A 71,034-nucleotide genomic window follows, 5' to 3' on the forward strand; every position below is an offset into this window, starting at 1 on the left:
CTTAATTCCACCTTTAAAAAGGTACATGCATCCTTCCATGGATAAATCAAGTCATATATCCCTGATAAGGGTGTCTTATTCAATCATTCCCACCTCGATAGTATATGCCTAATTTCACAATAACATCTGTATTCAAAATGAGGTCAATCAATTATGGCCTCCAAAAGATAACAACGGTTATCCGCTTTTATTGCCTAAATTGGGTAACGATAACAAGGGTGTTCTGGAAGATATTGGTCGTGTTCAACGTGAACTTCTTCTTAATAATTCCTTATTTACTTTTGTTGTTTATCTCAACAGTCATCTCAATGTTAGTATATCTTTCATACATGGCGTCTCCCTTTATGGGTATCAAGCCACCGGTCTTACACTTCATATTCTTGAAGGTCACTTCCTTCATCCAATTTTCCTAATTTCTTACTTCCTTGTCTCCTCAGTCTATCCGCGTCTCATTATTTATCCTTCGAACTATCTCAAGGTTTCCTCGAATCCTCCCAACTTACAGGGGATAAAATATATGTATCTCTTATACCTTCAACCATCAATTTAACTCATGGTGAATCACCCTCATCCTGACGATTACATACTTTTCTATTTCTATTACTACGAGTCTTTAGGGTTTCCTCATACCCAACTCCCTTATCATTCCTCAAACTCTATTGCCTTTATATTCCTTTCCACTTCAGTTTCCTTTTTATTTTCCTTTCTCTTATCATTATTTCATGAACCAATACAACATAAGCATTGATTTCATACATCCCGTCATTCTGGATTCGTGTCCTCAGAACGAATCTTGATAACTTTTACAACTTAGATTCATAATTCATCATACTCGTCTGCCTTTGTTCTGGCTCTAAAGCTTTTACACTATTTCCATAACCTTGGGAAGTACTTTCCTGAAAACAATTGACTGAACTTAAATCAGTTTATTATAATCTCTTGCTCCGTGCCTTCCTTGGTCTTTCACCAGCGGGTGGTCTCTCTCTTAGGAGGGTAAGTGACAAAAACACTCTTTTGTGATTCGTCAATCATTTAGAATCTCAAATGATTCCTGTATTTCCTTTAGCCAGGCTCTTGCCTCGACTGGGTCAGCTTGTTACTTGGAACTCTGAGAGCTTAGCGACTTAAAGGTCCTGAAAGAATTTCCCACCGCACTGTCTCCTCAGGGTGGTGGTTGGGGATAATAGTCTAAGTTCTCTTTAGACAGGTCCATGAATTGCCGTATAGGGGTACCATCTCGGGTCTCCTTTCCTTACTCGACTTTCTGTTTCCTTAATATGAAATGTTTCATCCTTCTCCCATACTTGGGGTTATCTTATACGTTAAAATCCTCATTTTCCACTTCATTATGTTATGGGTTCCTTCTATCTTGATGGCGACCTCCCTGACTATCACGTTCAGGGTTTGCTCTATATCTTATTCCTCAAATTAGCTTTCATCTAAGATCTCATGCTTAAGCTCTTGAACTTTTGGAACCCAATTTCTATAGGAACACCTCACTATCCTCTTATCATCTTTCTCGGTATGGATCTCTTCTCCAGTCATTGACTCTCTGCCTTCATTCATCACTTTTTCTGGCACAATATGTTCTTTTCCAATAATTTGAACTGTATTGCAATCTCAAACAGCTTTTCGGTACCGGCTCCGATTACCTTCACTTCTATTTCCATTTTCTCAAAATCTCTTATAAACTCTCCCAAAGACATTATTATCTTGAGTCTCTCCTTTTTACTAAGGGTATCAGCCACCACATTGGCTTTCCCTGAATGATAAAAAATCTCCCAATCATAATTCTTGATTAGCTCTAACCACCTCATTTGGCGCATGTTGAGCTCTTTCTGCGTGAAAATGTACTAGAGCACTTATGGCTTAGGTAAATCTCGCACTTCTCTCCATACAAGTAGTGCCTCCAATCTTTAGGGCAAAACTATTGCCACGAGCCCAAGCTCATGGGTGGGGATATCGAATTTTATATTCCCTTAACTGTCTTGACGCGTACGCGATTACCTTGTTGTGCTGTATAAGAAGCACCCTAATTCCTTATGCGAAGCGTCACTACACTTCTCAAAATCTCATTTTCCATCCGACAACGCCAACATAGGGAACGTCACCAACCTTTGCTTCGGTTCTTAAAAGTTGTTCTCGCATTTCTCTGTCCATTCGAACTTCTCAGTCTTACGAGTAAGCCGCGTTAAAGGGGCTACTATCTTTACAAACTTGAACGAACCTCTGGTAATGACTGGCCAATCCTACCTCTGGGAGTTGCCCTAACCATGGTCATCAATTCCTCAGTGGTCCTTTATTCATTCTTGTCAGGATCCTTCACGGGATCCTCCTCAACAACAATCCCTTCTAGGACAACATCCTCAACCGTTACATCCTCAATATCAACATCATCCAGTCCTGCGTTAGGACGCTCTATCGGATCCACAATCCGATCTCCAATTAGTAATAAAACATCATCGCGATGTTACTCCTCAACCTCAGGGTTCGGAGTCCCGCTACCATATACGATAACGAACTACGCTTCTATCACGATATTTATAAGGGTTCCCATAAGGGTTTTAACTGTCAGTACTACATTAGGTAGTCCGACTATGAACTTGGCAAGAGTTCTTATTTATCTTAGTGAACTTATTATCTTAACGGCACATCATCTCTGAGGTTTATAACGCTTAGCTCTGATACCACTTCTATAACACCCCCAAATCCGGGGTCGGGGATCCGGGTTGTCCCGAGTTCCATTTCCCTTAATAACACTCAATCTTAATAATTAATCAACTACTCTGTACTGTGACCCCACAATAAACACACACACCACACGTTATAGTCTCAGAGATGAACATCCAAAAAAATAATCACAAGTCATTTTATTCCATAATTATCTGCCAATACACCTTAAAAGGTTTTCTGAATAAATTTACATTTTCTTTGCCATTATTACAATTCATAATATACATAAGTCTGGTACATTATTAGTTGAAAACTTAGCCTATTGGTAATTTCTACCTCAGCTACAGCGGCCTCAACGCTTCCAGAAAGTTGCGGAACGTTTCCTATCCGCTTGCGAATTGGGAGCTTGGTCCTGTTCATCTTATCTATCTGATGTTGTGTGATGAAAGAAGAAGCAAGGGTGAGCAGCAAGCCCACCAAAATAATATGTATAATGATTAACAATATATGAGCCTTCTCATAGTACTCATGAAAGTCTTGGTCAAAAGAAATGAACCAAGTTGATATCTTAATGCGATGAAGTCGCAAAATATTCAGTATATATATACATATATACTTTTCAAAATATGGAAAGTCCTCTTCCATGCATAATACACACAGAGTTCCAGTGTATAACTGTATAAAAATATCGTTGCACGGTGATCTCATATATCTAACCTTGTCTCAACATTTTTCTAAAAATCTTTGTCATGCATAAGATATTCATTTACTAGATATAAGTTTAAAAGATGAAGTTACAAGATACTCCAATATACTTAGATCTTTTCCAAATACTACTTGAACTACCACCGTTCAAGTTATAATTAGTTTCAAAAGTTCATCACACTGATGAGACTACAAGATAAGACTTGAATAGATTCAATCTTTGAAATATTTTGAAGGAAATGAAGTTATGATATACTTCATTAAGCCCCGATATATATATACACCTATATATATACATATGTTTCCTGAAAATCTCTGTCATGTAAAGTATGAACAGAATTGCAATATCCAATAAATTTGGAAATGAAAGAATTTTGGCATAAACCTGATATCTTGCTGATCAGGCAAAGATACCAATAAGTAACCTTTTCTACTAGTAGATGGACGAATTCCCCACTGGTCATCACCCTAGTCGCAATAGGACCTTATGCTGGACTGCCACTTAGCCACTTATGCATTTGATGGACTCCCACTGAGCCACTTACACTATCATGGACGCCCACTGAGCCCATGTTGCTTATGCCGACTCAAATAGATGGACTTACTTCCCGAACGTTGGGTAAGTAATCAATTCATTTACCAAAACCGCAACCTTGTTGCGAATATAAAATACACCACAGAGCCGGATCCCTCAGGTTTTGAGCGAGTATTTAAATCCCCTTAAAAAGGAAGATCTTAAATATAAAAATGAGTTTTGGGATCCGCTCTAACTTTTAAAAATCATTTTGAAGACTCGAAAACACTTTAAAGAGTGTTTGGAGTAATGCTGATTTAATGTGGTAAATCAGTCCCAATATTTTTAGAAAATGTCTGAATATTATTATTTAAATAATATTCCCATAAAGAATAATCTTTATACAAATAATTGAAGTAGAAGTTGTAAGACTTATACTTGAAATGAGTATTAAATAACCAAAGATATACTTATACGAAAGTACTATCTTTATTTGAATAATCAAAAATAAGTTTGATTATCGAAATATTATTCTTTAATAAAATAAAGAATATTATTAAATAATAAGCGGAGTCATAATACCTCGAATGAATATTATAAATAATATTCATTAAATACAATAAAGGAGTCAATACATCCTCAAATGACTATCCAATTAATAATCATTAAATAATATAAACTGAGTCATAAGCCCTCGAATGAATATTCGAAATAATATTCAATAATAAAATAAAGGAGTCATAAGTCCTCGGATGAATATTTGAAATAATATTCAATAATAAAATAAAGGAGTCATAAGTCCTCGGATGAATATTCGAAATAATATTCAATAATAATATAAAGTTAAAGTTATCGAATAAACCTTATTCGATTAATAGTTTTGAAAACTATAACCATATATATATAAAAATATATATATTATACTCGGGAACATCGACTCCCGGTTTAGAAATATGTTCACCTTTTGATCCCCTATACTAAGGGTAAATTCAAATACCGCTTATCTCTAGCATAGGTATTATGCAACTGTAAGCATTTTAACCAACAAATATATAATCCAAGAATATGAAACAGGCATGCATATATACCATATCACATGCTACAATATATCGCAAGAATTTGCTAATAACAAATATGCATTTATCGCAAGATCATGCATATACACATATACATCACAACAACAGTATAACGGGTAGAAAACTTGCCTGAGCGACTGGGGGTTACGAATGGCTCGGGACGAGTCTGGTAACCTATAAGCAACAAGTAAGTTGGAATTAAACCAAAGTCACTTGTAAATCTATACTCTAACCAACTAAGACTCTAACGCTCGTTTTGCACTTACTGATTCTCTTAAGTCATTCGAGTACCCTCAGCTCCACCATTTTTAATAAATTAACCATTACGAGTTTTAAGGCGATTCTTTCGCAAGTGTCTTACCAACTGCCTATTACACCTTACATAAATGTTTCCTACTTCAATTAGTCCTTTAAGGTCTTTAACCTATGTTTCAAAGTAAGGCGAGGGGTAAGGGTTCGTTCGCGAAACGTCGTTACTTAAAACGGCCGTTTCTCCTAAACCGTTCATCGGAATCAAACGAACCACATATCAAAACGAAGCTCGTAACATGAGCTATCTAAATATGGCAATGGTCAAAACCTAGCAGTGAGTTCAAGGGTTCTGATGTTAAGAACAAAAACAGTCTACGGTGAATCGGGCATTATGGCGGCTATGTTTACGCGATTTCCCAAATTTAAACCATTCCAAAACAACCACCAATCAACCCCAAATCAATCATACAACCAACATCCATCCAAAACACACTCCAACAGCCCCAACAACTCAATATTATCAACTTTATACTACCCTCAAACATGAAATAAAAGCTATACTTAAGTTCATTAACTAATTAACAAGATTTACAACTCCAAAAATACCACAAAACCAACTAATCTCTACAAACTCAACCAAACTTTAAACAAACAAGCCTCATGCTTCACATATACTATATCAATCATATTCATTCCTAATTACTCAAAACCAAAGCTAGGGTTTGGAGTTTATACCTTCCTTGGAGCTTTTAATCCATGAAAGATCCTTGAAATGCCCATGGAAGCCTTAATCTAACCTCCTACAAGCTTGTTCTTTCAAAGAAATCAAGAACACAAAAATTAATTTCAAGAAAGAACTATTCACCATCTTCTTCCATGATTTATAGAAAAAGATTGGCTTGGAATTAGAAGCTTAAACTTATAGGAAGTATGTAACTATCCATGGGGAAGCTTAGATAAATACCTTGCTAAATAGTAAGTGGTGGAGCTTGGATCTTCATTTTTTAAGAAAAGGGGCCGAGAGCTTCATGAAGAAAATGGGGGTTTTGTGTTTTTTGATGAAAATGAAATGTTTTGGCTTGGTTGGTTGCTTTTTGTTTTGTTTTTTTGTTAATTACCTTTCTAGCCTTGACTTTGTGTGGTTTTAAATCAACCACATCTCCTTCCCCTTATGTCATGCTTATGTCACATTGCTATGTCATCATCCCTTCTAATCTCTTTGATTAGCTTCTAATTGTTTGCCTAATGACCGCTGATCTGTTATACGGTTCGCTTAACTTTCGTTTTCGTTTATCGTTTGAGGGATCATACCCGGGATCTTATTACTTAGGTTCCCTTAACCTTTCTCAATATATTGTATTCCTTTTATGATCCTCTCTTATAATCCTTTAATTTAAATCATTTTTATCATGTTACCTTATACTCAATTCTTTCCGTATCTAGTGGATTTCCAGGAAAAATCAAAGTGTTCGGAATTGGATTCTGACGATCTTTACATACACTTATATACCATATAGAGTGCCAATAAAATCTCAGAATATCCATAAAAGAACCCCTACCTAGTGTGGCATGAAAAGTTTTCTCATTCAGCAAAAACACTATTCATAAGGGTTTCAAAAAATTTCCAAAAATTGGGGTTATTACAGTTTATTTTTAAAACGACTATTTTAGGCAATTTCTATTGGTTAATTTACTCTTATTTATTATTTTTATCCGTTGTTTTTGAGACAGTATAAAAGCTTATTTCATTTCAATTATTTTCTTTTATCATTCTCAAATTCAACTGCTTTTATTTCATTCTCTCTCAAGCAAATATTCTCTTTCTCTTCAAGCTTTGGCACCTGTAGTAAAGATTATGTCTCAGACTGGGTTCATTTATGAGAAGAACAACTTCATTGCTTTGGTCAATAAGGGTATTCAGCAATCAGAAGACTATCACAAGATGATGGACTTTGTGAAGAACTGCAAGTTAAGTTATGCCATGCTTGAATCACCCACAATTTTCTGCGAAGTTGTTGAAGAGATGTGGACCACTGCAATCTACAACTCTACTGACAAAACCATCACTCTAACTATCAAAGGTAATGAGTTCTGTATCAATAGTGATGTGATAAAAGCATGTTTCAAAATTCCTGATGATAATGTAACTTCACCACACAATGACAGTGATATTATCAATATGCGTAATTCCATGCATTATGCACTTCCTACTACTAAGCTAAGTGATATTAGAAGATTAGGTCTTAGGAAGGAATGTAGTTTCATGTGTGATGTTGTGACTAAAGTTTTCTCTGGAAAAATCAGTAATTTTGATTCTATGAACATTTCCATGTTAACATGCTATACATGCTAGTTACAGATAAATTTTATAATTTCAGTGACCTTGTCTTGTATGAGTTAGGTTTTAAACTAGGTGAGTTAGCCAAAAGGGGAAAGAATGTATATTATGCTAGATTTTTCATGCTATTGGCTAACCATCTTTGTCAAGATATTGTACTTGAGAACCCAAACTACAAATTGGCTTGTTGGGTTCAAGAGAGAAGAATCATTGCAGATTTGAACAGAGCCAACCATCATAGGGATGTGCCAATGTTCTACTTTCCTGTAATGCAGACACCTCAGGTAAGTGAGATAAGTTCATCTATACCCTCAACTATTCCAATCTCCTCAATTTCTTTGAGTTCAGGAGTAGCTATGGCAACTGTGACAATGACCAAACAGTTGCCTACCAAAGCTGCCAAAACAACTGTAATTTCTAAATCCAAGTCAAAAAAAAACCCCTCTGGTATCTCTCAAAAGGTACCAGTTGAAAAATCCACCAAAGCTAAAGAGGGGAGTGTGAAGGAGTGTCAGTTAGGTGAGGGAAGGGGTGAACATCAAAGAAACCCCAAGGATAAGGTTGGAGAGTTGAGTGAATCCCAGCCTAGCCACACTGCAGTTTTCCAACAAACTGCAGTGCTTAAAAATGACAAAAGCTCACTTCTAGCTGCATCCTCCCAAAAGGATGTGGCTAATGAACATAGCTCTCATCCAAGAGCACAGGCCAAAAGGGTTAGGGACACAAGCTCACCCCAAACTTACACAAGAAAGAAGAAATCCAAAACCATTGGGGATGTACAGGGCACACACACTGTGCAAACTGTTGCTAAAGACACAAATCCCTGCACTTTCTCAAATTCAGTTTGATGTGGCTCCAATAAATATAGAGTCACAGCCAAAATCTCTTATAATAGAAGCCTCTGAAACACCATACTCACCAACAAACTCTCTGGAAGTGGATATGATAAACACTTCAATTCTTGATTCCCCTTCTTTAACTCTGTTGGGGAAGCCAAAATCTAGTGCAAGTGAGCATCATCTTTTAGATGATTTGTTGGCTCACTTGCCAATTCTTTCAGATACTATTGTGACATCTGTGCCTCAAATAACTTCAATCAACACAGAGTCAATAATAGTTTCTCTTCCCACCTCATTCATTTCTACTCTCTCGATGGATATTGCTCATCCATCGAGTAGTGATTGTATCCCGACGGATAAGCTTAACAGCAGTTATCCGTCGGATAGCTTTACCACTCACCTGATGGATATCACTTATCCGTCGAGTGTCTTCGCACAACTTCAAACTTCAATTATTTTTAGTACAGAAGATTTAGTGGTAATACAGTCACTCTTAGGACTGAGAGAGGAGAGTACATTGAGTGAGAGGCTGGGTTGCTCCCAGGCAAAAGGAGAGGAAAAGAGTGAATCTCAGCAATCCATTTATCTAGGATTGGCAAAAGTGAGTGAGAGGAGTCCCACCTTAGTAGGTGAAGGTGAGGGTGTGAGGGTGGGGAGCCAGGGTGAGACCCTGATGCAACAAAAGAGAGATTATGAGAGAAAGGCAGGTACAGGAGAAATAAGGGTGGATCCAGCCATTGCTAGTGAGTCAATGATTGTGGATGATGCTGAAAAGGAAAGACAATTTTAGCAACATTACAAAGCTGAAATTGATAACATTTCCTTGGATGCTGACACTTTTACTCATCCTGTGTCAGCCTATCAATTGTTGGCTGCTCAGGTTAATGTGGAGGCAGAACACACTTTGAATTTAGTACACACCTCAGAATCTCTTCAAAGAGATAAAGCTGCTGTCAATAGGATGCCTTCTCAAGCTGGTGAGTCATCTGAAGAATTTGGAGTAAATTCTAATGATGATGACTCTGTTTCTTTGGATGGAAGCATGAACTTAGGGGGAGATGAAGGCCCAAGTTCTGTTTCAAATTTACCTGGAAGGGCATGGACAAAGGAATCTACACCAGGACAATTTGGTGTATCTTTGGTCAAGCAAGTGATGGCTATTCAAAAGGCCCTTCAGGAAACTACAGATGCCGGTACCAAGGCTATTCTTCAAGCTCACCTAGACTCTCTACATCTCATGAAGATTCAGCACTTAAGACAGAATCTGAGTGTGGATGAACTAAAAAGAGATATAGCTGACTTGAAAACTTATAATTCTGAGAAGCTGGATTCAGTAATGCCATATGGTACCATGCAAGATCTATTACTGAGACTGAGGAGATAATCAGATTCTGAAAAGAAGCTAGCCAAGCTGGAAGACAGAGTTCAAGTTATTGAGAATTCAGTGGCTATCCTTCTTCAAAATCAACAGACTCAGACAAATCTTCTCATGCAACTGGCTAAAGCACAAGGTCTAACTCCTCAACTTGATGATAACAAAAAGGGGGAGAGAGAATCAAGTAAGGGGGAGAAAGGACCAACTGAGGGGGAGAAACTTAAGTACAAATCAGCAAAGTAATTGTACCTTCAATTACTGTCTCCAAGCCAACAGTTGCAGATGGTATAGATCTAATTAAAGCAGCAGCAGCAAATTTGAAAGTTGCTGAAAAAGGAAAGTTGAGTTTGATCAACTGGAATAAGATTGATGAGGAGATACAGAAAAAGTTTGAACTAGTCAAGGAGCCAGTTAAGTCAGCCATCCATCACTCTCATGTCAAGCCAATCAGTGTGAATGAGATGAGCATGAACTATCTGGAAAAAGGACAATCTTCTTGCATCAAGTCTCCAAAGGCTGAAACAATTCTTAAACCAAGGGCAAATTATCCTAAATCATCTTGGAAGAACCCTATGGACACTGTGTATGAGACACCCAAGCCTGATGAAAAGGAGCTTCTGTCAACATCTATTGTCTTCTATAAAGATCCAGCTGATTCAGCTTCAAAAAGGAGAATTGCTAAGATATTCAGAAATGGAAAGGAAATTTGTGTGGTAGCTGGACATCCACAATTTGCTCAAGCAAAGAAAGAAGAAAAAGGCATATTAAAGCAGGAAAAGAGGCAAGCTGCTCTAGATGCAAAGAAGTCTAACAAAAGAAAGAACAGATTGCTATCTTGGCCAAGCTACAGGCTGTAAACTCTTCTCAACAAATTCCCTCTCAACCATCTGAAGTTGCTGAATCAAAGAAGAAAATTGAAGAACAGAAGAAATCCCCAAGGAAGAAAGAATTGGCTAGAAGAACAAAAAGGAAACTGGATGTTGTTGACCAGGAATTGGAAGATCAATTTCCTAAGGAATCCACACCAGCTACAACTCAAGCATCAAAGCCCTATGTGGTATTTGAAGATATAAGGGTGGTGGATCCCTACAGGAACATACATGGTGAACCTATTGTGCCAAAGGATGAGCCAATAGAGTGGGATAACCTACCAATTCCTGACTTCAGCTTACCAATCCTTAACAAGCCAAAAAGGACAAAGTCAAGGGCAGTCAAGAAAGTGAAGCTGTCACCTCTCAAATCCAAGTCAGTAGTTAAAGCTCAACCCAAGGTCAACAGGGGAGACTACTTGTACTTGTGTGACATCAAAGAATTTTCAGATCTAAATCTTTATCTGGATGAACTGGATGAAGTAAGGGCAATTGATGCATACAGAAACCTACCTGAAAGGTTGGTGTTCAAGTACAAAGGAGGAAGGGAGATTCAGTGGCCACTTCACAGGATTCTTCAAGAAAGCCAAGCTGTGCTGATTAAAGTCTATTCATCCTTCAAGAAAAACTTTGAGTTTAATGTAACTGCAAGAAGACTAATATTGAAGAAGATTGAAGAGCTGAGGAGTGTTAGAACTAAAGATGCACTCCCAAAGACACTAATCATCCCATATACAGGGAGAAAAGTGCATCTAAGGCCCTACTGGCTGATGGAATTCATGGATGACAAGGGTGTGAGAAGATTCTTCAGATTAGAAGACCAACCGAGTATCTCTAGCAATGAGACTCTCTTGGAAATGCTAGAAAAGCTAGATCTCTCAGAATCTGATGAACTGGAATTCCACAGGCAGCTCCAGAATCAAATTGAGGAAAATAACAGAAAGCTTGGAAGAAGATCCAGACCTTCAAGGAACTAGAAAAATCTGCTCAGGCTAGAGGAGCATCTTGAATTGACTGTGAGCCAAAACCTTGTACATTTTGTTTAATTGAAGCACTTTCAGTTTATCTACTTATCTTTAAAGATGTATGTTCAGGATGTTTTGTTATCATCAAGTATCTCTTAATTTATGGCTACAATTCCAGTAGACATAAATTGGGGGAGATTGTTGTGCATATGTTATGTACTTAATGATTTCATAAAAAAAATATCTAAGTAGATTTTACTTAGTGAAATTATGTAGCACTCAACGGATAAGAATTATAGTCCCGACGGATAACTCATTATAGTCCCGACGGATGATTAACTTATTATCCATCGAGTGAGTAGCTTATGTAATAATAAGTTTGTAGCACAGTTATGTATGCACCTTTGTATATAATCTGTAGTAGCATATAAGTCATGTTGACTTTAACTAAATATGCAGAATAGGTTGATTAATTGTACATAAATGATGTCTTATAATTCTGCATAAGTGAAATAGAGTCAAGTGCCAAAATATCTACCGACGGATGATTAACAAAGCCATCGACGGATGATCAAATGACTATCAATGGATGTTTAATATAGCAGTCGACGGATGATCAATTAAACCATCAACGGATGTTCTGAAAGTCGACGGATGATCATATGAAGAATTCAAACAACAATTGAACAGTGAAAGCTGACACACAGCCGTCGAGATGTATACAAACACACTGTGGAAGCCCATTAACTGGGTAATAGAGGACGAAAAGCAGCAAAGCTTAAGACTGATAGTTTTTATATTTGTTCAGTCTTTTTGACTTTGTAATCTTGGTATTATATAAACCAAGAGAGTAGCAAATAGTAAAATAACTGAGATAGATGAGAAACAAAAACAGAGAAATCTTTGTAAGCAGAATCATTAGCATTTCCTGTATTCTCAGTAGTTCCATTTTGTAAGCAGCTGTGAGCATTACTGCACACAGAGTCCTCTCGATATATTATATATATCTCTGGTGGAATTGTTCAAATCCACCAGAAAGTTTTTAAAGACTCTTGTTTTTAATTACTTATGTTTTGATTCAATTAAGTTTCTATTCCGCATTTTGCTAATCAAAACATTATATCTATATTCGAGTTGAACATTTTTATATCGAGAAAAAGGTTCAAGAATTTCATTCAACCCCCCTTCTGTAATTCTTGCTATATTGTTAAAGGACTAACAATTACCTTCTCTCTCAAAGGTAATGAACACTGTATTAACTGCGATGCACTTGAAAAATGCTTTAAATTTTCTGAAAATAACACTCTTGCTCCACACACAGACACTGATGTGAGTAACATGCTTATTTCTATGGGTTATGCTATAACTGCCACCAAGTTAGGTGAAGTTAGGAGACTAGGCTTTAGGAAAGAATGGATCTTCATATGTGATTCTTTTATTAAAGTGTTTTCTGGTAAAGTTAGCAATTTTGATGTTGTAACTTATTCACTTGTTAACATGCTTTATATGCTTCTTAGTGATAAGTATTTTAATTTCAGCACCTATGTGATGTATGAATTAGGGAGTAAATTAGGAGACATTAAAAAGAGGTCTAAGAACATCTATTATGCTAGATTCTTTATGATGATAGCTAACTTTGTTTCTGAGGATCTCTCAATTGTGAACCCAACAAACAAGTTGGATTGTTGGGTCCAAGAGAAAAGAGTTATTGCTTATCTTAATAGGGCTAACCACCATAAGGAGGTTCCCCTCATCTATATGTCAATTATGGAGCAACATCAGGTAAGTGAGGTAAACACTTTTATCCCCGCTACTTCTCTATCACAAGTTTCTTTTCCAACAATGTGACTATGTCATCTATTACAGTGACCAAACAAGGCCTGCCCAAGCCACAAAATCAAAAATTTCCAAATCCAAGTCAAAGAAAACCCACTCTAGTTTTTCTCAAAAGAAACTGGTTTTAAAATCTACTAAAAACCAAGAGGGGAGTGTGAAGGGAAGTGAGCCTGGTGAGGGACAGGGTGAAAATCAAAGAAACCCTAAGGATAAAGAGGGAGAGGTGTGTGTTACCAAGCCTAGCCACACTGCAGTTTCCCAACAAACTATAGTGATTAATAAGGAATCTAGCTTTTTACTAGTTGCATCCTCCCAAAAGGATGTAACTATTGAATAAAGCTCTCAACCAAGAGCACATGTCAACAGGGCTAGGGACACAGACTCACCCTAAACTTATACACTTAGAGATACACATGGTGCGCACACACTGTGCAAACTGCAGTCAAAGACTCAGTTACAGCACCTTCTCAAAGTCAGTTTGATGTGGCCCCTGTAAATGTGGAGTCACAGCCAAAATCCCTTATAATAGAAGAACCTCACACACAAAACTCACCTACAAATTCTTTGGATATGGACATGATTCACACATCAATTCCCGATTCTCCATCTTTAACTCTCATGGAGAAGCCAAAATATCAAGCAAGTGAGCATCATCTTTTGGATGATTTGTTGGCTCACTTGCCATTTTTTTCTGATTCTACTGAGAAATCTGTGCACAATCTTAAATCAATCACCATAGATTCTACAGTAGTTTCAACTCCAAACTCTATCATTTCTACTATCTCGACGGATATTCTTCATCTGTTGACTAGTGATTGTATCTCAACGGATGTGCTTAACAGCAGTCATCCGTTGAAACTCTCAACTACTACCTCGACAGATGTTTCTCATCCGTTGACTATCACTGCACCACTTGAAATCTCAACCATTGTTACAAGTGCAGATGATTTAGTAGTTGTACAATCACTTCTAGGATTGAGGGAAGAGATTGAACAGAGTGAGAGACTGAGTTTCTCTCAGGCAAAAGGAGAGGAAATGAATGAACAACTGCAAGCTATTTCTTCCAGCTTGGTTAAAGTAAGTGAGAGGAGTCCCACCTTAGAAGGTGAAGGTGAGGGTGTTAGGGTGAGAAGCCAAGGGGAGCCCTTGATGCAAGAAAAGAGAGAAAATAAGAGAAAGACAGGTACTGAAGAATGGGAAGAGCCCATTGTTAGTGACTTAAAGGATGTTAATGAGGCTGAAAAGAAATAGTTATTTCAGCAAGAATATCAAGCTGTCTTAGATTCTATTTCTTATGAGGCTGAGGCATTTAATCACCCTGTTCCATCTTATTAAACTTTGGATGCAGGACAATGAGGTTGCTGAGAGAATTCTCAACTTGGTGCACACAACAACTTCAATGCAAAGGGCCGAGGATGCAATCAATACCATGCCCTTCACAGCTGGTGATGATTTTGAATATCCAACTAGTGGTTCTGAAGACAATTTTGGGGATGATGGCGAGGATGATGAAGGAGATTTCATGGACATAGGGGGATAAACAGGTCCTAGCTCAAGCACAAACACTCCATCATGGATGTTTAGCAAAGAATGTAGTGAAAATCACTTCAAATCAACTCTATTTCACATAATCCACCAGACTCAGACAACTTTTCAAGCTACTACAGATGCCAACACCAAGAGTCTTCTTCAAGCACACCTTGAGTCTCTTCATTTGCATAAAATCCAATTTTTCAAGCAAAATCAAGATGTGTCTGAGATCAAGACAGAAATTGGACAAGTCAAGAAGGACATCAATGAAAGATTGGAATATCTTCTTCCTGATAGTATAATGAGGGATGTCAACAGGCAACTTAGGAAAGATTCTGATCTCAGTAGCAAGGTTAATTCCTTGGACACAAGGCTGAAAGTCCTAGAAACCTCTATCACCAAAATCCAACTCCATCAAACTCAACAGACACTGCTTCTTTAAAAATTGGTGGCTGCACAAATCTCAAACTCTGCTCAACTTGATGCTAAAAAATAGGGGGAGAAAGATTCTATCATTCCAGTTAGTCAGGGGGAGTCAGTTAGTGAGGGGGAGAAAGTGCACAACATTCAAGTCAGTAAAGTGATTGTTCCAGCAATTACATTCTCTAAGCCATCAGTTCTTGACAGCATTGACTTGATCAAGATAGCAGCATCTGAGCTAGAACTACATGAAAAATAAAAGAAGCTTGATGAGAAAATTGAGAAGAATTTTGGTCCAATTGAGAAACAAGACAAAGCCTTATCTCATTTCTCTCAATTGAGACCAATTTCAGCCAATGACATGAGCTTAGGGAACATGGAAAGGGGTCAACCCTCAACAATAAAATCTCCAAAGGCCAATGTGATTCTTTAGCCAAAGAGGAACTATCCAAAGAATTCAGACAAAAATCCATTGGACCTAGTTTATGAAACCCTTAAGCCTGATGAGAAGAAGCTGCTTGGAAGGTCTATTGCTTTCTTCAAAGATCCCAGAGACCCGGTCTGAAAGAAGAGAATTGCTAAAATCTACAGGAATGGCAAGTTGATCTGTGTGGTGGCTGGACATCCACAGTTTGCAGAAGCTAAGAAAGAAGAAAAAGTGAGGCTCAAACAACAACAAAAGCAAGTTGCTTTAGATGCCAAGAACCAAGCTAAGAAGCCTGCAACCACATAATCTATATTGCCAGTTGTGATAGGTGAGTCAGTTAATGAAGAAAAGCAAGAAGAACCAAAGCAGACAAAGAAAACTAGATACAAATGCAGACCAAAGAGGGAGCTGGATTTTGATGAAGACAAGAAAAAATATATGCCAACCCAATCTACCACCTCAAGTCAAACAGCCATGCCCACAATGGAGCAGGCTGAATTCAAAGTTTATCCTGATATAAATTTCCATCGTGAACCTATAATTCCTAAAGATGAACCTGTAGATTGAGAAAGCCTACCTCTTCCTGATTTAAACATTCCAATCCAAACCAAACCTAGGAAAATAAAGAAAAGAGCAATCAAAAAGTCCAAGTATGTCAAACTTCAATCCAAAGCCTTAACCAAACCCAAACCAACTGTCAACAAGGGAGACCAACTCTTCATTTGTGGCATCAAGGAATTTTCAGACATAGATCTCTATCTGGATGAGCTAGAAGAAGTTAGAGCTATTGATGCTTACAAGCATCTTCCAGAGAGATTGGTCTTCAGGTATTAGGGTGGAAAAGAGCTAACTTGGCCTCTTCACAGAATTCTCAATGAAGGTTATTATGTTCTGGTGAAAATTTTCTCCTCAATAAAGAAGAATTTTGGGTTCAACATTGTTGCCAAAAAGATGGTACTGAATAAAATTGAGGAGATAATGAACATCAAAAGAAACCCAAATGCACTCCAAAGAGTCCTAACATTCCTACACAAGAAATAGAGTGCATTTGAGGCCTTACTGGTTGATGGAGTTCAAGGATGAGAAATGCATCAGAAGATTCTTCAGATTAGAAGATCAGCTAAAAATTTCAAGCAATGAAACTCTCATGGAGATGCAAGAAAGGCTGGATCAGACAAATAAAGATGAATCTGAATTCTACAGGCAACTTCAACTCCAGATTGAGGAAAACAATGAGAAATTTGAAAAGAAGTTCAGACAGTCAAGGAAGTAAGTTTAATCTGCTCAGTCTAGAGGAGCACCTTGAAAATGGCTTGTGAGATTCTCTGTAAACCTTCCTCTACATAAATTTCAATAAAATGCAGCACTTGTTAATTTTATCTACTAGAAATTAGTCTGTATTCATAAAGTGTTTTGTTATCATCAAGTTTCTCTTTATTTATGCCTACAATTCCAGTAGACATAAATTGGGGGAGATTGTTAAGAATTTGTTGTGTACTTGATGATAAGTCAAACAAAACACATTAGTAGATTTAACTTAGTGATTTTGTAGCTTTCAACGGATGATCACTCTAACATCCGTTGAAAGGGTAGCTTATGTATTAATAAGTTTAGTAGCACAATTCTGCATACTGTAATACCTTAGAGAACTAGATGTTGTAGAATATCTTAAGTAATGTTGACTACTAGATTGATATGCAAGATAGGTTGGCTAACTGTAAATATTAGATGCCTTGTAGTCTTGTATAAGTGAAATAGAGTTATCTGCTATGAAGATGCTCTCAATGGATGTGCCACATAGTTTCAATGGATGATCAATTAGAGCTTCAACGGATGATCAACCATACTCTCAACGGATGATCAACTAAAGTCTCAACGGATGATCCCACAGAGTTTCAACGGATCATCAAATTCAAAAGCAGTTGATAGTGACTTGACAGTCACATGCGTTGATTGTATGCAAATGGAATGTGGCAGCCTATTTGCAGGTTTTAGAGAACAAAACAGCATTTCCATTTCCATGCTAAACTGAAGATATTCAAAGATGCTAGATAGAGAAATGAAGAAGCATGAAATTAGACTAAGAAACATTTTGTCTTATTTGTTTATCTTTTTATCATGTAACTTGGTGATATATAAACCAAGTGTAGCAAGTAAAATTATTATCGAAGTTAGTAAGCAATTACTAGAGAAATAGATAAGGCTATATCTGAAAAGAATTTCTCTGTTCTTTGTAAGTTCAACTTGTAAGCAGCTGTGTGCAAATCTTGCATCACAGAGTTCTCAAATTTATATATATCTCTGGTAGAAAAATTCAATCCACCAGAAAGTTTTTAAATTCTTGTATTTGATTACTTTATGTTTGATTTCCTTAATACTTTCATTCTGCACCTTAGCTAAATCAAACACAGTTATATATTCAAGGTAGAACAGTTATTAAAATTCAAAAAGAAGCCAGAATTATATTTAACCCCCATTCTGTAATTTTTTGTTAGATTGTTGGGAATAACAAGTAATCCGACCATATTTCTCATGATTATCAAACAATCTTTATGTATTTGATAATATATAAAGTCATCTAACCTATCCAAGTAAAAGATTAATTATTATAAAAGGCTTAACCTCATGGTGATGATCAACTTATCAAAGTCGTGACAACACTCGCGTCACAATATAACACATTTCTCTACAAGTTTCATAAACAGAAATCACTGATTCAATAAGTCAAGCAAATTAAAACGGTAACAAAGTCATATTACAGCCAGAAAGGATCAATATCACAAAGGAAACACTCAAGTCAAAGCTAAAAAAAGTCAAACTGTAGACACATTCCTACAAACTCATAAAGGGTAATACCATTACCCAACAAAAAATATCAAGTAAAAACAAGTAAGGTAAAAATACGAATAAACCACAGGAAAATCGAGGAAAGGGAGTTATCCCCAAACATTCAGGAAAAGAACACAAATCCCAAATTCAAACAGTAAAAGACAACGTTATAGAACACAACAAATCATAGTTCGAACAACATCCAAAAGCAACGAAAGTAGCAAAAATATTAATACATCATTAAACGGGGCATTCCCCGCCTTCACGATCCACCAGCCTGATCACAACCTTGCGAGGCAGACATACCGACCGTAACCATCGCCCAGAGCTTCAGCAATGTCCTCCACGTCCTTTTGCACTTCAATCTTTAAATTCTCATTTTCTTCAACAATCAACTTATACGACCCATTCATACCATCAATTTGACGATCCAAGCCCTCACGTTTAGCCTTCTCTTCGTCACATTCTTTCTCCACCTCACGAAGCCAGGTCTCGAGCTCTATCACCTTATTAGTCAACGACTGCTCAGCAATCTCCATCTCTCTAACCTTCCTCGACAACGCGGAGTTCGCACTTGCCATGTCACCCGCTCGCTTTTCCAACTCTGCACAGCTCGAGCCAATCTTCTTCTTCTCACCCTTAAGAGTAGCTATCTCGGCTTCCAACTTGGACCGAGCCTCACCATCATTATCTGCCTTAAACTCCTCCATGATATGCATAAAGTCGGCAAGGAACTGTCAAAACATGAGTAGACAAAAGTATGATAAGAAACAGATACGACTAACACAAGGTAAACATGCGCTATATAACAAATGAATGGAAATTACAAAAGAAACACTCATACTCGGCCAACTCGTCCTTTGCACCGATCAACAAGCTCGTCTCGACGCCTACCCTCATAGGCAACTGCATCCTGAGGAAGATTAAAAATTTTAAGAGCTCTCAAAGGCACTGTTGCTCCTCCAGTCCAAAGCTCGGTAGGCTGAATTTAAACCCTAACAACTTCTCTCTTGGATCGAGGGTCGACGGTGTTAGACATCAACACCCGATTCCCAACCAATGTGACCGTCTTATTCACCGCGCCAACAACCACATCACCACCGCCCGTATCAACTTCACCGACTTCCTCTCCCCCAGCTTCTCGACGGAGCCGCTTGTAGGGTTGGCACCCGTAGGGTCGACATCCGGTAGAACTTTGCCTCGATCTTCCACCACCTTGTTACCCTGATCATCAAGGAGCTCTATTGACACATAATGATCGGGCCTCGACGGACCAGGCTTAGAAACATCGATAGCCCCTCAGGATGCCCTCTGAACAAGAAACAACATAGCATTATCCATCTCCTCTCGAATACCACTATTAAGAATCTTCTGCAAGAGCTACCTGCCACTAAAAGAAAAAGGAAAGAAGATCAGTTAACCTAAAAAAATGATGAGAGACAAGAATCCAGGAAAAGAGAGAGTAAAGAAAAATCCTGTCATGCACAAATATAAATAACAAATATAAGAGGGGGAGAAAGGAAAAAGAAAACCATCGAAGGCATTTCCCTTACAATCATGCATCTCCAAAAATTAAAGGTCTTTCAGTTGAAGGTGGGTGTATATCGACCTCGAACCATGAAACTCGTCCAAATAACTAGTATCATAATTCTCTAAATTATTCAGATAATCTATGGTATCCTGGCTAACCTTCCTACTCGGCTTCACAAACTCCAAATCTGGACCCCCGATGTATAACCACTTGGAATGGTAACCCTAATTCGAGGATCTTACACTCACAATTTTCATTCTTTTATGGCGAGTGTCAAAGTAGACCTGGCCCTCGTGATACCTAACACCGTATATCGATAATAACGACTTCACCGAAGGAATCTTATTTCTATCACAACATAAAGCAACAAAACCACTCGGCTGGGCAACGAAGTTGGGCGCCAGTTGCCCGACCCCACACCCGATAGCCTCGTACATCGCAAGAAAAAAGGATGCATCGGTAGCCGAAGTCCAAAATAAAACAAAATCAGTGGTATCCCGTGCATCCCAAACTCAAGCATCATCCAAACTCGCTCATCAGCAGTAGAAACACGGTATCGATACCCGTTGTTGAGATCAACATATAACTTCAACTTACTCAGAGGAGGATCCTTGGTGATGTAATGACTAAGATAGTTAAGACTAGGCTTATCGGAGAATTCCTCCCTCCCCCGACTAAGACTCTCCTCTAAAATCTAATCCCTAATCCTTAAGGTTCGTGGGCTCAAAGGGGCGGCGGTCGGGGTCCTTCAGGAATTTCTGGTAAACAGTCATCATCATTTAAAAAATCAAAAGAATGACATTCGGCTAAATTGGGAATCTCCAAGTCATTCAAATTTAGAGATGATTCCTGATCACCCTCCTCGAGTGGTCTCTTAGCTGGATCATGATTAGAAACAGTACGCTTCAAAGATGAGGAACTCATTCTCTCCACCTCAATCTCAAAACCACTCAACAAAATCTCAAGAACGAGAATAGATGAAGAAAGAAAAGATTACAAATACAAAGGAACTAATGCAAAGTCATGAGAGAAAGAAAGAAAAAGAAAAGAGTTAACTTACAATTTCGGTAATCTTAGAGGGAGGATGAACCGTTGCGTAGCACCGCTGCCTTTTTGATAGCAGAAGAAGAATCTGAACAGTCACAACCCAATCAATACATTGGGAAAATCACAACCAAGCAGTTATATAAAAAAGAAAAAAAAAAAGAAAAAAGACAACAACAAAACAAAAACAAAATCACTTATTGTCATATCCTACCCTTGTCTTTGTTTATTATTTTATTTTTTATTTTATTTTTTCTTATTATTTTCCAATTCTGCATTAACTTTAACCACACTCACGTTTTATCTCCTTTATGTCCTATTTACAGGGAAAAAGTTACACAACGCAAATCTAAAGATATTGCTTAGAAAAAGAGGGGGGACACATGTTGGACCTTGGACTAAAGGCCCAAGAGTCTCATCTATAAAGTAAAAGCCCTTTTGGGACTCCCTATAAATATAAAGCCACTACCTCATTTAAATAAGTTGGACAATTGAATAAAGAATGAATTTGCTTAAATAACAGTCTCGTATATTAGTTAAATATTCGGGTGCATTAGAGGCATATTTTTATCTTTTAAGTTTTTAAAGTAGAATATAAATTTTTAAATAATAAAATTTAAAAAGTATTAATGATAATAAAATTGATAAACGAAGAGAGTGGAATATACACGACACCAACCGGCAATTCGTATCATTTCGTTTACTTTCGTGTACTGAACGTTATTATTAATAAATTTATTTATTTCGTGTATTTTCGTGTCGTGTCGTGTACATGAGGGTAAACACATATCCGTACCCGTTTAAATTTCTTGTTCCATAATATTGTGTACCTTCGTGTACGTGTACCGAAATATATAACACATATCCAATTATATCGTGCCGTTTTTTCTCGTCGTATATTAAATTGTCATCTATACACGACACATAGCATTATTGTCCTTAAAAACTTTTAAACAATGATTATAGTAGTTTTTAATTTAGAGTCTCACTTTTTTGTAATTATGATAATATAAATCGACAATTTTTAAAAAATCGCCTATAAGTTGGTCCAAAAATTTGACCGATTCAATAAATCGATGAATTATTTGATTTTCAAAATTTTCGATAAATTACAAACTGTTAACTCAACCGATTAATTCGAATTTACAAACTATGTGACCACATCTATAATTGAAAATAGTGTTCCAGAAATCGCTAGGCGTGCCAGGGCGGTGAGGGTACCTTCGAGAGATTAATCGGCAAGTCGGAGATTAATCAGACCGATTAATCGGACCGATTAATCGGATCATTAATCGGAAGAATATAAATATTATTTTTAATTTTTATAATTATATAATGATCAATATGTCAAATATTTGTTTGAAAAAAAAAATTAGAATGGTATTAAACAATATATACACATTTGGCATGCGTTATATACTAATTATTGAGTTTACAATATTAACTATATTTTAATTTATACTTTTAAATTAATTATAATATGTTATTTTTATATTTTAAGTGAGAAAATAAATATATTAGATTACTTGTTACTTTTTACCAATACTTTATATTATAAATTGACATGATATTGTGTGAAATTATGAAATTAATGAATTAAAATTATAAAAACGTAAAAAAAAAATTAATTATTTTCCGCCTACACCGCCTATGACCAATTTTTGACCGCCTAGCCCGCCTAATCCCGATTTTGACCCGATTTTTTGTAAAAACGCTTAAATCACCGCTAGATCCGAGTCGGGGCGTTTTACCACCGCCTAACGCCTAGGCGCCGGCTAGGCGGACGCCTAAACCGATTTTTAGAGAACTCAAAATACATAACAAAAAACAGAAATTTAGCATCTTTTGAGTGGGTCAACGACAAACCCAGTTGTACGCATCTCCCACCTCCATGCATAGAAGTTTCACAAACAGGACTGACTGCATTTGGAAGTTTGTAATAATAATAATTATCAATAATACTATAAAAGAAACGTGATCTTGACAAAAGGGAAAGAAAAAAAACGTGATGTATCAAAAATTTAATAAAAAAAGTGTGTGATGTGTGATAAATGCCGTATAATATTTTTTTTCTCTGTCTTCTCTATTTTTTTTGACAAATATGACTTGTATTCTTATAAATGAGTATGTTCTTATAAATTCTGAGTGAGCCAGGATCGAACCAGGATCTGGGACGACAGAGGATAAACTCTGCCCTCTCTATTAGTTCCTCTGAATTAATTGGATTATTGTACCAGTAGTGAATTAAGATAGAAAATGGATAAAACAACAGGGAAGCATTTTGTGCTGGTTCATGGAGCATGTCATGGTGCCTGGTGCTGGTACAAGGTGGCAACATTGCTGAGATCAAAAGGTCACAAAGTCACAATACTCGACTTGGCAGCTTCAGGAGTTAATGAAAAGCAGGCGCAAGATGTACACTCCTTCTCGGTCTTCTTGGAACCATTGATGGAGTTCATGGATAGTGTTGCAGAGGAGGACAAGGTGGTTTTGGTTGGTCACAGCATGGGAGGAGTTGGCTTGTCAGTTGCCATGGAAAGGTTCCCTCAAAAGATTGCTGTTGCGGTTTTCGCAACTGCGTATATGCTCAGTCCTGATCTTGACCTTGTCACAATTTCTAGCGAGGTCTGTTTCTGTTAACCATCCATTTTGTCATTCTTTGTTATATTTTTCGCATGATTGAAATTTTAGATTTGTTCTTGATGAAAATAAATGATACCCTTGGCGTCTTAGATCATCTCACGAAAGAAAATGTTAGAGGTCCTAAAATATATGGTCCGATCTACTGTCACATTATCATTTAGTACACAATTTGGTGAAAAAAGATTGGGATCTATAATTAAAGTTGCTCAAAGTTCATTTGAGTTGACTGTTAGAATACTAATATAAGATCTAGGAAATGACATTCGTCTAACACCTTGACGTTTTAGAGAGAAGGCCCTTTCGAGGATCAAATTAAAAAATTTGTTGAGATAATTGTTGCTTGAAATTGACGTGAAGGTGGAGAAGAAGCGAGAGTCGTTCATGGACAGCCAGCTCTCGTTTGATAAAGGGTTGGACGGAGGACCAACCTCTGTGTTATTTGGCCCCAAATTAATGGAATCAAAGATGTATCAACTGAGTCCACCTGAGGCAAGTACTAGACAATACACATTTAGGCCATCTGATCATGCCTAGTTGATCATCGTCTTTTTTTTACTCTATGTAAATCTTTTACAGGATTTGACTCTTGCAACGATGCTGGTGAGGCCATACTCTCTGAATCCTCACACGGATGCAAAATCTTTAGACGAAATACGAGTGACCAAAGAAAGATTTGGTTTAGTTCCTCGAGTTTATGTTGTGGCTGACCAAGATATTTTACTGCTCGAGGAAATGCAAAGGTGGATGATTGAATCGAATCCACCAGAGGAAGTGAAGGTGATCAAGGGTTCAGATCACATGATAATGTTCTCCAAGCCACGAGAGCTCTTCGTTTGCCTCGAGGAGATCTCACAGCAGTACTGCTAATGTTCTATGCCTGAAGTTTTCTTCCCTAATTCTTAGTTTGTTGGAGTAATATACATTCAGCTGTACTAAAGTTTAATATTAACTTTGTCAATGGAGTTGGAGACCATTATAATTAATAAATAAAGTTTTCCAATATTCGCGTCATATTCTGTTTATCATATGGCTGGATGACAGAGAAATAGGTTACTTAAACTACCTCTTGTCATAATGAAACATTAAAAAATATAGTCCACGATTAGGACTGCGTAGCATCTTGATTCCATGAAGATTGTCGAATATTGAACACATAAAGTTAAAACTACATAAGTTTGTTTTAGATTAGGATGGATCAAAAGATGGAGAAGCATTTTGTGCTGGTTCATGGAGCTTGTCATGGTGCTTGGTGCTGGTACAAGGTAGCGATGTTGCTAAGATCAGCAGGACACAAAGTGACTGTGCTTGACTTGGCAGCTTCTGGACTTAACGCAAAGAAGGTACAAGAGGTCAAATCCTTCTCAGTCTACTTGGAACCCCTAATGGAGTTTATGGCTTCTCTCTTGGCGGAGGAGAAAGTTGTTCTTGTTGGCCACAGCTTGGGTGGGGTTGCCTTGTCGGTTGCTATGGAGAGGTTTCCTGAGAAGGTTTCTGTCGCGGTTTTTGCCACTGCTTACATGCTCAATCCAGACCTTGATGTCCTCACCGTTTCTGAAAAGGTGCATTATACGACTCCATAACAAACATACCACGTTAAGTTACCAACTCTCTTGTTCATATTTCCTTAGTAGATTATAAGTATCTTGTCGATAAATGTATGTACAGGTGGAGAAGAACATTGGTTCATTCATGGACAGCCAGGTAATGTTTGATGAGGAGTTGGACAAACGACCAACCACATTTCTCTTCGGGGGGTTGGACAAACGACCAATCGCATTCTTCTTTGGCCCCAAGATGTTGGAATCCAAGTTTTATCAACTCAGCCCACCTGAGGCAAGTACTATGCATTATAGGGCTCTTATTAATTTTTGTTTTCTCCGGTGTTCTTGTCAAGGAATCAGTTAATCTAAAATCTCAAGGTGTTAGAGAATGACTCTTTCCAGGATCTTATATTATTCTAACACTCCCCCTCACTCAAAAACCCATTTATGGGTCGAAGAGTGGATCACGGGCGCCCATCTTAGAGAATGACACTTTCCAGGATCTTATATTATTCTAACAGTTCTGTTCTTTACTAGATAATTGTAATATTGTACAGGATTTGACTCTTGCAAGTATGTTAGTGAGACCACATCCTTTAAAAATAAATTATGATACGATATCACTGGAAGAAACTAAAGTTACAAAAGAAAGGTTTGGTTCAGTTCGTCGAGTTTATGTTATAGCTGATCAAGATATTATACATCCTGAAGAGTTTCAAAGGTGGATGATTGAACTGAATCCACCAGATGAGGTGAGGGTGATCACCGGTTCGGATCACATGATTATGATCTGCAAGCCACAAGAGCTGTGCATTTGCCTTGAGGAGGTCTCTCTGCAGTACAACTGATGTTTCTGCAAATTTTACTGCATGTTCATTGCAGATTTTATCTTCCAAAATATGCTATTATCTTTAATCTTGTTAAATTTATAGTCATATGTAATAAGAATGCAATGTTTATTGCACCTTAAACTTCAGATTTTATCTTTCAAAATATGCAATTATCTATGATCTTGTTAAATTTATAGTCATCTGATTAGTGGAATCAGGTAAGAAGAATCCTGAGAAAGGCCTAATTTCATCTTTTAGGCTAGTTGAAATTCTTTATGGTTTTTTCTTACCCCTTACTCCCGAGTTTAAAAGGGGAAGGAAAACAGAGTTTATTACATATTTTGAATATCTAAAAAAATTCCCAAAACTTTTATCAAATGATGTGGCATAACACAGAGTGACGAAAAGGACATTTGGCCCAAGGTACATGCATATGTCGAAGTTTTGTACAGTAAGTATCACATCTACATAGTCTCCAAAGATAGTGTCTGTTGGCTATTATTGACTTAAATGATGGATGGTTCAGATAATTCAATTGACTCTAAATTTGATCTTTAGCAGACGACAATAATTGCAATTAAGAAGTTTAATCAATAGCCACAATCAGTATATGTGGTTACATTTATCCATTTTCTGCGAGACTAACATAAAAGCCAGCAAACTAATCAAGAAAATTTGAACAGAGTTGATCATTAAATAAGTCCAGATGACGGAGAAGAGAGAGAAGCACTTTGTGCTGGTTCATGGAAGTTTACACGGTGCATGGTGCTGGTACAAGGTGGCAACACTACTAAGATCAGAAGGGCACAGAGTCACTGCACTTGACTCAGCAGCTTGCGGCATTAACTCAAAACAGGTGCAAGAAGTCCAGTCCTATACCGACTACTATGAACCCCTGATGCAGTTTATGTCCAATTTACCACCGGATGAGAAGGTGATTCTGGTAGGCCACAGCTATGGTGGATATGGCGTGTCAATAGCCATGGAAGCGTTTCCTCAAAAGATTGCTGTTGCTGTTTTTGTTGCCGCTAATATGCCTGGTCCGGACCTTACTTATCTCACTATCTCTCAAGAGGTAACTATGAGTCCATGATCATTACACTCTGTCAAAGATTATTCAATATTCATTTCCTCTATAAATGTCAATCAGGTTTGTACAAAGTAGTACAGTTGGTTATATTTATGTCGTTGTGATGTCAATCTTTCTGTGCACAAATATATAGATCTACAACAAGGTTCTGGTGTCATTCAAAGAGGATGTGTACACAGTCAATCAAAGCTCGGATGGACAAGTAATCTCCTACATCTTAAAACCCGAGGCGTTGGCATCCTACTTGTATCAACTCTCTCCAACCGAGGTATGTTATAATATAATGTATGATTATTAGAAAGGCTTGCTTGCATTAGAAATGATCAGTTCAAATTTTATTTTATCCTCAGACACCAGATGCTGAAGTTACTATATTAAACAGAGAAAACATGACAGAGTCTAGATCTTGTAGGGCTAGTTAATTTGTATAGTATATGTTTTCACTGAAGAGATTTGCACGACGACAGGATTTGACTCTAGCAACTCTGTTGGTGAGGCCACATTCTTCAAAAGCTGATACAAATGCATCAGAAATAGTGATGGTCAGTAAAGAAAAGTATGGTTCAGTTAGTCGCGTATATATTGTGGCTGATCAAGATATGTTACTACCTGAAGAAATACAAAGGTGGATGATTCAATTGAATCCACCGGATGAGGTGAAGGTGATCCAGGGCTCTGATCACATGACCATGTTCTCTAAGCCACAGGAGCTCTCTTCTTGCCTTCTGACAATTGCTCAGCAGCACTGTGATAAGTTGTAGCCTCTGCGCTCCTTCTCAGCTTGTTCATTATCTTTTATTATCTTAAAAGAACAGATTTGTGAATTCGATTAGCATAACAAGTTGCAATAAGAATATTCAATAAAATTGAGCCTTGTAATGATGAAGCAAGTCTCCCCCAACATCGAGAATAAATTATACTAGTTTAGAATTCTGTACTTTCTCCCCCATCAAATTGGTCTTTGAGAATCTAAAGAACAAACTTCATAAATTGCCTTTGAGGTGAAAGAGATTCATAATTTTATATTGATGAAATTTGGAGGTTATGGTCAAGTACTTTGCACATTTAGTAAAGAAAATGTGATGAAAATTGGAGGCTTTGGTCAATAGATACATTGTACATTTGATTCAAGGCACTCTGTCTTTCTCTATCAAGTTACTTGAGTGAGGGAACTACGTAACAGCTGATCCGTTGTTTCATGTTTACATGTCCATGATGAGACTACAAACACCACCATCATGCCATCTTATCATTATCTGTAAAAGTCTTCGAGTTCTGGATTGTGGATATAATTATCATTCTCGATCATTGATTGATTTAAATGGTGAAAGGTACAGATTTTATGATTGAGGATTCTAGACTTTCTAGCAGACCACAATAATTGTAATTATTGTGGTCTAAATTGCATCTGCTTATCCATGTACAAAAAAGATTAGTATAAAAGCCAGCACACTGATGAAGAAAAGTATAAGGTGTAAAATAAAAAATGCAGATGACTGAGAAGAGAGTGGAGCATTTTGTGCTGGTTCATGGAGGTTGTCATGGTGCATGGTGCTGGTATAAGGTGGCAACACTACTGAGATCAGACGGACACAGAGTTACAACGCTTGACTCAGCAGCTTGTGGCATTAACCAAAAGCAGGTGCAAGAAGTCCATTCGTATCACGACTACTTTGAACCCTTGCTGGAGTTTATGGCTAACTTGCCACCAGATGAGAAGGTGATTCTGGTAGGTCACAGCTATGGTGGATATGGCTTGTCACTCGCTATGGAATCCTTTCCTGAAAAAATTTCTGTTGCTGTTTTCGTAACAGCTCTCATGCCTGGTCCGGACCTCACTTACCTTACTATCTCTCATGAGGTAACTGTGTATGATTATTATCAAAATAACTTCACAACCAACCTACGTAGCTCAATGTTCATTTCAAAGTACTAGTGTTGGAACTGAGTGTTCTGGTGTCAACTTTTTTGTGTAAAAATATAGATCAGTAAAGTGTTCAAGTCATTCGGGGATGAAATTTTCACATTTGTTCAAAGCTCGGATAAACGTATAATCTCCTACAACTTTAGACAAGAGGCATTGGCCTCCAAACTGTATCAACTCTCTCCGGCCCAGGTATGCTAATGTACTAAGTGCTTTCGATATTTATGCTCCTAATCCCACCACATCGTTTACGTAGTAACATTATCAGTTATGACTTATGATTTGCAGGATTTGACTCTAGCAACTTTGTTGGCAAGACCACATCCTGCAGAAACTGATACCAATGCATCAGAAGAACTAATGGTCAGTAATGAAAAATATGGTTCAGTTTGTCGCGTTTATGTTGTGGCTGATCAAGATATTTTACTGCCTGAGGAGACGCAGAGGTGGATGATTCAACTGAATCCACCAGATGAGGTGAAGGTGATCCAAGGTTCAGACCACATGACCATGTTCTCTAAGCCACAGGAGCTCTGCTCTTGCCTTCTGGCAATTGCTCAGCAACACTGCTATTGAATAATAAATTTGGTGATAGTAAAATTTTTGATATCTTGAAAGATTCATGAGCATTAAATTTAAAATTATATCAATTTTACGAGATCTCTATGTAATAAATTTTTTAATACTTGGTTGTATTCACCGAGTATCCAGTATTCGCTCGTCTTAAATCAATTTATATCTCGTATATTTTTTTACCAGATTTCAAAATGTCAACAAAGTACCGGATACTCAAAATCGTTCCCGAAAGCGTCCCAAATGCTGAGTTGTCATATTGCTATTGGATGTTTACTCCCCTCCTGCATTACACGAATGAAATAATTTCACGTGTCATTTGGTAACATTTTTAGATTCTTGAAATGTGAATAAATCTTATAAAATCTTCACTAAATAAAATCTTAATTGAATAGCCATATATGTCTGGTTATATCCTCATTACACAAAAGAGGGGTATAAAATGCCTACAGATTAATCAAAAAAAGAAGTAAACAGCGATAACAATCATAATCCAGATGACCGAAAAGCGAGAGGAGCACTATGTGTTGGTTCATGGAGGCTGTCATGGTGCCTGGTGCTGGTACAAGGTGGCAACACTGCTGAGATCAGAGGGACACAAAGTCACTGCACTTGACTTAGCAGCTTGTGGCATTAACTCAAAGCAGGCGCAAGAAGTCAAGTCGAATCTCGAATACTATGAACCCCTGATGGAGTTTATGGCCAATTTATCAGCAGATGAGAAGGTGATTCTGGTTGGCCACAGCTTTGGTGGACAGGGCCTGTCGCTCGCTATGGAATCCTTCCCTGAAAAAATTTCTGTTGCAGTTTTCGTCGCAGCTCTTATGCCTGGTCCTGACCATAGCATCTCTCAGGAGGTATCCAAAAAACTCAATTATTATTCTACTTGTCTTTTTTTTTGCCAGAATTAATCTACATGTCTGATATTATCATCAAGTACCAAATTTTAGTTATCATTTCAAAATTCATTCGATTTACTGTCAAAATTTTAGTTTTAGTTACCTATAGACAAGGGCACGGGAGGATCTAGTAAGGGGCACGGAGACACGTGTCCTCCTTAAAACAAAATTTTACGTTTTTCACCATTATTTTTTTTTGAAAATATAAGAAAGTGCCTCAGATAATTGAGAATTAAAAGGGTATTTTCATAAAATATAGTCGATGTCCCCCCCGGAATTTAATTCCTGGATCCACCTGCCTGCAAAGAAGTAAATTTGGTACTGTGACTACTGTCTGCTGTGATGTTAACATTTTTGTGTGAAAATACAGATGAAAAAAGGACTATTCGAGTCATTGGGGGTTGAAAGTTTGGCATTCGATCGTAGTTTAGATAATCGCTTAATCTCCTTCATATTTAAACCCGAGGCATTGGCCTCCAAACTGTATCAGCTCTCTCCAATCCAGGTAATGTTAATGTATTAGTATTACGTGCCTTTTATAATTATGCTCCCAGTCGCACTGCTTCATTTAACTAGATCATATCTCTTATCGGTTACCAATTTTTTGTAACGTTCAGGATTTGACTCTAGCAACTTTGTTGGCGAGGCCACATCCTTTACAGGGTGATCTGGTATCAAAAGAACTGATTCTCAGTAAAGAAAAATACGGTTCAGTTCGTCGTGTTTATGTTGTGGCTGACCAAGATATGGCACTGCCTGAAAAGACGCAGAGGTGGATGATTCAACTGAATCCACCGGATGAGGTGAAGGTGATCCAGGGTTCTGATCACATGACCATGTTCTCTAAGCCACAGGAGCTCTGCTCTTGCCTTTTAGCAATTGCTCAGCAGCACTGCTAATGAATTGTTGAGCTGCTTGTCTAGATTGTCTATTTTGTTTTACTAGCATATTTGTATCATGGTGGCAAGACTTGAGTAATTTAGTCAAAATGAAAATGGATGAATAAAACTAATGTGCATTTTGGAACTGAATGATGTTTTAGCATGACAGAGGATAATTGAACTTTGCAATTGTGATGCACATGCACATCCAATTCAATTCTTTTTCTTTTTCAATACTCCGTCCAATATTATCTTGCAACATTGCAGGGTTTAGTCTAATCTTGGTATATAAATACTGTTTGTCTGGTGTGCCCATGGACACATGATAAGAAAGCACATGATAAGAAAGTGTGATAGATTAATTGTAAAAATTTGATTGGTGGGGATTTTTGTGCATGTAGGGGTCCATCCTTGTTAATGAGCTCTCCACCAATCAAATTTTTACAACTTATCTATCACACTTTTTTAGCATGTGCTCATGGGCACACACTACAAAAATCCATATAAATATAGAGTAAAGTTATATGCAGTTAATTGGAGTCTCGTTCATCTAGGTTCTCCATATAAAAATTCTCTTAAAAAGTGTTATCTTATGTTTGTTTTGACAAGTATCATTACTTACATAAATAAAATTATGCTCATACATTTAACATTTATGTTTTGCAATTGTAAAATAATATTTTTTATAATGTTTTATACATAAAATCTATGAAATTTGCAAGATTTTTAATAAAATAATGATATTTGTAGAATATCATTCGAAAAATAATATGTTTAAAATATTTTAATCTATATTTTATTTGCGTAACATAAATGTACTAAAGGACTCCAATTAAAATTGTACTCCACATAACTTAACTCTACATATATGGTTAAAAATAATAAATTTTAAGAGATTTTTTCAAAATTACCTAAGACCATAAATTTTGTATGTTAAAATGTACTTTTTGAAAATATTTTGCCTGCGTACAATTTATGAAAATATTTGTGAAAATATGATTTTTCAACTTTGCAACCTATTTTGCATCTAATGCTCAGTGGGTTAAAGAGGAGATAACTATCCTCCTCTTAGTTACATGTCACGTAAGAGGCCATCCCGTAAAGATTGGTAATGTATCAGAACAACTGATCGCCAGTAAAGAAAAATTTGGGTCAGTTCGTCGTGTTTATGTTGTGGCTGATCAAGATATGATAATGTCTGGAGAGATACAGAGATGGATGATTCAACTGAATCCCCCAGATGAGGTGAAGGTGATTCAGGATTCTGATCACATGACCATGTTCTCTAAGCCACAGGAGCTCTGCTCATGCCTTGTAGCAATAGCACAGTGCCGCTTGGACAAGGATGGCACTTTTATGGATGTATAATCCTTGATAAAAATTGATTTTCCTTTTGATTTAACTTTCCCATAACTTGGGCTGTGTTGAGAAATGTTCAGCATCTATAGAATTCTCAATTATAACACATCAAATAGAGAATTGACAAACACTGTTTGCATATCTAGAAATGAGAATTTTTAAATTTCAGTCGAGCTTGATACTAAACAAAAGTTTGTAAACCACAACTAATAACAACACATAACATTTTGATACAAAGAAATATGCAAACATTATATCTATGGTCCAGCTAAACAATTTACATATTTGTACTGCATATAATGAGTGCACACCCACTGGACAAGGGAGGAACAATTGCAACATACTATGTACATAAGAACATCTGTTACATTATGTTCACCAATTTAAGAGATGGTTAGGATGTAGCAGCAAAAGAAATTGTCGGGGCTAAGTTTTAGGCGAATCAGCTAAGCATGGTTGGATGCCCAGTCTGAAGCATTCTCTTGAACATGTCCATCCCAAATGCAGACTCCGATGAACTACATAAACCAGCAGACAATTAATATTAAGACAATACTACTAGGATTGGATAAACTGCAAAGTTAGAACAGTAATACAGACTTGGTTTCTTCATAAATCACAATCAATATTCCAAGTGAAGTAAAACTTTACCAGTTCAGAGGTGTCTGTACAGAACAAATAAAAAAAATTATGATATATTGAATATCCAAGATTAATAGCAAGGTCCTTAAAAAAAGATTGATAGCATAAAAAGTGCACACTTACGAGGGGCACTAAATACACGGTGAATTTCATAATGTTAAAAATGACGTGAAAAAAGAGCATTACTAAGAGACATAATTTTCAGATACACATATTACCGGCCATAGGGTTGTTCATTGTTCAATAGTGAAACTTATTTTCTTGGAATAATCAGGAAGACCACTCAGATCTAGTAGATAGTTATACATGAACTCTGTATATGGAAAGCACCAAGAAATAGTACTATTTTCATAAGGTGCATCAACTTGTAAGAGTAGCATATCTTAAACACGGAATACTGCCCACAAGTTCAAAATATTCTGCAGCGACTCAGGACAATGTCAAGGAAAATAATAATCCCTGAAAAAATAAACCCTGGACTTGAGTGGTAAAAAAGGCTTAAAATAGATAGGAATCTACTCACCTCGAGATAGTGATTTCATACGGAAATGAGACGCCCTCAACATTTGGTATGGGGGGAACATGATCTCTTTTCTCATTAACAAATTTGATGATCTGGAACAAAACCTCACGAAGAGATGCTTCCAGTGCTGCACGACGTACATCTCTCTCTTCCAGTGCAGCTTCTGCAAACAGGTGAAGTGTACAATTAGACAATGAACATAATAATTCATCTGCATCACAATATAACATCATGACAGAAACTTGATGAAGATGCAACAACTTGGAGGCCTATACCTCCAGGATGGACTACTATTTTGGAATGCTGAGACTTGCCAGAATGTGCTCTAGGCTGCTGAGCAACATTTAAATTTATATACCACTGCTCCCAGTGTAGGCGTTCAACTTTGTTTGTAAACCACGTGGCCTGTTTACTTTTCACTTCATAGAAAGATAAGCATATCTGCATCATATGAAGTCCATTACAGATATGTATTTACAAGAAAGGGCAAGTAACCCTATGGTACCTGTTTATTAAGAGAACTGATGAAAAACAATTTATTTAAGTATGAAGTTGACTGAACTTTGCAAATTATATGATTCCTTCAAATGGTTTAAACTTTAAAGTTTAAACAAGACTCCTTCCAAGGAAAATATGTGTTCTCAATTAAACAACGGTGAATCGAAAATTTGAAACTACAGATTTATAACTTCAAACTTTAGCAGCACCCTTATAATATTGTTCAGGTATATTATACAGAAAGGGAAAATAAGGTATTGTTTTTGTTTAAAAAAATTGCTCGAGTAACTTGCACTGTGCTGACATTACTCAATGTATAGGACTTGGTGGTTGATAAATATTTATAGTGTGTTAAGACGGTTGCAATTTAGAAAAGGTAGTGAACTTGAACAACATGACAGTTTTTCATACATCAGTCAATCCAGTTCCAACAATGGTATACAATAGAGTAATTCTAGCAGAATTTTAATAAACGAATCGTTTATGATACACCATCCAAAAGACTGCTAAAAATGGGAGCCGAACTGTATAATTCATGAACACTCAACTAGGTTTGATTGTTTCCTTAAAACAATAATAAAATATGAGAATCCTTTAGCCTTAAAAAGGACACATTAGTAGCTCTGGCAAAAGGAGATATGTACTAAGGAACCGCATATTTTACATAATAAAATTCAACAGAAGCATCATGGAAGGCGGTAAACCTGATTTTTCTTATTGGGATGCTTCTCTACCCTGTCAATGAACTGGCCAATCTTCTCATCTACTTTCTTGTCAAGTTCTGCATCCGCACATTGGACCTAAACAATAATATAGTAGCTTTAACTAATAAGAAGCTAGTAAAGCCAAAATCAACTACTGTATGAATGTCACTGCAAAAATACTAAAAGAATAACAGATCTTTAACATGTTAAAATGATTAAAAATGACAAATACAAGAATATCAACCAAAACAATTTTGTTTCTTCTTAAAAGCATCAATAATCAGCCTACTAATGACAGTCGTAAAAGTATATCTGCAAAGCAAACCCATTCACCAGTTTGCACACAAATGTCAGGAAATGCACTTGCTAACAACATACTACAATTCAAGAGTTCATAATGTGCAACAGATTATAGGTTCATAATGCCAAATGTTATAAGCATTAAATGTTCAGAAAATTCTTTTCGAAAGAGTTTTAAGGAATACCGGTAGCATTAGGAGCTCAATACTTTGCATAATAATATCAGGAAAAATACCAAAATTGAAATGCTTATTACAAACTTTCTATAAAAAGTTGCACCATAAAATTTGCTACACTGATACTACTTGAATCAAAGAATAAGAGATTACATTAAATTCATTGTCATAGCCCTGCTAGTGGTCACTTTAAAAAACTTATAAATACCACTTAGTAGAATATTTTCCTCTTATATTCTTAATCTTTAATTTATGAGAAACCAATTATCATCCAGGAGTACGTATCACTTACGTATGTAATTTCAAAGAGTTGCAAGTCAACATCCTTTGGCCGCACAAGACCTAAAGCCCTGTGGAACAAAATAGTGTGTAGAATGCCTACACCAATTTCACATAATTGTTAAACCATATGATTAGCAGATAATTACGGCTAATTTAAGAGAAGATTACGAGATATGAATTAAAAAGAGATGGCATATAATAGAACAACATAATAACAAAATATATATATCTAAAAACAAACAGAACATAGTTAATGAACGCAGAGCCCTATGGAACACAATAGTGTGTAGAATGACTGCACCAATTTCACATTAATGTTAAACCACGGGAGTAGCAAATACACCTAATTTAAGAGAAGATTTACAAGATTTAGACTAAAACAAGATAGCACATAACATACCAACGAAATTACAAGTTATCTATCTAAAAACAAACAGAACTGTCCAGTGTCCACACATAGTAACAGCACCACTATATGATCAGCATAACCATATTCACAACTAAACTGAAGTAATATAAAACTATATATAGAATTATCAATCTGTAATGTCTTTGGTACAAAATTTTAACAATATTAGGAAGTTGCAGATAAATTAAATGAGCATCGCGAGTTTATAAACGCCTTTATATTAGTGCTTAAGAGGAAATTAAAGGTTATCACATAGAAACGAAATTAAAGGTTATCACATAGAATCGGTCAATTCGATCAAAAGCTAGATTAGAGTAGCATAACTATATAATTATATACTCCTGCATACATATTCACAAACAAACACACACAAAAACAGTTAAGTATATGTATAATTCACCGACGTACATCCCAGAACTTCGCGTATCTCGAAGTGCTCCACATCCTACAGTCATCACTCAAAATTAAAATCTCAGGACGAATTGATAAATCAATTGATCTAACAGTATATGTATATAATTATGTGTGTGTGAGGAATGAAGCAGTTAGAAGATAATCACTAGTTCTTTAAAGAATCAATTGATCTTCGCCGTATGAATATAAGTGTGTGTGTGTGTATGTTAGAGAGAGAGAGAGACGGAGGAGTGAGAGAGGGAGAGGAAGAGAGAGAGAGCGGGAGCGGGAGAGGGAGAGGGAGAGAGGGAGAGAGGGAGAGAGAGAGAGAGAGAGAGAAAGATGGAGGAGTGAGAGAGGGAGAGCGAGCGAGAGAGAGAGAGAGAAATATGGAGGAGTGAGAGAGGGAGAGGGAGAGGGATAGAGAGAGAGAGAGAGAGATACCAGTTCTTTGAGTTGACAAACTTCGCAGTTCATCGAAGTGGAAGGGAGCGAAACACTAAGATCGAACTCGATCGGTGACCTAATCGAGGCCTAAAAGTTGATCGGAGAGAAGACGAGTCCTATAAAAGTTGTTCTGAACACAACCGAGTCGACTCGTCGCCGTCTGTGAGAGGTGGATAGATATATATATATATATATAGGAGAGATTTGTGAGAGGCGAAAACAATTTTAAAACGAGTAGTAGTTGTTATTTTGAAGGAGGGTAAAAGCAAATTTGTTTTTTAAAATGATAAATGAAGTGTTGTGAGGAATTATTTGATTTTAATTAAAACTTTTGAAATTTATAATCTTAATTAGGAAATTTTATAAGATGTTTAAAATGCAAGTTGGCTCGTTATTCATTTAGACCAACTCCCAGAGCCTTCATGCACTCTTTTTAGTCAAAAGTTGAGGAGAATTAAACAAAAAACACCTCCAACCTCCCTAAAATGTTAGGATCTCTAAATCTTTCCTCATAGCAACTCCAACCGGAGTTGTTTGTTAGGTATATTAGCCTACGTGGCAATTAAAATAGCTAATATATAAAAAAAAAGACACTCCAACGCTTTTGTATAGATAGCTAAAATTATAGCTAATAGCTTATGGTCTTCTATATCTACATATCCCCTGTCTATTAGCTAAACCCTCTCCACCTCATCTCCCGCTTCTTTCTCTCCCGCTTCTTTATCTCCTATTCTCCTTTCCTATTCTCCTTTCCTATATTCTCTTTATCTCCTGTATTTTGGCCGGCTCTTGCAAGGTATGATTTCATCACTTTCATTTTCATAACTTCCTCAAATTAGGTTTGCAGATTTGGGGGAAATTTTTTGACATTTTTTTATTATTGGTATCTTCTTTTCTAATTGTAGAAAATGGAAAGATCATTCATATCTTTACTGAATGAAGAAGGTTCATTTTCACAATTTGAAGAAGTGATATTTTATCAAGAAATACCTGAATCTCAACCCCAAGCAGAGGTTCCGAAACAGAAAAAAGGCAAGAGGTCAAAAAAAAATTTAATTGAAGAAGATATGTTGTTGATTTCGGGTTGGTTAAATATTAGTATGGATCTAGTGCAAGGTAGTAATCAGACACATACGAGTTATTGGAATAGAATTTGGAAATATTTTGAAGAAAATAAAGGTGGAATTACAAGTGAAAGAACTGCTAATTCGCTGTGCAATAGATGGTGTACAATCAACGAAAAAGTTGCCAAATTTATCGGATTTTACAACCAAAATTGTGGAAGAAATCAAAGTGGGTCAAATGAACAAGATAAGGTACTAAATATTTTTTTTCACTTATGTTTTATTCTAAAATGCTGCCATGACTTATAACTTGCGATGGGTTGTTGATGATTATGCACAATTAGGCATTTGTTTAATTAGTTACTGATGAATGCTGGGCTATTTTTCATATATAATTTAAGTAACAGATGTGTTTTGTTGAGTTAATTGGAGATTCAATTAGTTTTAGTGGTCCATCCTTGTCCTTGTAGATATGGATAATACTCTGCAGGTCTCTTTTTGATTTGGTATCAGGCCTACAAATTAGAACTGAACTAGAGAAATATAAAGAAATTAGCAAGTTCCATTTATACTTAAAGTGATTTTCATATATTCTGAACCATATGTAACACAAGTTCCTTTATACTTTGCATAGTTGTATCAATTCGCAAGTTAGCAAAAATAAGATATGCAAAAGAAACTCAAGTACACAGGCAGACTCTAGCACTGGCATATGTACAGAAGTTGGACATTTATACATTGTAGTTTTGCTTCATTAGAATATTTAATAATCAATATTTTGTTTTGCTTTCGTTTTTCAAAAACAAATTTATAATAGAACAATGCGTGCATTAGAATAGGAAATAAACACAAATTATGGATCTGATTTTTTCTATATGTCATAACAATGCAGAGGGACCAAGCTATTGAGATGTGCGAGAGAATAATGAAAGAGAAATTTATGTTCATGCGTCATTGGAACTCATTGAGATTTTCTCCAAAATATCAAGCTAGTTTGGCAAAGAAAAATAAACCAACTAAGGATAGAGAAACTTCTTCACCATCTGTTGATAGTCAGCATCCCACAGGCCTAGAATCCGATGAAAAGTATTTTAGAAGTGTGAATGTATTTGAATTTATGGAAATTTGTGTTTTATTCAGTTCTGAATTTTGCTATTTATAAGAATAAAAATATAGCCGTTAGAATATAGCCGTTGGAATATAGCCGTTGTAATATAGCCGTTGAAATATGACCGTTGGAATATAATCATTTGAATTTCAAAATAATAAAATACTGTTTTTGAAATATAGCTAACCATTATAACTAACACCATTAGAGCACAACACCTTACAGATTCAGCAAATTTAACATAATCATTATTTTATATTATTTTAGCTAACCATTTTAGCTAGCACCCTTGGAGATGCTCTTAGTGAGGAGCATCTCTTGTCTCCTCTTCTCATTTTATATCAACAGTATATTGAATGCAGTAAAGTACAATCAAGAACCTGGATCCTGTTTTATTCATATTTAATAAAAAAATAGACAAAAAAGATTGATAGAGAAGAAAACCCAAAGTACAATCAAGAACCTGGATCCTGTTTTATTCATATTTAATAAAAAAATAGACAAAAAAGATTGATAGAGAAGAAAACCCAGGAGGCTTGTTGGAGTGCAAAGAAAAAAATAGATGTTAAATAACTAAGAATAGGGTTGTAATTCGGGCCGAGTGAGCCGAGTTTCGAGCCGGGCGTAATTCGAGTTGAGCCGAGCCGACTCGTTTAGTTAAACGAGCCTAAATCCCTGTTCGAACTCGACTCGTTTAATTTCACGCTAATCACATATATAAAACCGCTGTATCAACCACTTATACCCTTACAAGAATCACAAATTGAAATCAGATACGTAACGGATATGTGAACACAACTGATCAGGCTATCAACACCATACGGCTCTAACTGCCATCCCATTTACCTATTCCGGAACTCAGAGACTAGCTAGGTCTCTGACCTGCTACCTGCTGGACTAATCGGTTATATAATGCGCGCAACCGAATTAGGCGTAAGATATATCTTATATCTGATCGTTTTATCTAGTTTTTAAAACACTTGTACCTATCTCATTTCAAAAACATTTATTTAACCAACACACATATAAAATCCGGTTCGCAATTCATTTAAAAAATCGTTTCAAAATTCTTAAATGTCAGAATATTATTGATCATTTTCTCGATAATAATATAAATCTCTCAGCATATTTATGAATCTCACGAATAACAAAACACTATGTATTATTTTGAAATGTTTTTTTGAATATTTTTTGTGTCTAATATTTCGACAAAATATGCCATTTTGAAACCATTATGGGATGAGTAGCTTTTTTTTTTCTAAATGAGCAAGAAGACATGTAATTCAGTATCAATCTTATTCAAAATCAAGAAAGGGACATGGCTCTTCAGTTTTTTCTGTCTTATGGCTCTTTAGTTAAATCACTCTGAAAAATTGTTAATATTGTTAACAGATAAAACAATTTTTTTATTCCAAAAGGGAAAAAAAGTAACAATTTTCTTCCGATTGCCAATCCTAACCATTTTCATACTCTAGCAGTTCTCACAATGCATGTCAATGAGGTGTTAATGAGCTAAACTGATCGTGAGATACTCAAGTTCGGTTCGTAAAATATTTAAATTTGGCTTAATAATAGCCGAGTTCGAGCTCGAGATATTCAAATGTTTTACCTCGCCGATCTTGAACTTCAAATTACTCGGTTCGCGAATCTTATCGACTCGGCTCGTCTCGGCTCGATTACACCAAATTATTATGTTTTAGCTCAGATTACATGCTTACTGATGAGATTGTAAATGCTATTTATTATGATTATTTTTCTTATTCTTTTGGTTTCCGAATTTATTTTCTTGTTCTTAAGCAGAGAAAAACTTAAATTCAATTGCTCAACTCAGAACAAGATACATCAGCAACAAAAATATTGAGAACTGATTTATATTATTGTCTGAAGAGAAACAATGCATCAATAAGACTTCTAAAAACTGCCAGTCATCTTTCCTATAAATTTTCCCTCTGGTCTTACAACAGTAACACTCTCGTAACTGATGATACAGAAGGATAGAAAGGAAGAGGACTATTTAGCACCAAAAAGAAAAAGGAATGTAGTAAGAAAAATATTATCAAGAACATTTTGTGATCCTATAAGTTTGCAGCCTTGCCGCAAAGTATTGCATTTTCTGGAATATCGGACTCAGTGTACAGGCTCTTTTCGTCGTTCCAGACTCGAAGATACAGTTGCTGCCCTAAATGTTGCCTTGGCCATATTGCAGACCTCAAGTTCCACATACCCTTGTTGTCCATTGACACCAAAATTGCAGTCCAAGAAAAGGGATAGACCTAAAAGTAAATATTTGGACATGTTCAAAAGAATGTATATGAAATTTGAGACAGGAGGGCTTTCTAGTGTCAACATTGTTGCTACTTGGACTTACCTGCGCAGTGTGTCTAGTGGTAGCATCAACCAGATTGTAGCGTCTCCTCATCGTAGAATTCCACTGTCCCGAGCCAAATCTGTATTTTGAAGAAACAGATTTTCATATTTATCAAATCCGTATCTGAGACTTGAGAGTGGCGTCTCTTATAACACAGCTGGTTTAAAAATCAAGACAGACTGTACAGAACTCTGCATTGTCTTGCTTTCAAGAAACTCAAAATTATACTAAAAAATTAAGGCCAACAAAAACATAAGAACATTCAAAAAATTGGTAGCATTCTTTCAAAAGAAGAAAAGAAAGAGAAAATGGTAGCATACCCAACTACCCAGAAGTCGCTGCCATCAAGATGATAAGACTGAATAGTGTTTTCATCATTTTGGAATACAATTTCAACAAAGTCATGAAACTCTATTCCCACGACAGAGGTACCTATAACTGCTGGTCCAGGAGGAGATGTATCCTTGATTGAATTTAGCTTGAAGACCCCAGAAATGTTAAAATGGTCTGCAAGTTTCAGTGGGGTGCTTGGGTTTTTGTATGAAACCTTGTTGATTGCATAACGAAGCTTTCCTTTGATTATAGGTGCTGAGTTTGTAAGCACAAGTGTCCTGACTATTGGTATGGTTCCATAGTGATATGATCCTTGAGGGTTGGGTCGCGCTGCATTAGCAGTCAAATTCCACCTTGACAGGAGTAAGCAAGTTAGAATGCATGTTCCGAAAATGAAGGCATAGATTTAACACGCCGTATCAGGAAAAAAGGAGATATTACCTCAGAGTCCGAGCTTGTTTCATAGACCAGTGAATATGATATGTAGGACCAATTGGCAAAGGTTCAGAGGCAGGTGTACTTGATCCAGAATAACGAAGAATTGCAGTGGCAGTAAGAATTGGCTTCGTAAAACGAGATGAAGCAACTATAAAGTAGTCCTTCACTGTTCCCTGCAAAGTGATCATTACAGCCACAGACTGGCCAACATGGATGTCAAGTGATTCATATGGTTCCTGCATGGTATGTGAGCCTTCAATCTCTATCAGTTTCAACTGATGGCCCTGAATTCTAAAATTTATCGAGGTTGTTAAGCCCAAATTCGACACCCTAAACAAGTATCGTTTCCCTGGAAAACAAACAAAGTCGAATCATTTATTGTATGAATATTTCCATTCTTGCAAATTCTTCTAGACTAATAAAGGAACCGTTTATGAAGTTCATTGTTCAGAAACTCGAAAACAACATAGGGGCAGTTACCTTTTTCACCGGTGAAGACATTATTACGAGGAAGACCATTAATAAGCAGACCATCAGGAAAAGGCATAGGGTTTCCAGTGTTAAGTTTTTGTTGTAAAACCTAGTGCATAAGATGTGCAATAAGACGCGGTAGTTAGTACTGATTGTATTAGCTAATTTACTTTCTAGATGAAGAGTATTCAAATTTCTTTAACAAGTATCATGCAACGTAACTCAATAATATTAGCAAATATCTGAAAGAAGTGAATATAGAGTATGACTACCAACCCTGTGATCAGAATTCCACCAATCATTAACAAGTACATTGAACTCCTCAGCAGGTTTAAGATATGGAACAAATATCACAGCCCTTGCACGTAGAATTACCGCCCCGAAACCACCTACAGCCCTATGCATCAAAGTTGATGGGAAATACGAGTAGGTTCCAATCTGATCTTTCATATGCATCTTGTAAGTCCAGTTGGAATTTGGAGGAATTGGGCAGTTCGTTCCGAGCACACCATCTTGCCATGAGACCTTCCTCTGTTTAATTCCGTTCCTGTTTGCCATCAGAAACCTTATTAAACCAAGCATCACTTGACAAACCATACACTTACAGTTCAAGTAAAACACAACTCAACTCAAAAATGTGGAATATCCCCCGCGGATTTCCTTTTACCCCAAAAGATCTCATGCTAATGGAGTTGACTGACTGCTTATAATTAAATCAACAGTTTATCCTTTCTACAAATGGCGTGGGAGATAACTCCAGTCTCCAGGTAGGTATATCCGTAGATGATTTTCTTTCAAAGTGTTTTTTTTTCCATTTACGAGCACTTGTGTGAAGTTGAACTTTTAACTTATCGATGTTTTAAAAAGAATACATCAGTACTTAGAGCCTCTGTTATAGAAATCGGCCGATTTTCCAAAAATCGCCGATAAATTGCTAAAAAATTGGTTAAAAATATTTGTCCGATTTGACCGATTTCTGATAAATCGCCGATTAATCATCCGATTTTTTAAAAATCGTCCGATAAATCATAAATCGATATCTCAACCGAATAGTTCCGATTTCCGAAATCTGTAACGCTGCTTAGAGCAAAGAATCCAAATACCAAAATTTAGGATATTTATTTGATAAACCTGATTTTCTATGCTTTACTAAGGTTTCATCCATATAGAGACATGATCAAATTTCCCCTCAAAGGCCTAATTAATCGTTAACTTACATGAGTATTTGAACAGAGTTAAACTATACAACACTAAAGAAAGACACTGCATACGTAAATGAAAGCATCAGAGCATAACCGTTCAAGAGAAGGCATAAAGAAAGAACGCAAACAGATCACTAACCATGTAATAAGAAAAGGCTGATCCAGCTTATTGATGACAGTAACAATTACATTGTCATTGGTGACGGCATCAATCGTAGGTCCAGGAAATTGGCCATTCACAAGAATACCCTAAAAATCAAATAAATTATACTCCATCAGTTACGCAAAAAGAAATAAATATCAGGATTCAAGCATTGCAAACACGAAAGGGCAGCAGCTGCACGTACCCTTTGCTTTACGCCAAGAGGAGAAATCTGTCCATACGTAAATTCAAGCGTGAAATATCTGTACGGATCTTCTGCCCTTACAGAGACTACACTCAACCAAGCCACCAGTCCAAGAAAAAAATACAGGAGAATGGCTTGTCTCATTTTGAGCAGTGATACTTAGAAAGTATCGTAAAGTGCGAAAATAAAAGAATGGTGCCTGATGGTTGAGGACACTTAAGTGAAGAAGTAGAGTGCATATATAGGTAAAAAAGAAGAAGCCTGGACACACGCTAGAAAAACCGAAAAAAGAAAGAGATGCATGCATGTGAGGGTTGCGATATAACATGTGCTCGTTTAACGAGGAATAGTGTAAGAAACTGGAAGAAGAAGTAGCTCCTTTGCGGCGCACTTCATGGTTATCAGCTACTGCGATGCTTCCATGCATCTTGAGATCTGATTGACCAGAATTTCTCTTTATTCGAGAATTCATTTATATTAAACAACTCACAACACTATGTATTCAAGTAGCAACTGGAATTTTATAGATATTGAGCTACTAGTACTATATTTGTCGGTGAAGAGAGAGCGAGAAAGACGCAGCGGGGAACGGATTTACATTAATGGCGATTTGAAATGGTTAATTCAAATTAGGTGGAAAATGGAAATGTACAGAGAGAATAGTGGAGGGAAATTTAAAATTTTTGTATACAGTTTTTAGGGTTTTTGGGAGGAGACAAATTGAGAAATGGATACATAACTATAACCGTGATTATTTTGTGAGTTGTGTTATTTTTATTGTTTAAGATTTTTGTATATGCGAGTAGTCTTTTATAATGATTGAAAAATAATGATCCTTAACTTTTTGATCAGGTGTTCTAGACACATCATAGAAAAAAATCATATAGACTTCATTAAGATTATTATCTTAAAATGAATATTGGGAAAATTGTATTTTGAGACAAAAAAAAAATTCGGAGATAAAATTTATACTAATATTGGCCATTTGAAAATATTTAGTTTAATTGAATTTTTTCCAAGATCCATTGATTCTATAAACTAGTTTAATTAAATCTTAGACTCGAAATATATCATAACTTGAATCTGTCGGATCCGAACCCAGATCTCCGGACTCGAAATTTGTCCCAACACGAATTTTCCGGACCCAAACCCAGATCCCCGGACTCGAAATATATCTCAACTTGAATTTGTCGAAACCAAACAGGGTGGGTCGGACGGACAAGAGAACATTAAAACTTTAAATATTCTAGTGTTTTAAGGCACTATCTTGAAGCACATAATTATTCCAAATATCTCAAATTATAGTTGATAACAATAATTTAAGGTATTATTGGACCTGCTCTTAAGTAGAATTTTCTAGTTTTTCATCGGAGGCACTCTAAAGTCAAAGGTGGAGTTAATTACCGCACGTACTTAAAACCCTAGACAGCTGTGAGTATTTTGTTTAAGAAAGACATGCGATGACCGTATAAATATCAATATATATTGGTACCCGAGAAACTACAGATCGTTAACAGTATGCAGAAGGTGCATTAGTATGAAGTCAACTGCTGAGCAATTTGGCATCACAGTCCATCCCAAGTAGAGGTGGCCAACAGTGCGGGCTGTGCGGTCCGGGCCGGGTCGGAAACGGGTTGGACCCGAAAATAACGAACACTGAACCGACACGTTAATTAAATGAATCGGGCCGGGCCGGGCTTGAATCGACAGAAGCAAACTCATACCCAACACTGAGCTCGTGAGCGAGCTGTGCGGGCTGAATATTCATCAAACTAGCTATCAAACTAGCTATCAATTGATTTAAGCACAGTCACTATTCATGAGAACCAAGATGAGAGAAAGAAATATATTGAAGTTGTAGTTGTCCACACTTCATAAATTGTAAAATATAGATACAAGTGGACAGTCTATACTGCTTGCCTGAACTCGTACTATTACTCATTTGGTTTTCATTGCCAAGTAAACCACACATAATCAATAAAATGTTTAAAATATTAACATATTTAATTGGGAATTGAGATTCAAGCCCGCACACCCGCGAGCCTGTGCGGGCTGTGCGGGTCTGTAACCATGTGCAACTCGCCCGGGTTTCGTGTGGACGGGTTAGTGCGGGCCGGTCCCGGTCCCGGTTCTCCAGTATTATATTCGTAACCGGCTCGATTGATTTAACGAATTGTGCGGGTTTGAACCGGCCCGGTTCGGGCCGAATAATTACGGGTTTCCGTACGAACCGGTCCCGAATGTGCGGTTCAAACCCGCACATTTGGCCAGCTCTAATCCCAAGAACACATGGCGCCCAGAAGTAGCCTACCAGACTACCTAGGCAGCTAGAATTGATTTAACTAGCTAGCTCAGGTAATCTATAATTAGCATTTGATTATTAAGTTGACCTTGCTCTTGTTATTTAAATCCTAGATGGTTAGTCACATGCTCATGCTTAACTTTTTTAATTATACAGAACTCCCATTTGAAAGTGGCAATGTGAACCCAACATACACCCAGGTTTTTATGGATCTCTCTTGGTCTATTTGTGTATTTCTTGCTATTATTAGTATGAAATTAAGCCTTCGGTATGGGGGTGTAGTACTAACATCTGCTTGTTATATGGATCCTAATTAATCATACTGAATGAATATTAGTCGATGTTGGTTATTTCTCACGTTCGAAATTTTAATCTAACAGAAAGTGAACTCAAACTTATCTCTTTTATATATAATAGACCCATTAATTTTCACACTATTATATCATTACGCTGCTATGTCTTTTATATTTTTATTTAAACACTTAACATTTGTGTTTCGCTAAAGAGCAAATTTTTAATTTCCTATTAAAATTCATGAAATAACTGATAGGGATAAATAAATTATGATTGTATAATTAAATACTGCATTAATTGTACAAGTTGTGGGCTGCTAGGCCCAATAAAAAGATATATGAAACTCAGACCAGAAAGGTTAAGCCTGATGGACCAGATCAGGCCTGATGGAATAAAAAAGGCCCAAAAGCCCTAATTATTAATTAATTTCGTAATTAATTAATAAGGGAAAAATCAGCTATTGAGAAGAGTCCCGATAAGGATATAAATCCTTATAGATTAGCCTCAAGGGGACCTAAAAGGATAAGGAATCAGCTTCCTACTTCCTAGGACTCCTAAGTCTATCCTAATTCAGAGGCTTGTCCACCAAGTCTCCTATACCAAGTCCAATTCAAGGACTCCCACATCTATATAAGGGGTCTCACCCCCACCAATCAGAACTACGTTTTTTGGCTTGATTCTCTAATTCACAGAGATACGTAGGCATCTCGTAAAGGCAGATTTGAGCTACGAAACACGAGAGCAGCCATTAAAGGCCTTGAGCTCCCGAATCTTAGTAATAAATACAGCAAATAATAACCTTAGTTTTTTATCCATAACATTTGGCGCCGTCTGTGGGAAAAACGCAACAACAACCATGGCGAGAACACGGAGAACAACCAGCACTCTGGAGGAGGGAACACCATCAGGGACAACCCAGGTGATTTCATCAACCGTGGAGGTTCCTCCCCATTCAACTTATGCATCTACTCAGGGGGAAGCCCAGACAGGGGCAACTCATCCTCAGCCACAAGGGACAACTCCCCCGATTATTCAAGGTACGAATCCCCAAGTTCAACAAATACATATACCTGTGAATTCTCGACCCGTCGGGTATGAATATTCAACTATTGTTACTACTAACCCCCCTTATGGGATGCCCCTTCACCCTGAGGTTGGAGGAAGTGGATATGCTGGGCGAAGCGAAGCACGAGGGCGGTCGCCCCCCTATATACGAGGTTTGGATCCTATCCCTGAGGATCGGGAATTTTCTGGTCCATACACTGAGAGAGACTCCGAATCTTCGGATGATGAAGTGGCCCCGAGAAGGAGGCGTCCTGGAAAAGAGCCAATGGCCGATGGAAGGCAACGCCCCCAAAGCACCCCAGGGGCGAATCCCCAAGAAGTGCAGGAAAAGATCAGGGCTCATGAGGCTGAAATCCAAAGGCTGAGACGTGATTTGGAGGCTCACCAAGCCACCAGATCCCACATACCTCCTAGGGGGAGAAATCCTCCTCCTATCATAGACCTGGATGGTCCGGTAAGAAGAAGGGCTGCTGTCCCAAGAACTGATCCAAGCAATCTCCTTCCCCTTGGAGATCCTGATGATCCAACTCCACCCTTCACAGAAGAGATAATGAATGCCCATATCTCGAGAAAATTCAAGATGCCCACTATCAAAGCCTATGATGGCACGGGAGACCCCGCTAATCATGTTAGGACATTCTCTAATGCACTGCTGCTGCAACCCGTGAATGATGCTATAAAATGTCGGGCCTTCCCTCAAACCCTGTCGGGTATGGCTCAAAGATGGTACAGTCGCCTACCCCCAAATTCTATTGGATCATTCAGAGAACTAAGTCAGGCTTTTATTAAGCAATTCATCAGTGGAAGAGTCCATGAGAAAAGTTCAGCATCTCTTATGAGTCTTGTGCAAGGAGCTAAGGAATCCTTAAGAGATTACCTGAATCATTTTACAAAGGAGGCTTTAAAAGTCCCAGACCTTGATGATAGGGTAGCCATGATAGCACTGCAACAAGGAACTAGGGATGAGTTTTTTAAGATGTCTTTGGCCAAACGACCCCCTGAGAGCATGTTGCAGCTCCAAGAGAGGGCAGGGAAGTATATCAAGGTTGAAGAAAGTATGAGGAAGACCGTAGTAAGTAATGAGCCCACTGGAGGCAAGAAACGAAAAACTGATTTGGAGTATATCGCTAAGGACAAGTATCCTAGAACCGAACAAAACCCTGATTCAACCCCCAAGAAGGGAGGACCTGGGCAAAAGTTCACTGAATACGCTAAGCTGAATGCTCCCAGAAGTCAGATTTTGATGGAGATTGAGAAAGATAGAGATATTCGCTGGCCTAAGCCCTTGAAGGCTGATCCCGCCAAGCTAGATAGGGGCAAGTATTGCAGGTTTCACAAAGATGTTGGCCATGACACCGATGAGTGTAGGCAATTGAAAGATGAAATTGAGTTTTTGATTCGAAAAGGAAGATTGAATAAGTATACTGGAGATGGAGGGGACAGAAATAATAATGGAAGGAAGAACTTTGAAGATCGTAGGAGGGACCAAGATGATCAGGGGCGGAATCCCCAACCTAGAGGACCAGTTATAAACACCATTTATGGAGGGCCGAGACCTCAAGGGCCTGTGATAAACACGATCTTTGGAGGTCCAACTGCTGCTGGATTGTCCAAAAATTCCAGAAAGGCATATACTAGAGAGGTTATGCATATTGTTGGAGAAGCCCCGAAGAGGGCCAGGACAGAAGTAACATTGGCTTTTGATGATTCCGACCTAGAGGGTGTGAAGTTTCCCCATGACGACCCGCTGGTCATAACACCAATAATAGGAAATAGCCCGGTTAAGAGGGTCCTTGTGGATAATGGTGCTTCTGTGGATATCTTGCTCCACGACACCTTTCTAAGGATGGGGTATAACGACTCCCAGTTAACACCAACCGACATGCCGATATATGGATTTGCTGGAGTAGAATGTCCTGTGGAAGGGATAATCAAGTTGCCAACCACCATAGGTACGGAGCCAAGGCAAGCAACGCAGATGCTGGATTTCGTAGTGGTAAAGGCTAGTTCAACTTATAATGCTATCATGGGGAGAACAGGGATACATGCCTTCAAGGCAGTCCCCTCTTCCTACCATTCAGTCATGAAGTTTCCCACCCGAAACGGGATTGGAGAAGAGAGAGGAGATCAAAAAATGGCTAGAAGCTGTTATGTGGCCTCTTTGAGGGCAGATGGAGTCGGGGGCAGGTTCTTCCTATTGAAGATATGGATGTTCGAGAAAATGATGAGAATAGAGGAAGGCCAGCAGAAGAGTTGGTTTCGGTTCCTTTAGATCCCAAGAATCCTGAGAGGATGACTTTCATTGGAGCCACATTAGAGGAGCCCCTTAGAGGGAAGTTAGTGAAATTTTTGCAAGAAAATAGTGATGTGTTTGCATGGTCAGCAGCTGATATGCCAGGCATAGACCCGGAGTTAATTACTCACAAGCTAAACGTGGATCCAAGTCGGAAGACAGTGAAACAAAAGAAAAGAAATTTTGCCCCGGAAAGACAAGAGGCTATAAAGCAGGAAGTGGAAAAGCTCTTAGAGGCTGGTTTCATTGAGGAGATTCAATTTCCGGAGTGGTTAGCAAACCCTGTAATGGTGAAGAAGGCTAATGGAAAGTGGAGGATGTGTATAGACTTCACCGATCTGAATGATGCATGCCCCAAAGACTGTTTTCCGCTGCCTAGAATTGATACTTTGATTGATGCCACCGCTGGACATGAGATGCTGAGTTTCATGGATGGGTTTAGCGGATACAACCAGATCAAAATGCATAAGGATGACATTCCAAAGGTATCATTTATCACTGACTTTGGTGTTTATTGTTATCTTGTTATGGCGTTTGGTCTCAAGAATGCAGGAGCCACCTATCAAAGGTTGGTGAATAAAATTTTTAAGGATCTTATTGGGAAGACTATGGAAGTCTATGTTGATGACATGCTAGTCAAGAGTCTAGTAAAGACTGATCATATAACCCATTTGAGGGAAGCTTTTGAGGTCCTGAGGTACCACAAGATGATGTTGAATCCCACGAAGTGTGCTTTCGGAGTAGGATCTGGAAAATTCTTGGGATTGATGGTCTCAAAGAGGGGAATTGAGGCTAACCCCGATAAAATAAAGGCAATCCTGGACATGGAACCCCCAAAAACTGTCAAGGATGTTCAAAAACTCACAGGAAGGGTTGCTGCGCTAGGACGATTCATCTCCAAGTCAGGAGACAAGTGCTTGTCATTCTTCAAGTCATTAAAGAACATTAAAGACTTTGTATGGAGTGAGGAAAATCAGAAGGCATTTGAAGAGTTAAAGAAGTATATGGGCCAGGCCCCGTTGTTGGCCAAGCCAGTTCTGAGTGAAGTTTTATTCTTGTACTTGGCTGTTTCAGAAAGCGCCTTGAGCGCGGTGTTGGTTAAGGAGGAACTGAAAGTTCAGAAACCCGTATACTATGTCAGCAAAATTTTGCATGGTGCTGAGTTGAATTATTCAGCCATTGAGAAATTCGCTTTAGCCTTGGTAATGGCTTCAAGAAAGCTGCGTCCTTATTTTCAAGCTCACCAAATTGAAGTGCTAACAAATCAGCCACTGAGAAATATCATTCACAGTCCCAAGGCAAGTGGGAGACTGATTAAGTGGGCAATAGAGTTGGGAGAGTTCGATCTCAAGTATAAGCCACGTACGGCCATAAAAGCCCAGGCACTAGCTGACTTCGTGGTGGAATGTACCATACCCAACCAAGAAGTCGGGGGGCAGGAAGATACCATACCTCAAGACAAGGGAGTCGACAATGGGGACAAGGAGAAAGAATATTGGGTTCTCTATTTTGATGGAGCATCAAAAACAAATTCCAGTGGAGCAGGGTTGGTTTTGCAAAGCCCTGATGGATTCTTAATTGAGTATGCCATGAAGCTAGACTTCCCAACCACAAACAATGAGGCAGAGTATGAAGCCCTGATTGCTGGCCTTGGTCTAGCTGGGACACTTAGAGTCAAAAACTTAAAGGTCCGTGGAGACTCGAAGCTGATCATATCCCAGGTAAAGGGAGAATTTGAGGCAAGAGATGATACGATGGCTAAGTATGCTCGCCTAGTAAGGGCTGTGATGACCCAATTTAATGAATGCCATGTTGAACACATTCCAAGGGAAGAAAATGCTAAAGCAGATGCGCTATCAAAATTTGCTTCATCTGAGATTGAAGAGAGTTCAGGGAGTGTGTACTTCCGTGTTTTGAAGACACGAAGCATAGATGTTAAGCTTGTGGCTCCCGTAGGCTTGGGGACGTCATGGATTGATCCCATCAAGGCTCACATTCAGACCGGTTGGTTGCCAAATGATGCAACTGAAGCACGGAAGTTAACTGTTCGGGCACTAAGGTACTCTTTGATAGATGGGATTCTTTACAAAAGATCTTTCGTGGTTCCCTACTTGAGGTGTCTCAGGCCCGATGAGGCACGCTTGGCTCTTGAAGAAGTACATGAAGGTATTTGTGGACAACACTTGGGGGGCAGGGCCTTGGCTCATAAGATAACCCGTTTAGGCTTCTATTGGCCAGAAATGATGGCTGATGCCAAAGAATATGTAAAGAAGTGTGATCGCTGTCAGAAACATGCACCAGTGGCCAGACAACCCCCCGAGATGCTGACCTCCATCAACTCACCTATTCCCTTTGCTATGTGGGGGATGGATATTCTAGGGCCTTTTCCTACGGCCACAGCACAAAGGAAGTTTCTGATTGTAGCCATTGATTATTTCACTAAGTGGATTGAAGCCAAGCCCTTGGCCAAAATCACAACTAAACAGGTTGCACAATTCCTGTGGGAAAACATTATGTGTCGATATGGAATTCCCCGTATCCTCGTCACTGACAATGGAACACAATTCAACAACGAGGAATTCAAGAAGTATTGCGGAGAAAATGAAATTGAGTTACGGTTCACCTCTGTGGCTCACCCGCAAGCCAATGGGCAAGCGGAGGTAGCAAATCGGATAATCCTGGATGGACTAAAGAAGAGAATCGAAAAGTCAAGAAATAATTGGGTGGATGAGATACTTCCCATATTATGGGCCTATAGAACTACCTGTAGAGTCACGACAAATGCAACTCCTTTCATGTTGGCATATGGGGCAGAAGCAGTAGTTCCCGTGGAGATATCACATTCCTCTCCAAGGATTCAGGCTTTTGATGAAAAAGAAAATGAGGAAGGGCAGAAGTTAGCCCTGGATTTAATCGATGAAGTGCGAGATAAAGCACACGCAAAGATAGTAGAATATCAGAAAAAGGCTTCATTCTACTATAACCTAAGGGTTAAAGAGAGGTTTTTCAAACAAGGTGACCTAGTCTTGAGAAAAATAGAGGCTTCTGGTGTCGGACAGAAAGGAAAGCTTACCCCAAATTGGGAAGGGCCGTATAGAGTCAAGAGCGTTCAGGGTAGAGGAACCTACAAGCTGGAGACTATGGATGGTTTTGAAGTCCCGAGAACCTGGCACGCACAAAACCTGAAGGTTTACTACGTGTAAGATGGTCGAAGTACGATTCTCACTTGTCATTATGACAAGTAGGTTTAAAAGCACCTTGAAGCTTTGTTTGCATAGTATTTTTCTTTTTTAGCTATTATAGATCAGGGTCGAACCCATATTATGTAAGGTTTTGGAAAACCAGACTTGAAATTGAAGGGTTCAAAATTATTTCAACCTATGGATGTTTGAGTTGTGATAATACTTGTGTGGCCCATTAAGCCAAGTTTGAATATTAAAGTATCGGAAAAATGAAGGAGAGAATGCAAATAAGGAAAGTAGCATAGCCCCGCAGGGTAATAAGTTTTAATACAAACAAAAGTCCAGACATAAATTAAGGATAAAATTACAAAATAGAAAAACTACTCCTCCATGCGGGAGCCTTCATTCTCTTTCTCCTTATCAGCGCCTTCAGCGTCCTTCGCAGGAGAAGCGGGAGGAGAAGCAGTGTTAGGATCCAAGATGCGATCATCTGGCTGAGGAGAGTCGAAGAGGGCGTCTATGCTGTCCTCTGACTCAGCCTGCTCAGGACTTATAAAGTCCTTAGGGTCGACTAAGCCCGGGTACTTCTCAGAAACAGCCTTCACGGCCGCATCCCATCCCTGAGTAAACTGTAGGGAATAAAGACCCTCATCATGAATCTCCATGAGATTCTTAAACTTGTCAGAATCCATGTAGTCATCGATGAGCTTATCCTTATCGCTCCTAAGTTTCACCAGCTCGGAATGAGCCTGAGCCAGCTCCTCTTTCTTCGTGTCCAGCTTCTTCTCCAGGACCTTGGCTCTCTCCTCCCATTTCTTCATCTCTTTCTCAAACCCATCTGAGTTACCCTTCCAGGACCTAGCCTGATGGAGGGCCGCCTGGAAGTAGGTATTACTCTGCAAAGAAATATGTATGAGTTAGCACAAGTTCGTTGGAATACAAGAAAGTTGGGATTCAAAGAAGGAGAGAAAGAAAATTACCGCAGCTTGGGCTTGAGAACCCAGAAGCTCAATAGTCTCAATATCACTCCCCGTAACAATGTCAGTAAAGTCATGGGGAGTGACGGAGTGATAAGACCAATCTTTAGCGTGTTTGGTGGATCCAACCATCGTATCGCTCCTCCTGAAGCCCCAGTTAGGCCTGAAGGAATGTGCCTTAAGTGGAGGATCCACATCGTCCCCCAGCTCGACCACCGGGACGTGGGGCTTAAGAAAAGAAGGACCGTCAGGTTTGCTCCTAGGGTCCCTGTTTAGCTTGGCCCTTTTCTGACGGCCTGACTCCCCCTCCTTAGGCCTGTTAACATTATTGATGGCCTCGCAAGCTGAGAGGAAAAGTAGAAGGAACATTAAAATCCAGAAAAAAAGAAAAAGTGCGATTAAAGAGAAGGAAAAATAATTACGCAGGTATAAATTTACCCTTATCACTGGCCTGGGAGAGACCAACTTTCTTCAAGGAAAACTCCTCTAAAAGGGTCCAGGTATCCGTTTTCCCATCATCTGAAATTAAGGCCTGGTAGGCCACCTCCTCCTCATCAGTCAATCTGATACTACCAGGACTACCATCTGATACCTTGCAAAATGGCCTACGGAAGAGTGTGGCCCAATCACCCCCAGCCCAGGTCAGCCTCACAAACTCATCCCTCCATTTAGGGTTGTTCTCGACTATAGAGTTACTATCAAAGATATGGGGAACTTTGGGTCGTTGGCGAATTAAAACCCATCCCGGTTGACTCATGGAGCTATTATAGAATTGGAAAACTTTCCTAAAGACAGCTACGGAAAGAGGGAAGTTATTCCTGAGACAAAGGACCATAAAACAGATAATATTCCTCCAGGCGTTAGGAGGGAGTTGACAAGGGTTGATTTGTACATCGGCTAATAAACGAGGAATAAATTCGTGGAATGGGAACCTAAGACCTGCGGTCAGGGCTCCTCGATAAATGAACAGGGTATCCCCCTCCCAATTACAAGTCCTATCCCCAGGGGCGGCTGGAGTGATCCTAAGGTGGGGTGGAAGTCTGTACAGGGTGTTCATAGACTCTATTCTACCGTCTAACTCATGAAAAGTGTTACCATGATTATACGAATCTAACTCAGATAGAGAAGGATATTCATCACCTCTCGAGTTAATCATGTCAATGAGAGAAGTATATGGAGATTGAATTTGAATGTTTGTACCTCTCTTAGAGACATTCATCTTCTGCAAACGAGCCAAGTCGCGGTCCGCCATTGATATACTTCGTTTAAAAGCTTGAAACCCAGAAATACTTGAGAATGGTGGAGCTACGGTGGCTGTGTGCTCGCCGGAAATCGCCTACTCAAAGGGAGAACTCTAGAGAAGTTTGTAGAAGAAAATGAGAAATGAGAAGTGAAGTGAGGATTCTCACTTCACACTACACTTATATAGGCGAAAAGCTCGGAATACGAGGCGTTTTTAGGCCCATTTAGCCAGGCCCAACCTAAAAGCCCGTATACTAGAAATATCAGGAATAATCTAGAAGCTCATATGGAAAATGAATGGTCAAAAATCGACCAGAGTTTTAAACTGGATCGATCAGAATCCTGGTCGATATATTATTCGAACAGGAGGGAAGAAATCCCCTAAATCCGATCAGAGTCCTGATCGATACAAAAGAGAATCCTGGTCGATATATTATTCGAACAGAAGGGAAGAAATCCCCTAAATCCGATCAGAGTCCTGATCGATACAAAAGAGAATCCTGGTCGATATATTATTCGAACAGAAGGGAAGAAATCCCCTAAGATCGATCAGAGTCCTGATCGATACCAAAGAGAATCCTGGTCGATATATTATTCGAACAGAAGGGAAGAAATCCCCTAAATCCGATCAGAGTCCTGATCGATACAAAAGAGAATCCTGGTCGATATATTATTCGAACAGAAGGGAAGAAATCCCCTAAGATCGATCAGAGTCCTGATCGATACCAAAGAGAATCCTGGTCGATATATTATTCGAACAGGAGGGAAGAAATCCCCTAAGATCGATCAGAGTCCTGATCGACACAAAAGAAAATCCTGATCGATATTCCATTCGATCAGAATGATAGAAAATCGCTTAATTCGATCAGAGTCCTGATCGAAATCGATCAGGAATCCTGATCGATTAAGCACGTGTAACAGTCGTCGACTAGGGTGTCACTTTGAAGATCAATTCGATCAGAGCCCTGATCGAAATCGATCAGGAATACTGTCGACCAGAGTGTAAGATCCTGAGTTAATTCGATCAGGATCCTGATCGAAATCGAGCAGGAATTCTGATCGATTTGGCTGAATCCTGATCAATTTCTTCTGCATCCTAATCAATTTTGTATGCGGATAAATCCAGAAAATTACGGATAAATCCAGAAAATTACGGATAAATCCAGAAAATTACGGATAAATCCAGAAAATTACGGATAAATCCAGAAAATTGCGGATAAATCCAGAAAATTACGGATAAATCCAGAAAATTGCGGATAAATCCAGAAAATTACGGATAAATCCAGAAAATTACGGATAAATCCAGAAATTAAGGATAAATCCCAGAAATTAAGGGAAAAATCCAGAAATTAAGGGAAAAATCCAGAAATTAAGGATAAATCCCAGAAAAATAAGGAAAAATCCCAGAAAAATTAGGGAAAATCCCAGAAAAATTAGGGAAAAATCCAGAAATTAGGGAAAAATCCCGGAAATAAGGGAAAAATTCCTGGAAATCAAAATAATTCCTAAATAAAAGGAAAAATTCGTTGTAAACGTGTAGGTCGCTCCACACTTTACGGAAAAACGAAACCCTGTAAGGGAACAAATAGACTTAACTTCTGCGAAACCTATTCAATGTTTCCCAAAAGTTGGGGGGCAAATGATAGGGATAAATAAATTATGATTGTATAATTAAATACTGCATTAATTGTACAAGTTGTGGGCTGCTAGGCCCAATAAAAAGATATATGAAACTCAGACCAGAAAGGTTAAGCCTGATGGACCAGATCAGGCCTGATGGAATAAAAAAGGCCCAAAAGCCCTAATTATTAATTAATTTCGTAATTAATTAATAAGGGAAAAATCAGCTATTGAGAAGAGTCCCGATAAGGATATAAATCCTTATAGATTAGCCTCAAGGGGACCTAAAAGGATAAGGAATCAGCTTCCTACTTCCTAGGACTCCTAAGTCTATCCTAATTCAGAGGCTTGTCCACCAAGTCTCCTATACCAAGTCCAATTCAAGGACTCCCACATCTATATAAGGGGTCTCACCCCCACCAATCAGAACTACGTTTTTTGGCTTGATTCTCTAATTCACAGAGATACGTAGGCATCTCGTAAAGGCAGATTTGAGCTACGAAACACGAGAGCAGCCATTAAAGGCCTTGAGCTCCCGAATCTTAGTAATAAATACAGCAAATAATAACCTTAGTTTTTTATCCATAACAATAACATTCTTAGTCATATTTTTCCTTTCATATATATATATATATATATATTGATTTAGTTAGCTATATATTTCTAAATAATTAAAGTTGCAATTAATATAATAATTTTGATTAATATTTAACGTATAAAGATACCCATTATATGAAAAATATAAATAAACTATATAAATAAATTAAGATATAACCTGTATTTAGTAAATAATGTTGTAATGACTGTAATTTTCGCTATGTAATTATATGAATAAAATATAATTACGAGTTCTATTTGAATTATATGGATAAAATACAAAGTTAAATAATTTTATGGCTTATGTATAATTTCTGTGAAATAGTAAAAGATAACGTAAAGTGTCTTGTTCCAGTTTGATGAGTCAGTAAAATGTATAAGCTATGTTTTGAAAAACATAATTGAGTTAGTTGTTGTCGGACCGTAAGGACGAACAGGACCCAGTATACAAAAGATAGATTTAACGAAAAGGATTAAGAATGAGATAATATGTGGATTGTGTTAAGATATGGAAATATTAAGTATTTTCGTGTATCTATGATTATTGGATTCGAGCTGTGAATTGTATCGTTATTTTAAAAGTGTCTGATATCTAGAATTAACATCCAAATATTTATAAAATAAAAATTCATGTATAAAAGTGTATAATCCTAAGTTGTGATTAGTGTTATTATGTGAATATATGTTGTTTGATATTTAGGTTGGTGATTCGGGAGTTTTAAAGATTTTTAAAAGATTTTATTTGGTAAAATAAGGATTATTTTATTCTTATATATTTTTATAAAATTTTCAGAGAAAGATCAAAGTATGAAATTTGTTTTTTTACCTCTGGAATGGTCCTAAAAACTTTCTAAACATGATAGATGGATTTATTTTGATGTTCTGGTATTTTAAAATGATTTTCCAGAGTCTATTTCTATTATTGGTGATTTATCTGTAAAATCCATAAAATTAATCCGTTTGCTCAAAAATTATTTTAAAATATGGGGAGAGAGCTAATTTTATATTCTCTGAGTTAACATTTTAATTGTGGCACTTTTAGATTTTTAAAAAGTAATTTTCATATTATTATTCAAATGCAAATATAGAATTCTGCATAAAAATGAAATAGAAAAGAAAATCAGATTTTGTTTTTAATTATGAAAGGACTGAAGTGCCCTTGCCACACATATATACCCCCCCCACCCCCTTCTTTCTTCTTCCCCCGGCTCTCTCTTTCACTCTCGACTCTCTTTCTCTCTCGGTTTTTGGTAATCTCTTGCCGTTCTCTCTCGTTTTCCATTCTTTTTTCCGATTCGAGACCATGGTTGAGTCTCGTTTTGCTTCTAGTTTCTTGATTCAAGTTTGCATGTCGGTTTCGTGTTGATGAAATTCGAAAACCCGAAAACCCTCTACGAATTAAGTTCGAATTTGAAGGTTTAGGTTTTGATTTTTTTGAAAACAAAGTATGTGAGTATAGTTCTTGAGAAATCATTAATTTTTTGTAGGAAACCCTCGATTCGAGGGCACCACCGAGAGTCTCCGCCACCGGCGATGAACTCTGGTGAGTCGGTGGTGAGCCGTGATGCTATGCCTGAGCTTTAAAATCTTAAATCAATGATTTCAAATAGTTGCATGTTAGTTAAATGGAGTTTGAATTATATAATTTTCAAATTCTTGTTTTAGTTCGAATTTTGTGTTTAAATTCGAAGTTTTGAGTTGATATGTTATAATTCAAATAGCTTGGAAAATTGATATGTGATTAATCGTATTTTGCTTAGCAAATAATTTCAGAATTTTAAAGAGTTGAATTCTCGTTGTTGAATTCGAGTTTTGAAATAATCGGGTATGGATATGTGATTTTTGTGATTTATGAGGTAAATTAGATTTGAATGAATAAGATGTGGCACCCTCCAAACCCGGGTCAGAAGTTTGGGGTCCATAACACATACACAATATAAACCCTGTATAAGAAATAATATTTGCAATGACCCTGCTTTACATAACCACAGATCGCAACAGGTTAAAGTATGAAAACAAGCCACAACCTTAACTTTTATTACAACGTATCAAATCCCAACTAATTTAACTTACAACTGATAGTGAAATTATCCTTACAATCTTGCTAACTCAATTACCATAAAAAGCTCTTGCTAGCTCGATCCAACTCAATCTGGTATCCTAACTCGAACACAGAACTGGGAAACCTCGCTATCAACCATATCCTTCTTAACTGTAGAATACATAAAAAGGTTCGCAAGAGTGAGCTAACTAGCTCAGCAAGTCATAATAATAATAATAACTAAGGTTAAACAATGATCAAACGAGATGATTCAGAGGAATCAAGTTTCTTGTTAAACAATCATTAGAATTGGATATTCATTTTAAATTTTAAAACCAAGGTTAAGCTGCTGATCAATCACGCACTAACCCCGAGCAAGACACACGGCTCTGCTCTATAAACTGGATCCAAGGCACACATTGGCCTAATTCGACCACGAATTTGGTCTGACCATGAATCTGGTCCACATAAAGAAAACTATCCAATTCTAAAGTAGTTTAATATGATAAACAATATAACTTAATAAAACAAGATCATAATCAACAGTAATAAAACATTTGCATAAGAGCATGGTGCAATTCATGGGTACCACGAGGGTATATCAAGGTAGGTATAAGAAATGGCCTCCATCCTATAAGAGAATCATGTAATAGATGAACAATGATTTTTTTCAAGGTTTAGTTCTTTGATGTTACAAAGAATGGTTTGGGTATAAAAGTTTCTGTATGTTCAACAATTCTGTTCCAGTGTTTGGTGTTTGGTGGTTATATATTTGGGGAGTAGTATCATATTTGTGTGGTTTAATATCTGGAAATCATCAAGGGATGGTTTACAAAGAATAAGGTTCACGGCTCAATGATCGAATGATGTGATCCGGGTTCAAGGCTGTATGATTCAAAGTACTCACAATATAAAACAAAACTATTTTGAATACTTAACAATATGTTACGGGAGAATTTAGAAGTATTTGCACTATATCTCGAGAAAGGTTTAGAAGTACTAGCCGTATCACAAATGATTCCAACTCCTCTTGTACTTTTCTAACAATTCTATTCGACAACCACTTGGCTACTATTCTATGCCTCGCTTATATTCACTAATCACTTGCTTTATTTTCTACACATCGATTCCATTTTATGATCACCTGCTTCCCTTTTCTACGCCTTACTTACTCTGCTAGGCATCATAAGTACCTATCAATATTCATCTCACATTATTCTAATCGTCACATAGACGTCATAAGGTTTCATCTACCCTTCGTTTTACCCAAATCTGATTTACGGTTTGAAAGATACGATCAAAACAATCATATAACGTACACATACACATTTAACACATTAATCAATGCACATATAACACATAACACGTAAGATATTTAATTGAAAATACTTTTCAAAGAAGGTTTGATGTTAAAAGGATTTTTCAGATACTTAATATGGATTTTTAAACATTTTTCGGAATTTAAGCGGGCCGTTGAACCATTTTTGAAACAATAAACAGGTTTCGGTTGGCCGATTATGGCTTCAAACTAATTTCATAATAATTATCGAGCCTTGAAAACAATTTAGAATAATATTTTAAAGCTCGAAACTATTTTTCGGAATTTTTAAATCCAAAATAAATAAATAAATCTAATTAAATAATTAATTAAAATCAATTAATAATTAAATCAATCAATTAATCAATTAATTTTCGAATTAATTGACCAATTAACCAATTAATTATTAACTAAAATTAATTAACTAATAAATTCAGATTTAATTTTGAATTAAAAATAATTTTTGGAATTAAAATAAAAATTTTTAGAATTTTTAATAATTAAAAACGAATTTCTATAATTAAAATAAATGGAAAATATGATTTTTAAATAATTTTTAAACAGAAATCCTATTTTTGTAAATTCTGGAAAGTTCAGGGACCAAACTTCATCATTTTCAAAAGTACACGGACTAAAGTGCAATTTTACAACCCCGTCGCCGGAAAATGCCCTGTCTCGCCGGAGACGGCGTTCCCGGGAACCTCACACCTCCACAAGCTCCAGATCACTTCTCCTAATCACCAGGAACACAACCCAACAATCAAATCATTCTAATAACCCCGGAGTTGGCCGGAAATTGGCCGAGAAGTTCGTCGGTTTCGACGAACTTTGTTTGCTTCGATTCGAGCAAACCAGGAATCGTCAGTTGTTGTAATATACATGAATCGATTGCAAATTCAACAAGGAACATGATACAATCAACAAAAACATCTAATAACCCCTAGAACAAAAAGTCCCAAATTTCAATTAAAAACATTCATACGGGTTATAAACCCTAATTTTGAAATTCGAAAATTAAACCCAATTTTGAACATGTTATTGAACTCCAAATCAGTCATATAATATATCAAAATCATCAGGAAGAAAAGCTCTACAACATGCAATCATCAAATCATCCAAACAATCATCCGAACAAAAAATCATAATTTTAATCAAAATAATTCGAAAATAAATATAAATATAAAAAATAAACCTTGATTTCTGCAGTTCTGAAACTTGAAGAATCTGATAGTACTCCTTAAATCCTTCGTTTTGGTTACTAGAGCTTCTCGAGCAGATTTCAATAACACCTCGAAATTATAGTTTGATTCTCAGAAGGTTATAAGAAATTAAGGTTTTTCTCTGTAAAATTATATAATTACTGGCTGCAAATGATTTTATGTACAAAATAAAATACGGTAAGGGCTATTTATATTTACGGAATATTGGTACCCTGTTGGATCATACCGGATATAAAATAGTACGTTTATTTATAAAAATAGATCTAAAACGGTACCGGTTTCGGGATAATTATCCAAATCTGTACAATTTGTACTGCGGTCTTGGTCTCAGCGCCTAGTTACACGTATTATGAGGTGATAATTATAATATTTTAATAAAAAGATCCCGTTTATCAAAAATACGAGTTTTATTAATTTACCGAAACAAATTTTGTAACGAAAATATTGCGCCAGGACCCGCACAGGACAAACCGTACGCCGGATCGAAAAAGTCAAAACATGGAAAATGCTCGGAATATTGCAATTAGGTTAGGAAGAAGTTCTCGGAAGAGTTTCGGGTTATAAAAAAAATGTAAAAACGGGTGAAGTCGACTGGTTCCCGATTATATAAAATGATTTAAAAATACTTGGAAAAAGAATTTATTAAATCCATAAATCATTTATAAAATTATATAACAACATTAAAATTGATTAAAAAATTTCAAAATTATCTATACTTTATTTTGGAGTTATAAAAATTAAAATACTCAAATTATATCATATTTACATATCCAAACACAGATACCACTTCACTGGAATAATTTCACCAAAAATTCATATAATAATCACATACTATTTATTTATTAACAATAATAATTATACGTCATATCCCAAATATTACATCCTTCCTCCCTTAAAAGGATTTTGTCCTTAAAATCACTTAAGCAATAACTTAGGGCACTATTTCACGTATATCACTTTCTGAACCTTAGGTTATCCTTTCAACCCTTGGGTTTCCACAATAATCTTACTAACTTTATAACTTTCTTTCTTAACACTTTCTCTTTCTTTTCTACAATCCCTATTAGATTCTCAACATAGGACAATTCTGCCTGAAGTTCTATCGGCTCATATTCTATCGCATGTCTAGAATTCCATATTATACTTTTCTAACCTTGCCACATAGAAACATTATGAATATGTTGCCCATGCGGGGTAACACTAATTCGTATGTTATTTTACCGACACAATTCAAAATTTCAAAAGTTTCAACGTATCTCGGACTCAACTTTATTTTCTTTTCCGATCTTGGATGATCCCTTTTCACGGTAACACTGTTAATAATATTAAATCTCCTTCTTCAAATTCCATACTTTTTCTAGCTTGATCTACACATTTCCTTTAACAATCCTGCGTGACACTTAACCTTTTCTAAATACTCTCGACAGCTTCCTTTATCTTTTGTAGCAACTCTAGTCCAAGTATTTCACGTTCGCCGACTTCCTCTCAATATACTGGTGATCGACATTTGCGTTCATAAAGAGCTTCGTAGGGAGGCATTCCGATACCGACGTGATAACAGTTATTGTAAGCAAATTCCACTAAGGGCAAATGCTCATTTCAATTTCCTTTAAAATTAATGGCACAAACATGTAATATGTCTTCAATTGTTTGGGTCATTTTCTCGCTCTTGGTCGTCAGTTTGCGGACGATAAGCTGTACTCATATTTGACTTGGTGCCTAACATTCTTGAAAACTTTTGTAAAATCTTGAATTGAATCGTGGATCTTGATTTGATACAATAGACGCAGGGACCCCATGACAACTACTATTTCCTTCAAATACATGTGAACCAACTTATCCAGTGAATATCTTTCATTAATAGGCAAAAAATGAGTTGATTTAGCCAACTTGCGCATCGTGGTTTGCTTTCGTTCTTGGTAATCTGACTATAAAATCCAGAGTAATATACTCATATTTCCATTCTGTATTTCTAATGGTTGCAATAATTTACTAGGCCTCTGACACTTGCCTTACTTCTTTGTTATGCCTAACACATCCTAATTCATTTTGAAATTTCCTTTTCATAACTGGCTATCAATTTTCTTCTTTAAATTTCTGTATATTTTAGCATTTATTGAACAGATTAATTACTTAGGTATGTGAATTCCCATTAGGATCTCATTCCTTAATTCTGCCACTCGTAGCATCCAAGTTCTGAAAGAAAATCTGAGGATAACGTGATCATTCTTTTAAGTGCATCAATTTCCTCTCATTAATCTGTTAACATCCTGATCCATTATCTCCTCTTGACATTTCTTTATCTTCTCTTAACAATTCTGACTGAAAGTTCATACTATCCATCTTTGCTTCCTTTAGATTACATATCTGATTTTCAACTCCAACTTTTTGAAATTCCATAGGTAATTCTTTAAGTGCAGTCTCTATGTTTGCTTTCTTCTTTTTGTTTATCTCTTGCCACTACATTTGCTTTTCCTTGTGAATACATACTTCAACTCTTATGGTCCGTATAGATCTTACACCTTTCTCTATACATGTAATGTTTCCCAATCTTTCAAAGCGAGTATTATTACTGCTAGTTCCAAGTTATGAGTAGGGTACTTCTGCTCATAAGGTTTCGGTTGTCTAGATGCATATACAATAACTTTATTATGTTGCATCAACACACATCCTATTCCCTTAAGAGAAGTATCACTATAGACTACAAAATCTCCTTGATCCTCTCAAAGTGATAAAACAGGTGTTATGACCATTCTCTCCTTTAATTCCGCAAAACTTTCTTCACACTTTCCCATTTCATATAAACTTCTCACTATTCCTAGTAAGATTCATCTAAGGTGTTGCAATCTTCAAGAATTCTTGAACAAATTTCCGATAATAACCGGCCTATAATGGAACTTCTTACCTTTGTTGGTGTTTTTGGTCTTTCTTCATTCATAGTAACTTTAATCTCTGTTGGATCTCCTTTGGTCTTCTCCTCACTGACTATTTATGCTAAGAATTATACTTCCTGCCATCAAAGCTCTCACCTTGTAAACTTTACATACAACTTCTTTCTTCTCTGACTCCCCCGTTATCATTAAATGCTTTGCATGGTCCTCCATTGACTTTAAGTAACACAAATACAGCTTATCCAGATATTCCTTAAAGATTCTGCCCATTAAGTTTAAATATTTCTGGTATATTGGTTAATCTAAATGGCATTACTAGAATTTTATAGCAACAATATTTAGTTCTAAAAATTATTTTTGATATGTCCATAGGTTCAATCTTCAATTAGTAATACTCAAATCTTAAATCAAACTTAGAAAATACTTTGTTTCTTTCATCTGATCAAATAAATCATTAGTTCGAGGTAACAGATACTTACTCTTGATAGTAAACTTATTGAGCTTTTGCTAGTCGACACATAATCTCATACTTTCATCTTTCTTATTAACAACTAATACTGGTGCACCTTATGGGGTACACTAGGTCTAATCGCTTCTTCTTCTAACAATTCTTGTAATTGCTTTGCTAACCCCCTCATTTCAACTGGTGCCATTTTGCGCGGGGCCTTGGACACTGGCTTCATTTCAGGTGCTACGTCAATCGCGAACTTAATTTCTCTATCTAGAGGAAATTTTGATAATTCGTCTGGAAACATATCTTGAAACTCATTAATTACTATAAAATCCTCAAATTCTGTTTGCTCTTGACTTCTATTTATAATCACCATAGTGTTTACATCTTGGTCACCGTAACCTTTTAGCTTAAATCATCGTTAACAAATTCTTTATCTTCCTTGTCCTCTAAACCTCATCATATTATTTGGCATCTTCAGAACTATCTTTTCATCACGATGGTCTATCTGGGCACCACGCTTAAATAGTTAGTCCATTTCTTAGAATAATATCAAATTCTCCTATTTTAAATGATATCAAATCTTCACAAACTTATTGCCAGAAATCTCAATTCCATCATTGGTACTCACTTATTTAATAATTACACGTTCTTGATTTGCTAGTCCTTTAGTCATAATCTTATCAATTCAACAGGGTAAGTCATCTTATAAACAAAACCTTGAGAGATAAACAATCAAGTTGCTCCCATGCCTTTCAATACTTTAACGCATATGGTATTCACAATAATCATTCACGTCATCACATCCGTATTCTGAATAACATATTTTACAGACAAATCGTAAACTCTCGTTCTTGGGGATGTATTCCTTATTGGAGTAGATTCCCTTGACTTTGAGTGCATCCCTGACTGGGCTAGTAATTTGCAATCCTCGCCATATGCCTAATGATTGATCATTTCCTCAACTTATGTTCCCTTCGTTTCCAATTGCTTATTCCTCTTGAATTCTTGAATTGAACCTAAGAATGATTTCGACTTGAATGAGTCCAAATAATTTCAAAAACTGGTAATGTTAAAAAGAATTTAGTTAAAACTTCTATGTTTTCCAATGTAAAGGTTTTCAATGAATTCCTAAAAATTGGATAGAGACGTAAGATGCTAGCGGGGCTAGTCCGGTCACATAAGAGGCTAGCGGGGCTAGCCCAGTATTATAGGCTCACATAATGTCATAGGTACCTTAATGACCGGTTGGAGGTCAGTACGGGCTGATCACCCGTATTATAATTAAAAGATGGATATTCCAATCAAGGGTCCTATATTGTTAAAATAAATATGAAAGATTTTTAATTGTGCAACGAGCATCGGTCATTGCATTATAGTTTCAAATTGAATAGTATTGATTAAACTTCTTAAAGTTATGAGAAAACTTAAACGAGAACCCTGTCATTCTATTTTGACATTTGATATACAAAGCTTGGATTGATCTTCTTAAGAGTTGTGAGAATCTATCTGAGAACCATATCATTTGATCTTAAGAAATGTTGATATACAAAGCTTGAATCTTGAAAGCCTTGAAACCCTCTTTTGGAGCCATTTCCTAGATATTGTTATAATACTGCCACCTAGTTTATTGAGAATAAGAATGCCTCTACTGCCTTGATATTTAGAATTGTTTAAATAGTTACTTGATGAGCCTTTTTGTTCATTTATTTGTATTGATCTAACCATGGCATTTAAGCAAGAAGATGGCTAGACTTAGGCGCACTGCTCGTAAGAGTGTTTATGACGGTCCTTTCCGTACCGTCGAATTTTAGGTGCTAGATTAGGTAGATGCTGTGTGAGGAAGCGATGATAGTTGGTGGGAATTATAATAGCTGGTTCATATATTTTTGGGTTATCTGGCGATTCCAATTCGGAATCGTATATTTTGGATTTATTTATAAGAAGGGTTATATTTATAATATTTTGGTTGGTAGTTGTAATCTTGTCTCATACTTTATCCTGTTTAGATCCTAGTAGTTTTCGGGGTTTATTATATTTTTGCTGCTATATTATATTAGTATATTAGTATTGTGGGTCCTCATTCCTAACCCCGAGTTTGAGGGTGTCACAAATGTAATATTTTTACTATGTTTTTATGTTTTTTATGTTTTTAATTAAGCACTTAACATGTGTGTGTCGCTAAAGAGTTAAATTTTAATTTCCTATTGAAATTAATGAAATAGAATTTTTATTCATATGTTTTCTTTCATATATATTGATTTAGTTAGCTACATATTTCTAAATAATTAAAGTTGTAATTAATATAATATTTTTGATCAATATTTAACGTATAAAGTTAGGTATTATATGAAAAATATAAAGAAATTAAAATATAACATGTATTTAGTAAATAATGTAATATGTTTTTAAATAAATGTCTTATCGAAATTTATGATAGTATATATAAGAATTAATTAACAATGTCAAATATTCGTGTTCACACTGGTATGAAAAATAAATAAATAAATTTTTAATGCGTGATTATTCAATAAAATTTATATTGTTAAAAAATATATGTTATATTAATTTTAGAAAACAATAGAATGCTAATTTTTTTAGTAATTTAACCAAACCGACAGCAAAAAATCAAATAAGTTAACAATTAAAGGATAAATAGAGTGGTATTAGATGTACACATAATTCAAGAATTTATTCGATTTTTAATTTAGATAGTGATATTTGATCTTAAAAAAATACAAAATTTGAGTATTTTTCACAAATGTATCACATTTCGGTCTAGTTGAAGTGCATTTTTTATTAAAAGATTTAGAAAGTTTGTTTATTGGATCGATGAGAAAGTTCTATCAATGAAATAAGGTGTTTGTATCAATTTACATCTACATGAATTAATGTGTTCGAGACCTTGTAAGACCAGGTCAATGAATAATATATATCAAAATTGTAAGATTGATTTATTGTGATTTATTTCGCACGATCGAGTAAAACTGTGTGCGTTGTACTCGACCAATGTTTTTTTCTTTCTATTTTTCACTTTATTAATACAAAATATATAGTAATATCAATATTTAAACTATATGTATGTAATTTTTTAATACATGCAAATTCTTAAAGAGGAATTTTGATATTCTAACTTATATTTCATAGTGATTCAATAGAAAGATGTTAATTTGTTTTGTAATTAAATAATTTTGAAAGCGTATTGACTTTACCGATTTTAGATGGTACCCTAATTACAAAAAATGCAAAACGTACATTTTTTATATAATTAAAGTTATATATAAATTTTAAAGTTTTCGAAAGAAACACTGAATTTCTAGCCGTTGTTTGTATGAAACTATTTTGTGTTATTATAAAATTATTTTCAGATTTGAAATAATAATATATAAATGAAACTTATATGCACTAAAATATATGATTTGATTCGATTGATTTTATGTCATAGATGAAAAGTAATTATATTAATCACATGAATTATCGTATTCTCTCTTTCATAATAACTTAAAGCATTAGAAATTTAAATACGACAACCTCCGTCCCCTTCATTTCTTTACATTTCTTTTTCACTGTTCGGTACACATCTTAAGGCGTATATAAAGTATAGTTCCATAACTTATTTTTAAAATTTTCTTTTTCTTAATAAAAATTTAAACATTGAATTTTTATTCAGAATAATTTTAAAAAAAAATATTATGGAACTATACTATATATGAGTCTTAAAATGCGTGTCGAACCATGCATCTCAAATGTAAAGAATTGAGAGAGACGGAGGGAGTAATATGTTAGTGTTTGTATCCTAGAGACAACACTATAATGTTTTAGTTTAAAACATTTGGATTATTAATGTTTATATTCAATTGATTATTCCCTTTATAATTTATTATGTCTTAATTTACTGCGATATATGTAATATCCGGGATATATTGTGTAATTATTTTTGCTAATAAATAATTAATATATGTGTTCAGTATCTATTTTGTGAATTAATTGTTAAGTGTTAAATGTGTTTGGATGTTTAAAAATATTATTAATTGAGTATTTTAATTTTTATATGTCCAAAATAAAATATAGATAACTGTCATATCTTCCTAATTATTTTTATGTTGATTTATGAATTTATAGGAATCATATGAAATTTATAAAATCTTTTTTTCGGGTATTTAAAATCTATTTTATAAAAACGGGAACCAACCGACGTCATCCGTTGTTACGTTTTTGGAACCCGAAACTCTTCCGAGAACTCCTGAACTCCTTCCTAACCTAATTGTAATATTCCGAGAATATTCCATGTTTCGACGATCCGGCGTACGGTTTGTCCTGCGCGGGTCCCGGCGCAACATTTTCGATACAATATTCGTTTCGGTAAATCAATAAAACTTGTATTTTCGATAAACGGGAGCTTTTTATTAAACTATCCCAATTATCACCTCGTAGTACGTGTAACCAGGCGCTGAGACCAAGACCGCAGTACAAATTGTACTGATTTGGATAACTGTCCCGAAAACCGATAACGGTTGGATCAGTTTTTATAAATAAACGTACTGTTTTATATCCGGAATGATCCAACGGGATACTAATTTTCCGTAATTATAAATAGCCTTTTCCCGTATTTTATTTCGTATCAAAATCATTTGCAGACAGTTAATTATATAATTTTCCAGAGAAAAACCCTATATTCATATAATCTTCCAAGAATCAAATAGCAAAACGAAGGTGTTATTGATCTCTGTTTTCAAAGCTCGAGTACTCAATCCAAAGGTCTTGAGGTGTTCTATTAGATTCTGTGTTCCAAATCACTGCAGAAATCAAGGTTTATTTTCTGAAAGTTTATTTATTTTTGAATTATTTTTATTAAAAATATGAATTTTTGTTC

General features: G+C 36.6%; 6 protein-coding genes and 1 long non-coding RNA gene across 11 annotated transcripts; 5 read left to right on the top strand and 2 right to left on the bottom strand.

Moving 5' to 3' along the window:
- Positions 1–23,266: 23,266 nt before the first annotated feature.
- Positions 23,267–24,741, top strand: LOC141723478 (methyl jasmonate esterase 1-like). Its single transcript, XM_074525296.1, has 3 exons — positions 23,267–23,848; positions 24,224–24,355; positions 24,443–24,741. The coding sequence occupies exons 1-3, from the start codon at positions 23,480–23,482 to the stop codon at positions 24,731–24,733; spliced, it is 792 nt and encodes a 263-aa protein (XP_074381397.1). The 5' UTR covers positions 23,267–23,479; the 3' UTR covers positions 24,734–24,741.
- A 310-nt stretch (positions 24,742–25,051) lies between these two features.
- LOC141723477 (methyl jasmonate esterase 1-like) lies at positions 25,052–26,390 on the top strand. Its single transcript, XM_074525295.1, has 3 exons — positions 25,052–25,425; positions 25,532–25,699; positions 25,965–26,390. Exons 1-3 carry the CDS (start codon positions 25,057–25,059, stop codon positions 26,253–26,255), a joined length of 828 nt encoding a protein of 275 aa, XP_074381396.1. The 5' UTR covers positions 25,052–25,056; the 3' UTR covers positions 26,256–26,390.
- Positions 26,391–26,770: 380 nt separating this feature from the next.
- On the top strand, positions 26,771–29,827 carry LOC141662020 (methyl jasmonate esterase 1-like). Of its 3 annotated transcripts, none has more exons than XM_074469071.1 (5): positions 26,771–27,312; positions 27,461–27,595; positions 27,678–29,188; positions 29,312–29,443; positions 29,540–29,827. In XM_074469071.1, exons 3-5 carry the CDS (start codon positions 28,814–28,816, stop codon positions 29,825–29,827), a joined length of 795 nt encoding a protein of 264 aa, XP_074325172.1. In that variant the 5' UTR covers positions 26,771–27,312; positions 27,461–27,595; positions 27,678–28,813. The 3 variants fall into 3 exon arrangements, with proteins under 3 accessions (XP_074325172.1, XP_074325171.1, XP_074325170.1); XM_074469070.1 differs by having other exon boundaries at positions 26,774–27,312; positions 27,795–29,188; XM_074469069.1 differs by lacking the exons at positions 29,312–29,443; positions 29,540–29,827 and having other exon boundaries at positions 26,802–27,312; positions 27,795–28,264.
- A 180-nt stretch (positions 29,828–30,007) lies between these two features.
- Positions 30,008–31,863, top strand: LOC141662021 (methyl jasmonate esterase 1-like). Of its 2 annotated transcripts, none has more exons than XM_074469073.1 (4): positions 30,008–30,146; positions 30,322–30,681; positions 31,094–31,228; positions 31,341–31,863. In XM_074469073.1, exons 2-4 carry the CDS (start codon positions 30,322–30,324, stop codon positions 31,620–31,622), a joined length of 777 nt encoding a protein of 258 aa, XP_074325174.1. In that variant the 5' UTR covers positions 30,008–30,146; the 3' UTR covers positions 31,623–31,863. The 2 variants fall into 2 exon arrangements, with proteins under 2 accessions (XP_074325174.1, XP_074325173.1); XM_074469072.1 differs by having other exon boundaries at positions 30,010–30,146; positions 30,256–30,681; positions 31,341–31,861.
- A 1,241-nt stretch (positions 31,864–33,104) lies between these two features.
- LOC141662022 (autophagy-related protein 101) lies at positions 33,105–37,567 on the bottom strand. Of its 2 annotated transcripts, XR_012550214.1 has the most exons (8): positions 37,335–37,567; positions 36,906–36,942; positions 36,099–36,184; positions 35,331–35,426; positions 34,404–34,569; positions 34,129–34,291; positions 33,564–33,628; positions 33,105–33,481 (listed from the first exon to the last, which is right to left on the bottom strand). XR_012550214.1 is itself a non-coding variant. In XM_074469074.1 (7 exons), exons 1-7 carry the CDS (start codon positions 37,365–37,367, stop codon positions 33,406–33,408), a joined length of 657 nt encoding a protein of 218 aa, XP_074325175.1. In that variant the 5' UTR covers positions 37,368–37,562; the 3' UTR covers positions 33,105–33,405. The 2 variants fall into 2 exon arrangements, 1 of the variants encoding a protein (XP_074325175.1); XM_074469074.1 differs by lacking the exon at positions 33,564–33,628 and having other exon boundaries at positions 37,335–37,562.
- Positions 37,568–37,994: 427 nt separating this feature from the next.
- Positions 37,995–39,628, top strand: LOC141662145 (uncharacterized). Its single transcript, XR_012550275.1, has 3 exons — positions 37,995–38,133; positions 38,243–38,653; positions 39,294–39,628. It is a non-coding gene; the product is annotated as an uncharacterized LOC141662145 (long non-coding RNA).
- A 1,766-nt stretch (positions 39,629–41,394) lies between these two features.
- Positions 41,395–44,863, bottom strand: LOC141661405 (L-ascorbate oxidase homolog). Its single transcript, XM_074468409.1, has 8 exons — positions 44,669–44,863; positions 44,461–44,570; positions 43,396–43,666; positions 43,129–43,228; positions 42,652–42,997; positions 42,198–42,563; positions 41,878–41,956; positions 41,395–41,782 (listed from the first exon to the last, which is right to left on the bottom strand). The coding sequence occupies exons 1-8, from the start codon at positions 44,810–44,812 to the stop codon at positions 41,585–41,587; spliced, it is 1,614 nt and encodes a 537-aa protein (XP_074324510.1). The 5' UTR covers positions 44,813–44,863; the 3' UTR covers positions 41,395–41,584.
- Between the last annotated feature and the right edge of the window lie 26,171 nt (positions 44,864–71,034).

Source organism: Apium graveolens, chromosome 5 (assembly GCF_009905375.1).
Source record: "Apium graveolens cultivar Ventura chromosome 5, ASM990537v1, whole genome shotgun sequence".
Classification (NCBI taxonomy): Eukaryota; Viridiplantae; Streptophyta; class Magnoliopsida; order Apiales; family Apiaceae; genus Apium; species Apium graveolens.

Coding starts and splice junctions, on each gene's coding strand:
- LOC141662021 (XM_074469073.1), top strand. CDS start 30,322: ATGACCGAAAAGCGAGAGGAGCACTATGTGTTGGTTCATGGAGGCTGT. Junction 30,682..31,093: donor ACCATAGCATCTCTCAGGAG/GTATCCAAAAAA, acceptor GTGAAAATACAG/ATGAAAAAAGGACTATTCGA. Junction 31,229..31,340: donor ATCAGCTCTCTCCAATCCAG/GTAATGTTAATG, acceptor TGTAACGTTCAG/GATTTGACTCTAGCAACTTT.
- LOC141662020 (XM_074469069.1), top strand. CDS start 26,944: ATGACGGAGAAGAGAGAGAAGCACTTTGTGCTGGTTCATGGAAGTTTA. Junction 27,313..27,460: donor ATCTCACTATCTCTCAAGAG/GTAACTATGAGT, acceptor ACAAATATATAG/ATCTACAACAAGGTTCTGGT. Junction 27,596..27,794: donor ATCAACTCTCTCCAACCGAG/GTATGTTATAAT, acceptor GCACGACGACAG/GATTTGACTCTAGCAACTCT.
- LOC141723477 (XM_074525295.1), top strand. CDS start 25,057: ATGGATCAAAAGATGGAGAAGCATTTTGTGCTGGTTCATGGAGCTTGT. Junction 25,426..25,531: donor TCCTCACCGTTTCTGAAAAG/GTGCATTATACG, acceptor ATGTATGTACAG/GTGGAGAAGAACATTGGTTC. Junction 25,700..25,964: donor ATCAACTCAGCCCACCTGAG/GCAAGTACTATG, acceptor AATATTGTACAG/GATTTGACTCTTGCAAGTAT.
- LOC141661405 (XM_074468409.1), bottom strand. CDS start 44,812: ATGAGACAAGCCATTCTCCTGTATTTTTTTCTTGGACTGGTGGCTTGG. Junction 43,667..44,460: donor CAGCCTTTTCTTATTACATG/GTTAGTGATCTG, acceptor GATGGCAAACAG/GAACGGAATTAAACAGAGGA. Junction 42,998..43,128: donor TGTCTTCACCGGTGAAAAAG/GTAACTGCCCCT, acceptor TTTGTTTTCCAG/GGAAACGATACTTGTTTAGG.
- LOC141662022 (XM_074469074.1), bottom strand. CDS start 37,367: ATGAACTGCGAAGTTTGTCAACTCAAAGAACTG. Junction 36,943..37,334: donor TTTGTCAACTCAAAGAACTG/GTATCTCTCTCT, acceptor TGATGACTGTAG/GATGTGGAGCACTTCGAGAT. Junction 34,292..34,403: donor AATAGTAGTCCATCCTGGAG/GTATAGGCCTCC, acceptor ACCTGTTTGCAG/AAGCTGCACTGGAAGAGAGA.
- LOC141723478 (XM_074525296.1), top strand. CDS start 23,480: ATGGATAAAACAACAGGGAAGCATTTTGTGCTGGTTCATGGAGCATGT. Junction 23,849..24,223: donor TTGTCACAATTTCTAGCGAG/GTCTGTTTCTGT, acceptor ATTGACGTGAAG/GTGGAGAAGAAGCGAGAGTC. Junction 24,356..24,442: donor ATCAACTGAGTCCACCTGAG/GCAAGTACTAGA, acceptor AATCTTTTACAG/GATTTGACTCTTGCAACGAT.